Below are 72,089 nucleotides of genomic sequence, written 5' to 3' on the forward strand. Positions count from 1 at the left end.
TGGAGCCAGCAGACCCAATCAAGCCCAGAATTCAGACAGCACAGAGACAGCATGAAATTACTTTTGCCCACCTTATTCTCTGCTGGAGCCTCATGTCAGGCTAAATTCAAAATATAACATGACTTGAATTCGAGTTGTTGGCCAAGCTGATGTTCACTTACGAAATATGTTCTTACTAAGAATATTTCTGTTAAAGCATTAAGACAGCAACAATGTAAATATCTTAACATATGAACTACTTTTTGCCTGTGCTCACCTTACAATTTTATCAGAAAATGTGTGCTAATCTCTAAATAGCTTACTTATAAAACTCTTTTTTTTTAATGAAAATTATCAAACTGCATTTTTTTCATGTAACACATTACAATACGGCAGCTGCTCATTACTTATAAGTCAACTCGGCTGAGCCAAAACTGCACCCTGTTTTAGATTCATGCAGCACGCTGGCAATACGACCACCACAGTTCAACTAGGGGTAGTCAGAGGCAGGTTTTTTTCCAGAGACATACAGAAGCCCATGATGGGGAGAACAGAAGTGTCAATATTCTCTGCTTTCTGTAAAACTGTGGAAAAAGACACACATGGCTAACATCCCTCCATCTTCACGGACACTTGCTTCCTTTTGGTAGGAAGTAATGACCGTGGAATTGCTCTCTTTTGGTGTGCTATCTATAAATTGAGGGCTGGAGGTTTAGCCCTAAGGATAGTGTGTTTTCTAAGTCCTATAAAGGATTTCAGTGAGGAAAGGGTACTCAAGTAAAGCTGTGAATCTGCCTGAATCTGTCTGATTAGCCTTGCGACTAATTGAGCATCTCTCACAAAGTGAAGGCAACCGAGGGAAGGCGGCACAAACTAGGCATGCAAATTAAATTGTTACAAAGATACATGTTGAACAACTTTAGATAAAATGAGTCACATTACTATGAAAAATTATAGGCCGTACAATTACACAGACTAAAGATGCTTCTAATTATCCAGTGTTAATTATCTACTTAAAATACTTTGGGGAAGATGAACAAATAAGAGATCTGTTAGGAACTATGTTTCTGCTGTTTATTGTTCAGGAGACAATCGCAGCATGTGAGCTAAATTGTCTGTTTTAAATGAACACTTGGAAAGAAAAACAAAGGGGTTTCGTATCTCGGAGAGAAAGTATCTCAATATAATTGTATTTTAAATGTGCTAGCAAAATCACGTGTAAGAAAAAATTTAATTTGCCTCAAAATGTTTAGGCCAAATTCAGGACTTGGCAACATGTATTACGAATGCTCTTGTGTCACTGTAGATGCAGAGATGCAACTGAGGCAGGTACTTTTCACACTATTTAAAGAAAAAGAAATCCTATGTAGTTATTTTTGCCAGCATTAAATAGCTATGAAATGCCTCTATTCCAGCTCTGAGTGTCCCCTGCACACACTTTGACCCTGCTCTTCACTGTTAACAAATTATAAGACATGGTGCAAGGTAGTAAGTGCTTACATGCAATCACACGTCACTGTAAGGACACTTCCACAGCTATAGACATCAACGTGAATAAACCGTTATATTTATCTTAGAAATAGTTGCAGAACAAACAGAATTGGGATCTAACAAAACTTAGTGAGATGCTAAGGCCTCACACAAACCAGCAAGAGCTGTGCAGCACCAACAGTTTGCACAGGAGCAGGGACTTCTATACCATGGCAGTAGTGTAAGATAGAAAACATAAATGGTCAAAGATGAGACAGATGAAGACATAATTCAGGAAAAAACCCAAGAGTTTGGAGAAAATTATATATATAAAAAGAAGATAGTAGAGTGGAACTTCCATTTCAATTTTAATTACAAAGCTCATCCTGTAAACTCTTAAACTGAGCCGACAAAACCTTCATTTCAGTTAGGACCCCAGGTTATCATACTGCATGCACAATGGCAAAAGGACAGTGATCTAAACAGACCGAATTACAGACTTTTCCTGTTCTTAGGCTACATGGAATCAAACTTCAAACAATTTAGCCTCTGGTAACCTTGACCTGGAAAACAACTGCTGTTTTGGTCTGTTAACAATCTTTAATGAGTATATTGCTCTTGCAAGAGATTCTGGGTGGTCACTTGGTTTCAGGGGTATTAGCCTGCCACAGTAACATCTAGGTAAGACTCTCAGCTTTCACTGACAACTGAGAGGACTAAAATGGAAACATAAATTGACTGTCTGGGTTTCCCTGATGTCTGGGGATCATGCCATTAACAACTAAAAACCACACAGCAATGAAAATTTGCACATTGTCATAACTCATGGAAGAGAAAGCCCAGGGGAAAAAAAACCTACCTGTTGGAATAAAGATATGCATGTTTAATTCTCTTTCAACTAACTATGTCTTCCTCTTGGTTCTCCTCTCAGATATTAAGGGTCTGAGCCTATATACACCAACTCAGGGGGAAATCTTCCAGCTATGTTAAGTTTAAGCGTGCTCCTGAAAAATCTAAAAATAAAACCAGCTGTGATGGGTTTAAGAGTTAATTTCTGTCAGCTATATATTTTTTCTATAGTTACTTGAAAAATAAAAATAATCAACGCTGGTCCCATTTGATTATTGTCCTAAAATCTGCCTCATCCTTAAACAAAACCAAACCAAACAACAAATCACACAGCTTTTGCAAGTCCTTGCAAGCTTACTGACTTCAGTAACATTTTTGTCTGAGTGAAGCTGCAGGGCTGACAGAATTCAATAGCACAAAGTCATTCCTGGAACTATACCAGCTCCCTCTACGTACACCTTGGCAGAAACATCTTCTGGCTGAAAGACTGCAATGAGATAGGAAATAGAAGCGGTAAAAATCAACCCCAACCTCCCCTATGCTGATGGGTCCCAGAAGATTTATGGCGTTGCTAAGAAAGGCGCAGGGCCAGGAGTCCTGCAAACCCTCCACTCTGGGGATACTAGTGGAGTTTTGGCTACGCTTTGAAGCTGGCTGCCTTCCCATGCAAACGATGCATAAGGATTAGCTTCTGTGCCAAAGTAAGTGCAAATAATTTTGCCTTGACTTGAATGTTAACAAGTAGCAGACCCTCTGTAAGTCAGGTTTGAAAGGTAATTTTTAAAAGCTGATATTTCTTTAAAGTTCACTGTACTTTCTAATTACTGTAAAACTGAATGGCTTTCACTTGAAACCAGACACAATATAGCCTGATAACTTCAGGTGACAGTTTTGGAGTGAGGTCACCAATTCCAAGGATGAGTAACGTCATTCCAGCTATTACGTTGCTGAAGGTACATCTTCAAAGGCATATGTAGACTCTGAAACAAAATGTTTTCTTGGGGACAAGGTACACAAAAATCTAACTTTCCATATTTGCAGACCATTTAAAGCACAGTCTTCAACAGTAGTACCATCAGACATGCTCTAATGTGAAAAATGTAACCCATATCAAGAACGTGCTTTTGTGTTTTATTGCAATAAAGGACCGCGTGGCTCCCTTGTGGCAACATAAATTCAAAATACACAGCCATCTGTGTTTGGAAATGAGTAGCTACCTCCCTTTACATATAACTGAAAGTGTGTGTGAAGAAAACAATTCTAGGGAGAGGTTGAAAAATAAGATTCTTTATAGCAACACTATTATTAATGACAAGTAAAATATTACCCTAATTTGTTTACTGCTTCACCTAGTTCCCTGGTATTAATTCTCCAAAATATGGAGTATTGACTTTCTATTCTCCATTAATTTCAATGTAATAATGAGCATTTCTATTCTTTTTAACTTGCATTCACTTTGTTTACTATTGTGTTGGCACAGACTTTGACACAAAGGAAAATACATTGCTTGGAAAGGACATTCCATTTCTCCATTGGAAAGCTGCACGTCAGATTAAAGGGTTATTTAAAAGGTATTAGTTCCCTAAGTTATGTCTCTCTGATCCTCAGCATTCATATTTTTTTTTTTTTTTTTTTTCCTTCCCCCCTGTGAACTTTGCTTAGCCTTTCAAACTACCGGCCTGAAGGAAACCACTCACCCTAATCTTGCCTGGTGATACAACTCAAGAGAATCACTATAATTCTCTTTCCTTTCTTTTGCTTGCTCTTATTCCTGCAGTACCTGACAGAAGGTTAATCAGAACTTGTTTCCATGCTCTGCTAACCTGTGTAGAGAAAAATACACAAAGCTGGATTGTGACAGCTTTGAATAGTACAGAAGAAATGTATCTTAGCTATACATTTTAAATAGTTGCCCAATTCTATAAAATTTAAGTTTTTCCATACAAAACCAGCAGCAATAAGTTCTTCCTTGTCTTCAGAGAACCTACTTTTTGATAAGGAGAAAAATGCTGGACTAGGTTTGAGGAGTGTTTACTTTTAAAGGTGTTGAATCCTTATTATGAGTGTCTCAGTGAAAAGACTTTTCCATAGACCATTTAGAATTTCCTAAAAATGGCCTCATTCAACATTCATCTAATTCCACCTGGTGACAGCAGTGTTTGTTTCCAGTTTTCATATGCTTTATATTAGGTCCTGTAACTACCCTTTCCCAAACAACCAGTGGTCTATGGATCAAACCAGAACCATAGATACTTGACGTTGTGTGGCTTGATTCAATAATTGCTTTGAAGTTATTACCAAGGAATATGTAGCAGCTAGCAAAAGGACCTCAGCAGAGAGACAGATTCAAGGAGAAGTGAAAATGCTTTTTTTTTTTTTTTTGCATCAGCTCTCTTCACATTTCACTTCAGTTGGGGTAAACCACATTGGAATTGCTGGAAGCACCTGCTACTATTGACCACAGCATCAGGTAGAAGAAAGGGCCAATACTTTTCAGCTAGCTGGAGATGAACCTGCACCAACACAGGTTAGGGGTTGACCTGCTGGAAAGTAGCTCTGTGGAGAAGGACCTGGGAGTCCTGGTGGACAAGAAGTTACCCACGAGCCAGCAATGTGCCCTTGTGCCAAGAAGGCCAATGGTACCCTGGGGTGCATTAAGAAGAATGTGGCCAGCGGGTCGAGAGAGGTTATCCTCCCCCTCTACTCTGCCCCAGTGAGGCCACATCTGGAGTGCTGTGTCCAGTTCTGGGCTCCCCAGGTCAAGACAAACAGGGAACTACTGGAGAGAGTCCAGCGGAGGGCTGCGAAGATGATGAGGGGACTGGAGCATCTCTCGTATGAGGAGAGGCTGAGAGAGCTGGGGCTGTTTAGCCTGGAGAAGAGAAGGCTGAGAGGGGATCTTATCAACGCTTATAAATATCTACAGGGTGGGTGTCAATAGGATGGGGCCAGACTCTTTTCAGTGGTGCTCAGCAACAGGCCAAGGGGCAACGGGCACAAACTGGAACACAGCAAGTTCCATCTGAATATGAGGAAAAATGTCTTGACTTTGAGGGTGACCGAGCACTGGAACAGGCTGCCCAGAGAGGTTGTGGAGTCTCCTTCTCTGGAGATGCTCAAAACCCACCTGGATGCGATCCTGTGCAACCTGCTCTGGGTGATCCTGCTTTAGCGGGGAGGTTGGACTAGATGATCTCCAGAGATGATCTTCCAATCCCTACCATTCTGTGATTCTGTGAAAGAAGCTTGGAAACTAATGCAACTCAGCAAGCAAGTTTACTAAGTCCAACACCATGGATGACCTGGTATGACTTTGACGAATAGAAGCTATGTGTTCCCAGCTCTACCTGAGACACATTTGTAAGTGACTCTGCAAAAGCTTGCTGTTGCATACAATAGTCCATAGTGCCAAGGCTGCAGAAGGACACGGTATTACAAGCACAGAGATCCACAATGCAGAAGGATGCACAGTCCTTGAGAGCCACCAACACTGTCTCATGCTGTGCTCTGGCCTTAGATTATCATCAGACTTTTACAATATTCACAAGTGTCATAGACTGTCAGGAGTTTAGTACTTTAGTGATTATTGTCCTGAGGTGGGAGATTGGAACAGGGAATGCAGCCAGAGATGTCTTCAGAGTTAAATGTTAGCTTCTCAAGCACTGAGGGAAATATTTCAATGAAGTGTTGCAGCACGAGCTGGGATTTAAAAAAATGTTTTAGCCTCAACTCTCCCTGAACTACCAGGGAACCCCACCTTTCCTCTACAAGTGGTGCTGCTGACTTACAGGCCTACTCTGGCTGTAAGGTGTTATGCAGTACAAGCAAGATAATCATAAACTGGAACTCAATGATCAAGGCCTCTTTAACTAATTATGGGAGTCTACCTTAAAGCTTCCTTTTGAAGGTCCAAGAAGTTATATGCTCTGTCCAGGGACTTGAGACAACATGCTGTTATTACCTAGCTACTCATGCAGGTCATAAATTCTGCTAATCTCTGGCTACTAACCCAGTCTATGCACTATGACACCACTGCAGCCCCTGTGCAGATGTCTCCACAACAGTTAGTTGCAGTGTGGTTGGGCATGCTCACATTAACTTTTATCTAGCTAGAAACAGCAAGAGAAGTTCATCACTGACTGTACATGGCAGGGATACCCTCTGCTAGACCAGGTTGCCCAAAGCCCCATCCAACCTGGCCTTGAACACTTCCAGGGATGGGGCATCCACAGCCTCTCTGGGCAATCTGTTCACCACCCTCACAGTAAAGAATTTCTTCCTAATATTTTATCTTACGTTGGGGGCCCAATTATGTTTTTTGACCCAATCATTCTGACTGCTCTTATTAGCAACCATATCTGATGTGATGTGGTTATCTGCTATCTGCCCATATTCCTGTAGACAGGATAAGCTGGCACTGGGCAATGATTGGGCCACTGACAGGATGTGATAATGAGTTTAGACAAGCAGTCAGTATAATTCAAAACTACTCTCTCCCTTTCAAATGTCACACCTCAGTGAAAAATCTGGGAACTGGAAATACCACCCTGATACTACTAGATCCAATTATAGGAATCGTGGCAAAAACGTTACTCACATCTTGAATGGACTGCAAACCACCAAATCATCCTAAATTAAGAAAAGCACATATGATCTTCTACCATGATAATTTACAAATGTGTCTCTTTTATCCCTAAGAATTTCAAAATCCTTTACCAGCAGTTTTACAAATCACATACGCACCAATCTAGGTATATCTATAAAACACACGTAGGTTGTAAATGCTAAAATGGACTTACACCACACTCATTGTGTCCAGTGAGGAAGTACAGCCACACCTAAGATAAAAAAGGACAGCTAATTTTATAGAATACAGTAGTCCCACACAATAGCACTGGCACAGGAGTAAATGACATCATTCATTTAAATTCCTGCTACCACAGGGGAACTCTAGGTAGTTAGAACTGGGAATTGACCAGAGCACCAAAGTTAATTGTAATGAAAAATACCCCCAAAGGAATCAATTCTATATATCATCCAAAAGATAAATACAGTCTTCATGTTGCTTTAAAAAAAATAAAAATCACAAATCCTCTTTGAATTGTCTTATTAAAGCCTTTGAACTCCAACAACAGAAATGCATGCTCATAAAGGCATACCTGCGAGCATGTCTTTTCACTTCCCTCACGCTACACGTCCCATTCAAACATTCAGAAGACACTCATGCCACGACACTTACTTTGTATGTTATTACTGATTTGATTCATCAGCCTTTCCACACCAAGTAGCTCTAGTGACAATGACTATGCCAGGAATGCAGCAGTTAAGAAGACTCTGCAAAGGAACACTTGAAACTTTTCCTAAGTTTTTAAGTGTGCTTACGTCGAATCTAGTTCTTTCAAGTCACAGGCTAGAAATTTGTAAAGCAGCAAACTTACTTATGGAAATTGCAAAGAGAAAAACAAGGACTGCTCTATAGCTTTTCTTCAAGGAAAGTGAAAGCCAACTAAAAGGTGATCACTGGTGCTAGCACTACTGTTCTTCCTAGTATCTGCATTGTACTCTGTATCAAAACACCATTCCCTAAACAGCAGCAGAGCTCTGTCCCTGCTCGCTACGCTCACTCACAGAACTTGAGAATACAATGGCACGAAGGGTGATGCATAGGTCCAAAAAGTTTTGACTAAATTTGGAGTCGAGTAGCTGAATTGTGCTCTACAAATTGTTTTTAGAGCATAGAATTCAGCTTAAGATGAGGAAAGACCAAGGATACATTCCTTTAAAAAGTAATGAAAGACAGAGAAGTGTGGTGGTCTTATATACCAATGACACAGGGTTTACGAAAGAACAGCTAGACAGTTTGAGAAGTTTAAACTGACATATCAGGACTAAAATTTTCTATTTAATTCTGTAGGTAGAATTAAAATTGTTATAGAAAGGATATCCTTCACTGTGAACTCTGGTGCTACATAGGTTTTCACCTAAATAACTCTGCTTAGACCCTTAAGTCCGCAATTTCTTGTACACAAGTAAACTATCACTGGAGTCAGCAGGATCTGACACTAACACAAGGTATTACCACAGGCCTATAGATTACTCTGCTTAGACTTCATCCCAGGATAACTTCCTTCCATATGGAAAATAATATGAAAAAATGGTACCTCCTTACTCTAGACACACATTCTTGGCATTTTTATAATGGTGTTAATTGCTTGAAGTACACAAAGACCAAAAATGTTACTTCTTTTTGTCACTAAAACTATGACAAATGGATTCATACTGTATTCTACTTTATGCATCATCAAATAAAACCATTGGGCATATTTCAGTGACAAACTACACATTACTGACCACAGTGTAACAGGGAAAAAGAACTGTTTGACTTTTTAGATTCAAGACTCAGTTTACAGTTGAAAAATTACTCTTTTGATTTGTAAATGGAACTAACTCAACATAGGAACTATTCAGACAGAAAACATATGGAATAGTGGAGGGCCATTTTATCAAGATACTTTTCTGGCTGCAATTCTTAGGCACAAACATGCAGAAAATTGCTTTCTTCCAACATAGGAAAATAGGTCCCTTAGATTGCTATTCATAAAGAGAAAAGAGGAGCAGAAATAACTGCATTTTTGCTCTGCTTAAAAATGAACGTAGCATGGAATTTAAATCCCAACCTGAGGCTTTTAAAAGATGGGTAGTAATAACTGCCATAAGCATTAAATTTTCAAAAAATCACACAAAACCCAGGGGCATTTTCATCTAAAAGTTATTACAGAACTGGATTTAACAATGATTTCCATTCTACTTTGAGTTAACTGTCTTAGCTCCAAGTATTGAGGTTTAGTTTTCAAATTTTTCATTGCATATATTACATTTTTTAAAATACAGAAAAAAATGATGTATTTCAGAACCCTGTCTGATACACTGGTTCTCACACAGCTGTCTAAGAACTGCCCTGATTATTCAGTGCCAGCTCTCCTTGTTTCCAGCTGCTAAATCCCATTAGAAACAGCTAAAAATACATTAAATACTCTCCTAATATTACTTTCCCATATAATCAATTGTTGTAGTTGTCACATGGATAAAAGGAGACAGAACTGGATCAGCAATAAAATGAACTCCTTTCAGAGATGTGTTCAGCAAAGTTAAAACATATACAATCTTTAATCAGGCACCTAATACCCATAAGGATTTTCTTCCTAAATTTTTGAGCAGAGTACTGGCTCTGCTATGATTAATTGTGAAGTTTCAGGACCGATTAATTTGGCAGTAGTACAATCATGATCTCAAATCTACGACTAGCTAAGGGCAGATGAAAAACATGAAGTCTCTGCAATTTCTGTGGGAACACTCCTGCTTTGAAAGTGGGACGGGTGCAGATAAATCAAGCAATTGCTAGATGATAGTTTCCCATTACAGTCCACTGCAGAGGAAAAGCATCATTTCCAAACAAAAATAAAGGATTGGTTGCTGGTGAACTAAAATGGAGCCATGGAGCTTACTTATACGATACTACACTGGCTAGCCAAGACACTCTGGAGCTGTAGTACAGGGAGTTTACAGACAGAGGGAAACAGTAGAGGAGAGGTTTGACTCGGACGTTGATTTGAAAGATCTGGAAGCAACAAATGACAGGATGAATTAAGACAGTAGCTGGACAACACAAAAAATGCTGAACAAGCCAGGGCCAGTACGTGTAATCCAGGGCACGGAGACTCTCATGTGCGTAAGGATCAACAGCTATACAAAGCGCTGTTTCTTACATTTTAAGAGAGGCTAGATAAAGCTGCTGAACTATTCATTGGGTCCAAAAGCATGCATTTATATTGGGAAATCATGCATTTTTGCTGAGAATGTGTACTTCAGCATCTTGATATTAATTCCAATCATAGGATAAGAATCGGCCTCTTAGATAAAAGTATTGTTGCACCGAGATCCTGTTTACTTCTGGTTTTGCATCTTGCCTCTCCAGAAATGCTAGTCGGGCTTGACTTGTTTCCAGTGTAGGGATTAGAATACAGGAATTCCTTAATTAACTTTACACAATCTCTGACACAGGAGCCAAGGCCTCTGTATACGGAAGATGACGTGGAGAGTCAGTAATGGCAATACAAGATACATGCCTCCTCCTTTCACCCCACACTTCCCAGATCTCTACCAGAGAGAGACAGAAGGTGGTTACAGGAATTCTGCATCTGCTCTGATTAATTTATTTCCAATGGTGTTTCTGTGGCTCTGATGAACAGCACTAAGAAGGAGGAGAAAAAGATCCACGTAAGACAGATGCTAGATGAACAAAGAAAAAATATTTGAACGCAAAAATGAGAAACACAAATCATGGCCTTTGTCATTTTGGAGGAGACACTTTAGACCAGCTCACATGGGCACACAAGCAGAAGAACATCACCTCAAACCAAGGCCCAGCCTGTGGCTGAAAAAACCAACGTACACCCCCTAAAACATCTGGAAGGCTCTGCCTCGACAGGAAGATTTCAGCCTTCATTGACGTTAACAAAGAGTCCACACAAGATCAGTCTGTCTCATCACAACTGCCTGAAGTCTGTCCTGCAAGCAGAGGGACACAAAAACATTACCCAGGACGGCAGAGGGTGATGAGAGCTTAGGGCAGGGGCACAGCACACTGGCATTTTTATAGCCACCTCCTGTTACATCAGCAAGAACTGTGCTATAAACCTTGTGCCCACACAAAGGCCGTCAGCACCGCGGGCTGGCCTGCCGGGCTGCGCAACATCACGCCGGCCCAGACGCGGTCACTACTCGCGTGGGCGCTGCCACGCACACCTCTCCTGTGCTGTGCCGTGCCGTTCGGGCCCGGCCGGGCGACCTCCGGCGAGTCGACACCGGCTCTGGGAAACCTTTATGTCAATGAGCTGAGGAAAAACGCGGGTACCCGCGTTTTTCCTCAGCTCATTGACATAAAGGTTTCCCACGGTATGAACGCGGGGGGAAGAAATACGCGGAGACCCCCACAGCCAAACCGTCGCCTCCGCCCCCCCCCCCCAGCTGTTACCGCGCGCGTTCAAACACCCAGCCCCCCCCGCCCTTCCCCGCCACGCCAAGTCTCGCGAGGGCAGGGGCAGCCGGCGCGCGGGCCGCGCCATGTCGGAGCCTGGTCGGCGCAGGCCGGGCCCCTCCCCCCGCCGCGCGCCCGACGGCCTCAGCGCCCCGCACTGAGCGTGCGGCGCAGCCCGCCTATCCCGGAAGCGCTTCCCGGCCGCGCGCCGCGCTCCGGACCCCCCTCCCCCTCTCCCTCCCCCCCCCCCGCGGAGACCCGGTGCCGCCCGGAGAACGCCCCCCTCCCCCGCTCCGCGCGCCCTCACCGGGGGGGCACGCGCCTCTCCCTTCCCCCCCCGCCCCCCCCGCGCCGGCTCGCGCCTAGGAGGAGCGGGGGGGCCCGCGCGGGGCGCCTCGCGTGCCGCCCCCCCTCCAACGGTCGCCGTCCCGGAGGCCCGGGGCAAAACCGAGGGGCCGGGCGGGCGGGCGGGCATGCAGCCGCCGCCGGAGCCGAGCCCCCAGCGCAGCACGGTGAGGGGGGGAGAGGCCCCGGGCCCGTGGGGGGGGGGGGCGGGGGGGCGAGAGGAGGGTGCGTGGGGACTGAATTTGGGGGCGGGCAGGGCTGCTCGCTGCCGAAGGTGCCTCATCGGGAGGGACGCTCAGGACAGAGTAGGGGGTGATACCTTCTTGCTACCCCCTGCTCTGCCGGGCCGTGGGGTGACTCCTGTTCCCCCACCCCCGTAGCCCAGGCCAAGGGAGAGGCTGGGTGGGAGCGGGCTGGAACTGGCCGTTCCCGGTCGGTGTTCCGCGGGGGGAAACAGACTGCCCCGGGGGATAACACCTCAGCGCGGGGGGGGATCCGCTGGGGCGCGGGGTGTGCGGGGGCAGGGGTGCGGTGATGGGAGGGTACTCGTGTTGATCCTGGCTCTTGTTTTGCTGCCGCACTCCCACGCACCGAGCAGAGAAAACTTTGGTCTTTGTTTTTGGAGCCCTTTGGAGAGGGTGGCTGGTTGACTGCCCGGGGATCCTATGCGGGTGTCCACTTAGCAGGGGCTGTGCTGTCTGCTGGCCACAGATCCGGCTCTTGCTGTTAAAAAAAAAAAAACAAAAAAACCAAAAAAAACCCCCCCATGAATTCACAGGTGAAAGAGCTGCCACTGCCTCGTCGACATGTTGACTGCAGTATGATGCTGCTACTGTTGTGGTTTGGCTCTGGAGGTAGAAGGCCCCCAAAGGTAGCGAGGCCTTAGTTATGCTTTGTCCAGAGTCTTGTCTTCAGGTCAGATGTGAGATCTTACCGGGTGTTTATGTTGGCTGTTGGGATTTTCTTTTGGTTTGTTTTTTAATATAGGTGGATATGGTGGAAGGATGCTGCTCTTATTTATGGCTTGATGCTGTTCCAGTGTTAGCATTTGACTATGCAGTTGGTGTGTTTTCCCCGTGTTCAAACATGACTTGTAATGTAATATTGGCTGTTCTTTCCCTTGCTTTAGCAAGGAGAAAATAAGGAGAGGAAAGGCAGTTGCTTAGATGGCTTGAGAGTAACTATACTTTGGAGCTCAGTGGAGAATCCCTGTCACCAAGAAAATGGAGTGGCCCAGGTATGCCACACTGGGAGGTAGTAAAAAACTTAAAGCAAGACACTATGTTCAGGTAAATATGCATAAAACTGTCTCTGAAGGTTTGGTGGGAACTAATTTGAAGATCCTATTAGTAGTTTATTAATATCTCTGTAGCTAATGAATGCAGAAAATATTGTCTAAATAAAGAAATTAGCTGAAAAGCTATTTGTAATGCTTTGATAATAACTACATTTCAAGATTTTTCAGCTTGATGTTGTACAGTAGTTTTCCTTTCCCCCTCTTTTTCTATTATAAATAAATATTGAGAGTGGATAGGCCAACCCATCCTGTTGATGTATTGATAGGTGTCTGTTATTTTTAGTGCTGGTGTTTGCTGTTACAAAATTGAGTAGTAAATGTTTGTTTATATACAGACTTATGTTCTGAAACAGGTCCACTTGACCAGTTCTGTTTTCATAGGGCTTAGTATAAAAGAACTCTTAAAACTTACAGGTAAAGCCTGCATAGTCAAAGGGCAATGTCTGTTCTGAGAGACTGAATTTGGTTTTCCTGATCTGTGAGAAGAACAGCACTACTGCCCCTTGTTAAGTATATTTTCAGTAAACATATTTCATCTAAAAAGAAGAAATGTTAAATTCATTTCCTCTCAGTACTGAGAGAGGAACAGGATTCTTAAAAATAAAGTATTTCACAACATTTGTTAAAGCTTACCCTTTGTCCTGTCTTGAGAATGCAGCTATCAACTGACACTAATCCGAAGAATGCTGTAACAGCCTGTATTAATGTATATATAGACTGTATCAGTTCATCCATAAAATTACTAACGTATCAAATTTTATACACATTAGTAAAGGATAATAAAATCAGCATTTAAGTCTGCTTTTAATCTCAAATTTTTTGGTTTAGGTACAGTGAGTTGGAAAAGTGCGATGGATGCATGTTATGAAACTATACTTTTGTATGTATTTTTATCTGGCTTGGGTCATAACCCTTCCTATAAGTGATTGGAGATAAATGTAAAGAGGGTATTGTGAGATCTATGTCCATTCTTTCTTGTTGTTTCCTGATCTCATCTAGGCTCCTTTTTCCTTCAATTAGTCCTCATCTTGAGGAAGAGAAGGTAAGTTGAAACGGTGTTGTAAAATGTGTCGTCTTTTCCACGCAACTTTGGTGATATGTCTGTGCTGATATCTGTCCATTGAGTTGCAGAGGAGTAATGGTAAATGGTAATCCTAATGGTAAAGGATTCCATTGAAGTAGTCCAGGAGGATACGTTAATATAATTCTTAAGGTTATCTGGTAATAACTTGTCTCTTTCTGTCCCCTCTCAGAAATTATGTAGTGCTTAAATGAAGTTAAGTTTTTGGTTGCACTGATCTGTAGATGCTTTCTCCTGACTTTAATCCTGTGATGTTTCATTTTGTATGTATTTTTAAATAGCGTAAGTAGCCTCAAAGAATGACCTGAAACGTATTCTTGGATAGGGTCAGGGTTATGTGTTTCTTTATGTACTGCAGTACATAATAAATATTAAGAAGATGTTTTATTGAGTTATTTTTCAAAGAACTGTATCTTGAAGTGGGATGATATAAAAATAAAGATTTGAACTAACTGCAGTGTTTTAGCAAAAGCACTAACAATACAAGCCTTTGATTTACTGTTTTGATACCAAAGGTATGTTAGTGATGATCCAAACATTGAGTAAATGATCAAATCTAGTAAATTTTGGATGATGTGAAGTCTATTGTGTATGCTAAGTCATCCAGCTCAACTATGGTATGACACATTTTGCTCTAGGAGTGTCTTTATGATGCTCTTTTTTCCACTGCTGTGAGCTGAACTAGGTATGGTGCCTGGTATGTATATACCTATGTGCGCACATATAAATGTAAGTAAAGGTATTTGCAGTGAAAGAGTTATTTTTGTTACACAGTACATTTAAAAGGCAGGGGACAAATGGAGAGTGAAACTGAGAGTTTACACAAAGCCTCACGCTTTTTCATAAGCACCTTTTGGACTGCTTTTGAATGCAAGTGTTTTAAGTAACAAAGTAGAAATATCTGTGACTTGTGGTTTTGCAATATTTTTTCCTGTCCCTGTTACTGTCTTTAGTTAAACAGAAAATAAAGCTAAACTGGAAATTTGTGGTGCTGCCTAGTGCAGTAAACTGATACTAGGGTATTAGTTTCAAATCCCTGCCAAACTTTTCTGGTATTATTAGTATTTTTTTTTTTTTTTAAATGGGAGCTATTCTTCAGTTGTCTATATAATGCAAACTTTCTGCAGACTGTTATTTGTGTGTAGGCATAATAGACTAAAATATTGTCCGAAGGGCTATATTAGCTCTCTTGGTCTTGTGAAATCATTTTGTTGAGATTTAATGTGTGGTGATGTCATGGTGCCAATTCACATGTGTGAAACGTGCTTTCTAAATGGAAAGATGAGAGTTTTGAAATACTTGTTTAGACTCATGTATGCAAATGTTGAAGGTGTTGATTGAAAACATTGACAGAGTAGGTTCTTGGACTCTGCCAAACCTTAAAGTATCAAAGTTACCCTTTGAAAGGTTTTCAGTTGTGAATAACGCTAGTAATACTATGCAAATTTGTCTCTCCAGCTTCAGACAAACGATGCAAGTCTGACCTAATAGTGTAGATGGATCTGTGGTAGTGAGTACTCATTCTGAGTATCTCTTACTCTGTACGAGGTGCATAGTTGGTCAGCGACTGCTGTGCTCTGTCAGTCAGTGCTTAAAAGATGGCACTGTGGTATTAGTATCTGGGAGACTCGTGTGCACAGCTACCAGAAAAAAACATCACTGAAGCCTTTTTATTGACACAAGAAGCTGAAATACATCTGGCAAAATTCAGTATCTGGTAAGAAGGTGAGACAAAGTTACAATGTTACTAATAAACCATACTGATCAAGATGGGGTTTTTCTTGTTCTTTTTCTCTTTTTGAAGATTAATTATACTAGATAGATCACACTGTGTGTGTGTGTGTCAGTTTAATGTCAGAGTGGAACTAACATTTCAATATTCATACACCCCATTGATTACTATGTTGAATGTTTCTCCCTCCTATAGTACTGTTTCATAATAGCCAGCATAGCACTATAGTATAAAAGTGAAAAATGTCATCTCTGTTGGAGTTAGGTACCAGCTTTATGTTCTTAAGAAGCGTTCATTCTTGAATTCCAGAACCCAAGTGGGCTTTATTTTATCCAGGCCTGAATGTAAAGTAGTGGTATTTTAAAAGTATCTTCAATGTATTACCAGGTTTTGACCTAACCTAGCTCTACTGTAAGGAAAATTACTTCTCCTTTTGCTCTTTTCAGAGGGTTGTAGAAAGCAGAAAGGCTTTGTAAGCAAGCAGTAAAGCTACAGGATAGAGGTAAAGGTGATTCTGTTATAGTAGTGTTCAGTAACCTGACTGTCACAGCTTAAGTATAGATGTTTTCCTATCTGCATGGAGGCTTGCTGGTGGATAATTAAGAATGCTTTCTTAAAAACACCTTTCAGCAGATTATGTTCAATCAATCATGTTTCACACTCAGTATGCTTTTAATGAAATACTTTCTTTCAAATGAACTTGTATATCTGCTAAAGTGTATATTAATTTGAAAAGTAGATTAATTTCTGTGAAATCATGGTTGATTTGGGGATACTTTTAGAAAAAAGTTCTAATACTATCAGTATTTGTCTTGGATGTTGTGGCAGAAAAAAAATCAGATACTTTTCTAAAATGTATTCAGTGTTGACTGTTTCTTGTTACCAGATTTGGTAACAAGATCCACAGTAGTGCTAGTATTTTAATCTCATTGCAACTCAAGTTTTCATTTTTCCTTTCCTTGGTTATGTTCTAAGGTAATTTGTCCTGAAGTCTCATCTGTTTGAACAATTCGTACTGGTTTACAATGCCACAACTTACTGAAAATAGCTGGCAAAAGGCTTGTTTTGTTCTGTGTATGTCATAGCATTTGTCACGTTGGTATAAATCTTTTTGTTCTGTGGGGAGTTTGTATACTTTGGTTTAACTCAAGCTGTGGACATTTATTCCTAGCACTTGAAAGAGTTATGGATTTGTTTTCTTCTTTGTTTTTTTGGCATTGAGCATGGGATCAATAACAGTTCAGAGCAAGTAGAAGGGGTGGATTTTTGTTGGTTGGTTTGTTTTTTGTGGGTGGGGTTTTTGTTTGTTTTGTGGGTTTTTTTTTTTACCTGGATGTTGTGCAAATTATGAAAGGAATGTAAAATTTGGCTTTCATGTTGATGTTCCTGAAGATTAGCTTGCAGAAGTAGTAAGCCAGGAACTAGGTCCTTTGTGGAGCATTGCTGTTGAAATGTATCTGCCTTTCTTTCCTGAAATTCTTAAGATCATCTTGATGGAATAGTAGTTCACACTGTAATCCTGCTAATGTCAGATCAGAAATGATGTGTCCAGATAAGGCAAAGTGTTAAGTTGGTACAATTTCACTCTGCTTCATGCTTTCTTAAAAAATGTTAATAGGATAAACTTCTACTAGCAAGCATTCTATATCAACTATCATCTTTCTTCCCACTGCTGACTTGAAGGTGGTAAAAACTTTTTATTATTTTCTGGATAATTCTACTGAAATGCCACTATATGTCCTTTCCTGGTACAAATCAAATTTTAGCCGCTAGGTGATCTGGTAGTGTATAGATGTGACTTTAGTCATCTTGGAATTGCCAAGTAAGTGTTGTAACTGACCTCAGAACACTTATATGAAATTATATTTAAAAATAAACATTTTTGTCAGTGCTTTTGTAGATTAGCATTGGTTTTGCAACTCATTAGTAAGTTTCAAATGGACAGCATGGGGTAACAGTTATTTTAGTCTGTGTCTCTGCTTCGTTTCCTGCTGTTAGGACAGCATTGTGAAAATGTGGTTATAAAAGTTTGCTTGCTGTTCCTTCTTCATGAGTATCAGTGTTTTATACAGGTATTTCAAAACTGATCTCACTGTTGGTCTGAAAATGCTTTATGTGTTGTGAGCTTATGAGCCTTTTGAGTGATTGTTCAGGATGATGTATGCAGTTTTGTAATTTTACTCCTATACTAAAGACGTTAGCCTTCGACGTGTCCTGGTTTCAGTAGCAGGTAGGGACAGTGAGATAATACCCTGTTCATATCCAGCTTCTTTCTGTGTTGATTTGAGCTCATTAGCACTTTCTGTAACAAACATGTTCTTTTACTATTGTTTTCTTGGAATATCCATTTTAAAGGAAGAGGGGACAGAATGGGAAAGCAGTTTCTACCATATCTGTTGCAGGACAATTAAATTTATAAGTGGCAGAATGTAAACCCTTTTAAATGAAATCTGCTTCTTTGCTTTAGAAGCCCTTTCTCTAGATACAGTAAATGGAACTTTCTTTAAAGCAAAAGAAACAAGTCAAGTAAATGTTCTACCTGCCAATCCTTTTCTAGATTTGGGAGTTGAGGTAAATGAGGCTGAAGGTAGCCTTAGGCCTAAGAGAGACCTAAGTAAGATGAGCTTTTTTGATCTGTCTTTAGAAATGATCTTTTCCTGTATTAAAAAAAGAAAAAAAAAAAGAAAGAGTCAGAAAGTCACCAAAGAGTTGAAATAGAGTTCCTTCATCTAGGAGGAAGGGGTCTGTGAGAGGGAGATGAATTAGTGGCTTCTGTAGAGGACAACTTTAGTTTTTGAAAGACAAGAAGACAAGAAAGGAATTTGCTCTCAGCAACTCTGCACAGCAAGTCTTGATGTTTTTAGTACCATTAACTGGATGACATCTTCCTATGGTAATGTGAACATTGAGGGATCTTCACTGGTCTTTCCTGTTGTTACTCATTGAGGCACTAGTACCAACGCCACAGATGTTGTTGGTATTGTGACAAACAGTACTTCTATTTCTAGAGGAACACCCAGTCACTTGAAAGCTGCTTTTCCCTAACTGAGACCACTTTCTGTAAAAGTTGTAACAAAAATGCACGACACGTTTCCTAAGACCATATGTTACCCAAGATGTGATCAGGGCAGGGAGGCAGCAGCTTGTGTTGTTTGGTTCTTATCTGTAAAGTTCAGTTCTGGGCTTTTCATTTCAGAAGTTCTGATGTAGTTTGTTCTCATGTAGATTATTAGTGAGAGGTCAAAACTCAGCATTAGTGTACAGGTGTCTTCAGTCTGATGGAGGATTCCCTTCCTAGAAACAACAGAAAAGATGAGGGAAGAGGCCCTACTTCTCTCCCCTTTTAAGGAATCCATATCTTCTCATAGAGAAAATTCTGCGTACTCTTCTGGTGGTTGGGGGAGGTGGAGAAAACTTTTTATTGCCAGTCTTGAATTGAGTGAAGCAGTCCCTGTGGGGATTGCTGTTCATGGACTTGATATGTCTAACAACTGGATGAAGGGGAAGTGATGTTAGGGAACTGGCAGGAAAGGATCAAAAGAAGTTTGACTGTTCTTCTGTGAGTTCAATTTTAAAAAAACCCTCAAAACCAAACAACAAACCAGTCCTTTTCTGTTTTGTTTTGGTTTTTGGGTTTTTTTTTTCCCATTGATTGCTGTTAAAATATATATCATAGGTCATTGTTTAGTCCTTCTTTCTGTAAAGAAGTCTAAAGAATTCTTTTAACCCCTCTTGGTTTTGAAAGGTCCAAAATGTAAGGGTTTCGTAAGTGCTTGGAGTGCTAGAAGAGGAGGGGGAAAAAAAAAAGAAAAAGAAAAATGTTTAAGTATTTTTCTTTGATTTATAGAGTTTAATTCAGGAGGGAGAAAAGTAGTTATGACATTAACATTTTAGTATCTCTCGTTCTTATGTTTTTATTATGTGATAGAACACAGATTCCAGAAAGTACAGATGTGTCTTGCGGTAAAAGTTGGGCTCTCATGGCAGTGGCAAATTTCTGCTTTGAGGCTACTCTGAATAAATTTGCTTGATTGTAATCATTGGTCTACTGTATACACCTGTCCATTCATGCAATATTTGAGATTAAACTTTGTCAGTAGTAGTTTATAATAAAGGCTACTGATATTTTGAATTAATTCCTAAATGCTGCTTTCTGAACTGAGCGTGTTTATATACTTTTTTTGCCACTGTTGGTCATATTGCCATCAGTAAAAATGGTTGTGATGACTGCCACATGCTTACATAAGCTGCGCTAATTTTTAAATGAAACTAATTATGGTACAGGCTATTTAGTCTGTTCAGAAAATAAAAACTCTACATGCTTAGGGGGAATTAATTTATAAATGCTTAGACCTTTCTTTTGTCTGCTTTCCCAGAGTTATTTTGTTTGTTTGGTTGTTTTTTTGTTGTTTTGGGTTTGTTGGGTTTTTTTGCTGCAGTTGTGTTTTTTGGAGGGGGGGTGGTTTGTTTGTTTTGTTTTCCTGGTAAGTGTATGATATACTTAAACTTGTAGGGCAAGTTATTTCTGTGTATAGTAAAATTTGTGAATTATGCAAATATTTTACATAATTGTAAATAATCTGAATTTTTATTAAATGATAAGAAATGTCAATTAGCTAGGGTTCCTATCATAGTTAATTACCTTGATAGCTGTGAAAAAAAGAATGCTTAAACATTAAATGAGTTTACTAAGGTGTAAATCTCAAGACTGAATTATAATAAGTTACTTTTATGCATATATTTGGGTACATATAATTTGTATTCTTTATGAAATAAGTTACAGACAAAGATAAGTAATGTCTGAATATATTAATTTAATTGTAAATCTTTGTTGAATAACTTTTCAGGAGGGATCTGTGAGCTTGCACACTTCTTAGGTGTTTGGTTTAATTCTTTCATGACACTAGATTAAACTCATCACTTCTATTTATCTCATATCAAAATACTAATGTTTTTCAAGCACGTTATATGTATTTTGTAGTTTGCCCTGCTGTTTGGGTTATTTTCTCTGTTCTGTGATTCTTGTTTGCTAATCCCTGAAATTCATTCACAACTAATCTGGACTGATAGCTTTGTTTTTTCTGTGCTCAAGGCTAAGAACTCTTCCTGATTCTTCCAAATAAAAAAGAAAATGAAGACTCAGGCAGGTTTTCAGGGAAGTTAGGAACAATCAACCCCTCTCCAAGGTTTAGGTTCCTGGTTTGCCTGAATGTAGATCATGTGGATTTCACAGGGATACTGATTGTTCTATCATTTAACCTTGAAAATAAGACTTCTAGAAATGTTACCTATTTTCTTCAGCGTCTAAACCCTTAAGTATGAGTATCCAGATATATTGGTCGCAACCAGAACGATTGGTTGCATAGTTGGTGGCAACTATGAGGTGTCTGTGTGTCCCAGAAGGAAATCTGCTAAATGGAATCAAAGATTTATGACTTGGACTGCATTCATAATGAGATAGTCTAATTTGTGATAGTCTCTCTGTCTTACCTAAAGGGAGAATCTACTTCTGAGATCTTCCTGGTGAGATCTCATCATGACCGTTTTGATCTAACACTTCTCTCTCTCACCCCTGGCTGCCTGCTTCTGTCCCAGTGTTTTGTACCTGATTGTGGTACAAGTTTTCATGGGGTTTTGAGGTGAATCAGGGAGCTGATCCAGATGGAGGTAGTACTTAGGGTTTGTAAATCAAACTTCAACTTTAGTAATGTTCAGTTCACCATTTGGACCCTAAACATTTGTGCTAGTGCATTGGAAGGAGCAGGCATTCAAAGGAAAGGAGAAGCAAATTCTTTTTTCAGAATTACTGTATTTTTGCTGGTTTAAAGTGATTATGAAACAGATGAGACTTCCCATGTGATAGTTTTCTCTTGTGGAAACACCCAGATTTTGTGCTATAGCTAAGCATTTTATGCCAATAAATACTTCTCTGGACAAAGAGATTTTTTCCTCCAAAACTTATTTCCTGAAGTTAAAGGGAGTTTGTGCCTAATGCTCACTTGTTTAAATTCTTAATGTTTCTCAGAGTTCAACAACAATAGCAAAACCTCCTCTTTTTCTCTGGGATTGCTGCTGTTTGTTTGATGTTCTCAGTTGTGACACTGTATGCTGGAGGAAAAAATTGATGGATTTGGATGTTCAGTATTTCTTTTCCCTTATAAATGCCTATTTCTGTGTCTCTGCATAGAAGGGAAGTAGACTGCAGCCGTATGCTCCCTGTTAAAAACAGTTTGTAAGAAGCTTGATATTTGGGTGCAATTATGTTTGTAATTTTTTTTTTGGGGGGGGTGTTCACTTCTGTTAATTATTTTGGACTTCTGATGTTTAAGAATTTATTTTTGTTTTCCTTTTTTTTGGAAATAGCATTCAATAGCACCTTAATCAGAAGTTCTAATATTACAGAATTTACTAGTAATTTAAGTCTTTCTACTGACTCCCCAGGCTACCTAGGTTATGTCTATTCTATTATATACTTTTCTCTAGAGAGACATATTTGTTAACACTAGTAACTTAAAAACTGACTTAAAATGTAAAATACATTTGAAAGTTCAATTTTATTTTGATAAAAGCAGTTGTATGAACAATTCTGTAAATTGGGAAAATGTAATTTTGAATTCTAGTAATGAGATTTCCTTTAATTCTTTGGCTCTTATTTGAAAGTAATAATTTGAATTTTAAAAATTGCTTTTTGTAATAAATTATTAAAAATTCACACCATGGATACAATTTAAGCATGCTTGTTATGATTCTTTCATGGTGGTGTTCAATTATTGACAAGTTTGGTGTACAGAGTGAACACTTTGACGTCAATAAGTAGATAGTCAATACTACAGTGTTTGAACTTGTAGCTTAAATGTATGCCTGTTTTTCTTTATGTGCAGTTTCTGTTTATTCTGGAATCAGTTCAGTTGATTTGAGCATTTATAACTACATAAAGAATGTCTTTACTCTTACGCATACTTGGAAATTTTTTTATTACAAAGGCAGTGTCTCACTAGAACACTATTTTGTCTGTGTCCAGTTAATTTACTTTTCAAATATGTAGAAAGTTGTTCTTCTGATCAAAGTGAATGGTTGGGTGTGGAAACCTGACGATCAAAGTAATAGGGATCCTGTATTTGAGCATGTACGTACAGAGAGTTGAATATACATTTTGTTTTACAAGTGTTCAAATTTGTGCAAAATTTATTTTTAATTAACTTGAAGATTAGACCAAATATGTAATAAGATAGTTGAATTAAGAGTAACTCCATAGGTTGAACAGTTCACACAATAATAGACAATTAGTGGGCCTCAAGTATGCAGGGTCTTGTGTATACCCTGAGTGGAGCCTAGTAATCCTTGGCAGAAAAGTTTGCTAAAACACTATACTATTATGTAAATCTAGTAACTGGGGATTCTTTTGATTGTGGTTCTCAGGTAAATATTGTTTTGAAAAAGATTCCACACTTTTTTTTTTTTTTTAGCCAAGAAAACCCCCAAACTTTAAACAGTACTGAATTTGGCTTATAATGGAAAACTGATGATGTGAAATAGTTGTTAAGGTAAGAATCAGTGACTTGAGTATTATAAGGGTTTTTAAAAAGATAAATTATCTTTGTTTTTGAAATCTTATGCTGAATCAAAGGAAGAGGTATCCTACAGAGGTGTCTAAATACTTAATATGCATATTTCTTTAGCAGTGGGAAGGAACAAGATAATCTGCATATGAACTATAGTCTAACTTAACAGGTCTGTTACAGTATTGCTCATCTTATCTGGCCATTCAAGTATTGAAAACCAAGTTTTACATGCACAGACCTATTGTGCAGAATTATTCTTAAAACGTGCTTATTAGTAGCATTTTAGAAGTACATTTATATCTAATTTTCAGATAGATTTGAATTCTGCTTCAAAATAAAGTAATAGTGGTTTATTGTCCAGAAGCGTAGCATTCTTTCCCTGTATGACGGAAAGCAATGACACGGAGAACAAAATAGATACCCTTCTGAATAAGGCTTATGCTTAAGCAGCACAATAAATGTCAAGGATTTTCAGCTCCTTCCCACTGCTCCCTCTCTTCTAAAAGCAGAGAAAACTCAAAGCATACACTTGAGTCCAGGTCATGCAGATGCTTAGAGCTGTGATTCGTTTGTGTTTAATGCTTGTGAGAATTCTGAAGAAGTCACTGGGCTGTTTGGTTAAGCAGAGGGTGTGACTACTCACGCTATGACTTCAGAATCAAGGCATCAGATTACAATATTATTTTAACATTTTTGCTTTCAACTGCTTTTTTGGTTCCGAAATGTACAAATCTGTCATTTTGTGCTGCCTGTGTCTAGGGCAGGCACTATCTGTTAGTTATTGGCTTCAGGGGAATACTCTGGTGGCAGTGTGTTTGGCTGGCTGGGACAATGACTGCCTATTATTTTAAACTTAAGATTTTTCTGCTGTCTAACCTCCTGTTGTATGCAAGACTGCATTTGATTTATGGGGAGATAACCTTGATTTTTTTTCCTCTATGTTCTCACCGAATGCTGCTCTTCTAAGACTCTAGGAGTTAGACCAAAAGACCTGTGTTTCACATTGAAGTTCTTAGTGTTTAAGTGAAGAGCTGGGCATGCTCCATATTGTTACTCTCTACAAAACATATGGACACTGCCACTCCTTAACAGTAAAGAAATTGGGAGATTGGTTAAAGAACTAATTTAATACCACATCTGCTTTGCTGCAGCATCTAAGCAAAGAAACCACTGTACCATATCAGGTGAAAGAAAGACACTTAGGTTTTTGTAGCTTGCATCTGCAACCACTCAAACTATTGGATGGATATCTGTTGCACTGTTCTGTTTTTGTGAAGGTGAATGTAGCACCGAGCACAGCACAAATACTAGGGCACTTTATAAAGAATGTTTCAAGCAGTTCTTTTGTTACTGCTTTACCAAGTTATTGGCAAGACCCTATATATCCCATAAGAATGGAGAGGTCTGTTAAAACAAAAAAGGACAACACTTTTGGAGGATGCACCTACCTTGAGCTGCTGGACAACAACATCTTGTTTTAGAGAAGTGAAATAATCCAAACCTCTTTGAGTAGAATGAGTTAGTAACTATTTTAAGTTGAAGCTGTCTTTGAGCCCCCCTTTTTTTTTTCTTCTTCTAAAGCAGGATTATGAGGATAGCTTCCTAAAAGGGAAATGAAATCAGAGCAGTTTATCCTGCCAGCCTTAATGGAGTACAGTAAGGCAGATCAGTGTGGAAATGATCTGGCTTTAGATGCTGATTGCTTTCAGTGTTTAACAGGAGGGTTGGAACTAGATGATCTTTAAGGTCCCTTCCAACCCAAACAATTCTATGATTCTATACACGTTTAACTTACATTTGGAAGAGTATTTGTCATGTAGAATAAAAATAAGGTATTTTAAAAACTGAGATTGTGAATACAGACTTTTGGGTGAAATGTTTTGAAAAGCCAAATACTACTTATCTGAAAGTTTCAGAAAGTGTCCTTCATTCATTTTGTCTCATATTCACATAGATACCTATTTTTTTCTGTAGCTGTACCTGATGAAAGTGAAATTTGCTCATTACTTCACCATCAGACAGCCATGCAGTGTAAACTGTGGAAAGACTGGCTAGTAGTAAAAGATCTCTTTTCATTTAATTTTTATACTGTAAGCTTGATTTTATAAAGCCACGGAGTTGTTTAACATGTTCGTGCTATAGCTTGTGATCGCAGGCTCTGTGAGAAAGGGCTCTAGCTCCATCATCACAAAATTGATCTTTTTATACTCAGCTGCGTGTAAAAAGTCATGCATGCTCCCGCCAGGAATTGCGTTAATCTCATCACTTGGATCTGAAATTTTCTGACCTGGTACCAGACCAACAAAAATAAATGTTATGACTGGTGACCTGAATACTGACAACCTGCCTTTGCAGACAACGTCACTGAGTAACCAGTGTGTCAGAACTGCAAACATAGTTTTCCTAAACCTGCCAAAGTCATGAGTGAAAGCCTCTGAGAGAGAAGTAAAGCATGGTCTTTACAATCAGTTTCTGCTGTTATATATCTATGAGTGACCTATGAGTGACTGTAATTCATAAAGCTTCTAATTTAATTTTAAATTGTTAGAAAAATCAGTTTCAAATTCTGTCCTCTGCCCATTGCACACAGAAGAGCATGGAAGTTATTTGGCAATGTGAAGCGGAAATTAATGTAATTTGTGGAGAAGTTCAGTGTTGGTGGCTGCTCTTTTACTGCTGCTATCTGTAGTTTCTCAGCCTGCCCTCTCTGGTGTTAAAACACCTGATTTGGTGCCAGGCTCTCTGTAAGGAAGAGGACATTCTAATGCTTTTATCAAGTAAAGCTGTTGGATACTGTTCAAGTCCTTTGAAGCTGTACAAGAATTTTGGCAGGAATGCATCAGTGCATTTTAGGATGAACAATTGTATTCATATTCTGGTCTTTCCATTATCTGTTTTGGCTTGTCCTATTTCTGGCCTAAGATTATGGAACAAATGGGTCTGAAATATCTGGACTTCCTCATGAGATCTGCCATTGAAGCAGTTCCACAGACAGGGCAGCTACAGCTTTATCTGAGTGTCAGTTGTTTAAACAGTACCTTGTACTATCAAGGTTTCTTTCTGCAGCAATTATAATATAGACCTTGCTTATAGAAAGCTTTCCTTCTACCAGAGATTTTTTGTATTCTTTATAGAGAAGGCTGAAGCCAGTGCAGAATGAAAACATTTTAAAATGTCTGCATTTGTATGGTATCCAAGGCACAAGTCAGTCTGGGGCTAAGCTGATCTTAAAACAATGTTAGGAGAAGATGAATATGACCTTAAATGAAAACAAATTATGTTGCAGAAACAAAAATTTAGTTTTAAGGCGCTCTTCCCTCTTTGCCCCCAAAAGCAAAAGAAAAGAAAAGAAAAAAGGGAGAAAAAGCTCAATCTAGGGTTTATGACATCTCTATATATACACATATATATACATGCACATATGTGTGTGTGTATATATGTTGTTGGCACATGATGTTTTTATTTTAAGGTATCTTTTCTGTTTTGCTAGGAAATCGGGTACAGCAGCTCCTCAACTATGGCACACACTCAAGCATCTACAGATGTACACATATGAGTATAGATAACCTTGATGTTTTTATGTATTATAACTATATTGCAATAAACATATGTAGATAAATACAATATTATATGTAACCTCTTAATATGTTATATGTAACCTCTTTTGTGACACCCTTCTGGGTGGGTATTCATGCAAAGACTCGTGAGAAGATATCACTTAATAGACAAGGTTCCTGTTACGGTTCCTTATCTTAAGAAATTCTCCTGGAATGGTAGAAAAGACAGGCATGCTGCATAACTTGTCCAGCATATTTTATAGTAGTTGGTCATGTCAAATTTATGAAGTCAGGCCACCAAAGCTTAATTCAAGACTTCAAAAGTGGAAGTTGATATTTTCTAGTGTGTAGGGAGTATGTGGTTTGTATTTCTCTGTACTGTTGATGATCTTTTCTATTTCTCTGTATTGACTCCTGTCTGTTCCTTGTTTCTCTGTCTACTCTCTCCTTATTTCTGTCTTTTTGTTCCCGTTTATATGCGCCTGTTCACTTCCCTCCTCTGTTTCCTCTGTGTAGAGTCATATCCTCCATTAGTATCTGTTTGCTGGGGATCCTGAAATGAGGTTTTCTCATCCCCTCACTCAGCTCTATTTCTTCCTAATCTAGGGTTTTTCTTCTAGTTTAATGTGGCCAAAGTGAGGAGAGGCTAGTAGTAGTCAGGCCAGAAACAGTGTTGCATGGGTGTTCCTGCTTCCCAGTACCATTTTCTTGTCTTTCACAACTGGTCATCTTGGATGTAAGAGTTGTAGTGAATATAGTATGCAGGCAGTCTTTGCAATAGGTGTTGCTTTTAGCACTGCTGTCAGTTATATGGGCTGCTAATAAACTTACACAGGTCATTTAAGTTGAAACTAACTTAGTTTATTAGTTTCTAACTTAGTTTACTAGCTAGTTAGAATCATAGAATGATTTCCTTTTATCTTTGCAGGAAAATGAATACTTCTTTACAGGTATAAATATGCTTTGCAATAATTTTCTTATTGATGCAAAAAAATGTGAAAGTTTAAGACAAGATATGTTACAGAAATTGTCTGCGTCCTATCCTGTAGTGCTCTTCCATATATGCAGTTATCAACAAAGCAGAAATCTTTAATTCAATCAGTGTATTCAATACAGTATTTTCAAGGTTTGTCATATAAAAACTCATCAAGAGACTTGACAGAGAAATCATTATTTTTAACTGTTGTTTACGACACGATTACTACTAGCCATCACAAAAGTCTGTCAGGGATATTTCAGAAGCAGGAAACCTGATGTTTAAACAGTTGATTTAGAACTCTTTTTCTCTTTCTACCTTAAGAATGGCTTAATTCAAATAGTTTGAATTTTCTTTGGTAGCATAAACAATTAAATTTTATTTTTTAAAGTTTCTGTTGTCATAAATCACTCATCCTGTGGCTAGTTCATAGCATGGATGACTAAAAGGAGTGAATTTAAATTTTGTAGTTCTTGCACAGTTTCACTTGGCTCTGAGAGGGTGGCCAAGCTTTTACTTCACTGTGAAATTGTTTGCTGAGCCGCCCAAGTAAATCAATTATCTGGTTAAAAATTCAACCAGTATAGCCCTGAATGCATGAAGAGTGCCTTTTATGGAGATATCAACAGGCTCAGATGACTAATGTGATTATGTTGCTTTTAGTCTGCAAGTGGACAGTAGTTTCTCTGAGATTTATTGATAACAATTCGGGTTTTTTAGACCGAATATTTTTAATAGGGAGAAGCCCAAATCAGAGTGGGAGGGTGAAGAAAAGTGAGGGACACATACAGGCTAATTATGTGAATAGCCATTTGAATGTGTAACAGTTGATTTATGAGTGTAGTTAACACTGAAATTTCACAAGTTCTATGTGGTAAACCAAATGACAATTTGGTTCATATTTTTTTAAATCATGACTGTTGTCTTCAGTCTTTTTGAAACTTCTGGCTTTAGTGAATACTTACTGCTCTGAACTCTTGCAAAAGTAAGTACAGTGTTTCATTTTGTGGAAGGACTCATATTTTGATAGTGTGTAAATAAATATATCTTAAAAACAAAGCCTGTTCTGAATGTCTTGCAAGTGAATTCAAAGCGTAGCAATGCATTTGTGATGTAGGAGCAGGAGCTAATGCTTAGAATCGCTTACCTTGTGTAGCAGCTATCAAACATCTCAGGCTGGAACAGCGTTAAATTCCTGTTGAACTGGTTGAGATTCAAACTGGTGGTGACCTGCAGATAACTCTCCCTCCATAGCAATACTAGGAGACATTTCTTCTTCAAGAAATGTTCATCTCGCATCTCTTGAGAAGGAAGCTCACTTTCTGGAACAATTTATGTATTAAACAATAGTCCAGTATTTTTGCAGTTTGTTAGCTAAGTTTCTCTCCAGTATAAACCTCAACTTCTAGTGATTGTTTAACCTGGTAATGTGAACAGCAGACTATACTTAAAAAGCTGAAGTTTATGATCCATGGATTTGCAGTAGACCTTTTCCCATGCTTTATAGTATATACTCAGTTTCATATTTTCTTGTATCCTTTCTGGGTCATTTTGATTCCCAAAATAGGATATAACAGCCAAAAAAACCCTATGAACAGCTATGAAAAAAACCTTTGTATCACTATAGAAGTGCTTTTAGCAGGGCCAATGCTTAGAGTTTATGAATTAGGAAATCTGACAGTGTGCTTGTTCACTGCAGGTTTTTTTCCAGCCACAGCCTATGTTTCACAAATGTTCAGTCAATAATTGTAGATAATAGTCCTGGTGAGAAAGGCAGTTCATTGTCCTCATAGCTTTTGGTACTAACGTGATGCTTGTCGTAATCTCAGGATTATCTGTGAGGCATACAAACTCACTTGTGTTCACATCTTTTAGCTTCACTTAGTATTCTGCAGAACTCTTCTGTAAATTAGTACTTGTTGCATGGTAGCATCATTCCTGAACTATCTCACTGCCTTCAAAACTTCTCTTGTAGCTTTCTTATGTAGCAAGAGCTGCTTCTAGTTGTGCCATAGAGTGAGAGAACGATAAATTCCTAATGAAGCATTTACTAGTATCTGATGCAACCTTTCAATATACAAGAGAGGCTTATAAGAAAGATGGAGGGAGAGCTTTTACCAAGGCCTGTAGCAACAGGACAAGGGGCAATGGTTTTAAACTGAAAGGTGGTAGGTTTATATTGGACATAAGGAAGAAATTTCTCTGGTGAAGGTGGTGAGACACTGGAACAGGCCGCTCAGAGAAGCGAATGCCCTGTTGTTAGAAGTGTTCAAGGCCAGGTTGGATGGGGCTTTGAGCAACCTGATGTAGTAGAAGATGTCCCTGCCCTCGGCAGGGAGGTTGGACTAGATGATCTTTCAAGGTCCCTTCCAACCCAAACCGTTCTATGATTTTATGAGTAGGAAAGACATGTACAACAGAATTTAAAGACGTTTGGTCAGTTCATACAGACATACTAAATTCAACATGGAAAAAGAAAAGCAGTATTTAAAGTTGAGCTCAGCATGCTGCTGTTACTGTTCTGAATGATTGACTATGCCTTGTATGTTTCCAGGGATGAGGCATCCACAACTTCTCTGGGAAACGTGTTCCAGTGTCTCACCACCCTCACAGTAAAGAATTTCTTCCTTATATATAATCTAAATCTACCCTTCTTCAGCTTAAAGCCATTACCCCTTGTCCTATCACTCCATGTCCTTGTGAACAGTCCCTCTCCAGCCTTCCTGTAGTCCCCCTTAGATACTGGAAGGCTGCTATAAGGTCTCCCTGGAGCCTTCTCTTCTCCAGGCTGAACAATGCCAACTCTCTCAGCCTGTCCTCATAGGAGAGGTGCTCCAGCCCTCTGATCATCTTTGTGGCCCTCCTCTAACAGGTCGCTGTCTCTCCTGTACTGGGGACCCCAGAGCTGGACGCTATACCCCAGGTGGGGCCTCACCAGAGTGGAGTAGAGGGGTAGAATCACCTCCCTTGACCTGCTGGTCACATTTCTTTTGATGCAGCCCAGGACATGGTTGGCTTTCTGGGCTGCAGGTGTACATTGGTGGCTCATGTGGAGCTCAGTCCTACTGTCCGTGTGGCCAACAAAGATGTTAAACAGCGCTGGTCCCAATACCAACCTCTGAGGAATGCCACTTGTCACTGGTCTCAACTTGGACATCAAGCTGTTGACCGCAACTCTTTGAGCGTGACCATCCAGCCAATTCCTCACCCACTGAGTGGTCCATCCATCAAATCCATGTCTCTCCAATTTAGAGACAAGGATGTCTTGCAGGACAGTGTCAAATGCTTTGCACATTTGACACGTTTCACTCTGTGAAGCAATACAGTCCCAAAGTTGTGGGATGTATCACCCTGTAAATAAAAAAGCTTCTGTAACAAGTAGTCATTGTGATTGGTGAGGTGGGAGAGTTGTTCTTAGCTATATGTAATCCTAAAAATTATTTTAGCTGGACTGTTGCAGGGAAAAGTAATCCTTGTTTGTTGTCATACATCATATTTAAACAGAGTGAGTGTGTGACTGAAGATGGTTGTGAGGAAAAATTGCTCTCTTGGCACTGTTACAACAATCTAGTTTCTCATATTTCTGAGATTTTAAGATCTTCCAGTTAGCAAATCTTTAAAAGGTGTCACACTGCCATAAAAGTATTTTCCTGCCTTTGCTGCAAGAGCAATCCAAAGTCCCACCTGGATTGATGTGAGTGTTCTGACATATTTGTGGCATGAATTGGTCAATTGTTTTTGTTTATTTAAGTGGCTAAATAAATGGAAACTTAGTGTACAAAATTGTTCTCTTTATTATTCCCATTATCAGTATAGTATGCTCGCTTTAAACCACGTACAGTCAGTTTAATATTCTACTGCAGGCACCTTTGAATTTAAGCCAACCATGGTTCCAGAGGCTGCTCAAGGATTAGAGGTGAGATTACATGGTTGTAGCTGCAGCCAGGTCACATGCCAGGCACGTTTATAAGGCTATAATTGGGTGCAGATGCCTATTAAATAGTCGGTATGTGTGGGATGGGATGTTAAAAACCATGGTTTTGTTTAGTTAATCCTTTGTGTGAAGCAACTCAGTTTGAATCATCATCTTCAAATTTCATGGTTTTATACAAGTTTATTTTCAAAAATGTTGCTGTTTAACAGATTTTCTGTTGTATGTTTGCAGTCATTGCAGGAAGCACCACGGTAATTACACATCTTAACATCTGCTTGAATATTGAAATACAGAAGTTGAATTGGGATGTGTTCATGTTAGTAATGTAGACTTTGGCTGAAATGATATTTATTTGTGAAAACCACAGTGCTAGGTAAAACCCAAAAGATATTAATACCTTGTCTAATAATGTGCTTTCTAAATCTGTCAGCTGAGCTAATTCCCTTCTTGTCTTCTCATGTTTTACTATTGGCGTGCAGCATATGGAGGGTATTCTAACCTTTGGAAGCACGTAACCAATGCGTCAACAGAGATGTAGAAAGTATAATCATATCAGTGATAAAGAGCTGGCTGCCTATAATCAGTTGGCCCGTCATAGTTTTCAGAAATAATTTTTGTAGAGAACAGTATTACGTGGACTCTGGGGAAGTGACGTGGAGTTTGAAGTACAGTTTCAGTTCTGGCCTCTTGCTGTACCTTCCGAGCTCAGCTGACAGTCAGCTTTCTTGCAGTGCCACAACCATTTTCTCTAACTCCAGTATTGACAGCACTTGGCAAAACCACCATCCTGATTTAGTGATGTTCATGCAAGAACAGCTTTGGTTCTTTTGTTCTAAGTCTGCTTCAGGTGAAGGTGCATTTTTTTTATGGCTTTAACTGATCAGTTAGCTTACCTGTGCTGAAAAGAGGGAGGTGGTGTTCCTGGTCCTGTATCTCTCCCTTTCCCCTCTTTACCCTTTTTTCTTCCTTTCCATAGTGTTGTGATATTCAGTAGGCCGTGCATTGTGCAGGGTAAGCTTGTTAAACTAGGAAAAAGTAGGTGGTTGGTTTTTTGGTGGTTTGTTGTGGGTTTTTTGGAGCAAGGGTGGCATGAGTTTGGGGGTTTTTTTTGTTTCGTTTTTTGTTTAGCAGCTTGAGTTAGTTCAGCTGAGTTGACTGGAGTGGGAAAGAAAGGTGAAGTTGTTCAGTTTTGTATAGTTGTAACTCACTACAGCTGATCTCACTGCTTTTTCATGCTGCCTCAGTACGTCTTGGCATATTTGGAAGAGCATAGCCAAATCTCTAGAACACTCTGTAGGCGGTGGAAGTTTGTCCACATCTCTTCTAGAAGCTAAATTGACACATGGCCCCTAAGCAGTCCTTGCTTATAAGGTTGCTTCATTCAAGAAACTGTAACAAATGTGTAATACCCTGAATATTCTTTGTTTCTAGGGACTTGGCTTGCCCAAGTTTTGGGTCTTTTTTTTTTCTTTTTTTTTCTTTTTTTTTTCCTTTTAATTTCCAAATAATAATTAATGCATTGGAAAAGTTGCTGAATTTGAGTGCTGAAGCTGGAAAAGGTGATATTTTACTTTTGTGAAAAGTGGAATGTTTTCACCATTTTTCTTGGGCCATAGGGTTTAATAAAGATACTTCTATTAAGTTGGCTAATCTTTTAAATTCAGCTTAAATCTTTATTTGCTATAGTAGAACAATAAAATACTTTTCACAGCTGGGAAAATAACGGATTCTCCAAATAATCTATTATACACTGTGCCTGGTAAAGGAGAACACTGTAGTTCAGTACCTGGATGATTTTTTGGTAGGATTATTTCCATACTATAAGACATCTTAAATATAGGAATCTAGAAGTAAGTAGTCATGAAACATGAATGTCCTAATATATGTTATTAATAAGCAACTAATTTTTTCAATCGTATATATATAAAAAAATTGTGATCTATATAAAACTTTTTTTTTACTTCCTAAGCACTCTGTGTACTCAAGGTTTGCTGTATACTTTAGTAATATTACTTTCTAGAGCAAGTCTAGTAATGCTAGGGTGTTTTTGTGCTTCAAGCATGAATGGTCTGTGTTCTTCCAAAAGGCATTTCAGACTAGAGCAGATTTTATTTTATTTTTTTTTTTAAAAAAGGTGGAATGGCTTACTCTTGAGACCAACTTCAGCAAAATAAGTAGGAAAAATGCAATGACAAAACTGAAAAGGTAATTTCAGGAACTGTAGCTAACGTAACCAAACTGAGAGAAATGTCTCGTGGATTAAAATTACCTCAAGAAGGAATATGATTCATAAGATGCACTCACAACTTCTTTCCACTTAATAAATAAATTTAAAACAAAAGATTTAAAATGTCACTCAGATTTAGAACTCATGCTGTGCATCCAGTTAGTCTAGCATGACTTTGAAAACAAAATGGTATTTTCTAATAAGGCGATTACAAATCAGTGTTAAGCTTTTATTAGTGTTCTTCCATTTAAGGAACATCATATTTTTCTTTTGGACATGTTCTAATTTTTATTTACGCTGACATTCTTGGCAAAAGTAAAATTCTGTACTGATCTAGATCAATGAAACTGAATTTTAGAAGTTTGTATCTTTTTGTGCTTCCTCTGTTCCCGTCCTCACTCTTCACAGTTCTCTGTCTATTCACTACCAGAGAAATAAGGAAAATTCCTGTTCAGGGAGGGTATTCAGACTGTTAGTGCTCTTCTGTTTGACTCCGAACTGGGACAAAGTTCTGAGTAGCACTGATATCAGTGTTACTCAGAAGTTTTATGCCTAAATGCCAGTAGCAAATATAAACAGGAAGGAGTTGTTGGTATTGGCCAATATATTAACAGATAACAATTAGGAATTACTGTGATGAGTTTGGATTGTGTAACTCTACATTGGATTTGCTACTTCATATTTACTGCAAATGCGTTTAAATGTCTCTAAAGTCAAAGTCACTTTTGCTTGATGGAGATGTTATATATGTTCATTTTTCTTTCAGCTTACTGGTTTGTGTTAATTTTGGTTTTTGTGTTCTGAAGATTCCATAACTAAGAAGTTGATATTGTTTTACTGTTTTGTCCACCTAAATTTCATTGTATCTTCGTACTCCAGTTCCTGCAATGTTTAGACAAAATAGAGCATCTAGCTTTGCTGGCTTCCCTTCAGTCCTTTTCTACCTTTTGGCTAAAAGCCTGTCAGTCCAGTGCAAGGGTTTTGAAGGAATTGCCCTATGAGTGTTTAAATAACAAATTCTACTGCATTTATGAATCTGAAGGCCAAAATTTATCTTCAGCACTTTGATCACAGCTGAACAAGGCAGAAAAAAACAGATTACTTTTAAAATACTGCATTGAGTTCATGTGAATGCCATTCAATAAATCCACATTTTATCTGTAGGTGTCAGCACGCATTTGATTAGAAGTCAGGACAATGACATTTAAGAATTACATTTGTGTGGTATTCAGAGGAAGAAACGAGGTTCTTCACCCAACTCAAATCCATCTGTGTTTTCTCATCCTTTAAAGATTTAAATAATCTTTTAAGATGAAAGAATTTACGTAAAACATATAGAAGCAGGATGCCTTTGAGGTGTTGCTTTTATAAATTTATTTGTTTATTATTGTGTTTTGTCTTGGTTTTTCCCTCTTATTCTTCAAGGCCCAACTGTTACTACAAAACTCTTAACAATTGACTTTAAATTGATGAGGCCTGAGCAACTGTCTTGCAGGTAACCTGTTTTATGGAAATTCACTCAGGAATTATTTTAGTTGCTGCGTACATTGTAATTGCATAAGTGTACACCAGTACATAATTTATAAACTTCCAGATAGTATTATGTATTGACTTTATTTTTCACTTGGATCTCATTACTAATGATTCATGTATCTTCATTTTAGGTGATTTAGTGCTTTAGAAATAACAGTAGTGAAATGGAGTTCCTTCTGTATATATTTGAACACATCTGTGGGGAATATCAAGACTATAGTAATTTTATTTTTTTTTTCTTTCTTTCAGAAAAGGGGCATCAGTTGATTGATGCAATTGTTGACTTTTTTTCTTAACTTGCCAGGTACACAAATGGCTTAAGTAAAGAAGATTGAATTTAAGATACTGTTTTCCTGTACATATAATTTGGGCATGTAAAAGGTGTGAGAAACTGATTAGTGTAGTTGTTTAGGACTTGAGTCACGCTTTGCATAATCCCCAAATTCAGTAGCGGCTCCCAAGGTCATCTCTGTGTGTTAACACAGCGGGACCAAGTCTGCAACAATGTCCTGTGTTTTTGCCATTAGAACTACTGCATATGTAGCGATGTTAATTTATTCCATCCTCCTGAAATACTTTACAACTGGAGTTTCAGTATCCTCAACTCATTTTTGAAAGTTACAGACAAAGTGGCTTGCTTTTGTTCTGACTTTGAGTTGTTGTTTTGGTGTGTTCTGCTCTGTGAACTTTCAGTAATTATAAGGCTGGTAGTGTAGCGCACTTTGGGATGTCCCTTAGCCTGTGCACGCTGTGAGAGAAAGAAGCCTTGAAGGATTGCTTTCCTAGTCTTTCGTGGCTCAGTAGGAGCTCTTGTCTAAGCGTCTTAGCTGTCTAGTCTGTGCTGTAAACTCTTGGCTCTCTGAACAACTTGCTTCTCCACCTGCCTGGTGTTGTGGAGCAACATGGGAAGCAGGTATGGTATTCCAGCCAGTTCGTGCCTGCTTAGAACAGAAAATGTGCCGTCGGTTGTAGGCAGGTCAAACAGAATAGGCAGGACAAAATGCTGGGCTCTTAGATACGGTAGTAGTGAATTTTGTGGTATGGGCTGAAAAATAACAAATTTCCACAGTAGAGTTCTGAATTATTGTGTGTTCATGCTTCTCAGGGCAATTATTTTGGGTTTCTTACAGACTTTTCAAGGCTATATGTGTAACTAAAGGCTAGAAGCTTCAACTCTTGAAAATGAGAATGGAAATTTGTTATCCATTATTTGTGTTTAGAAGAGAACTCTGGTAAAATTCATAGTTGTCCAGTAACTGTCAATTACTTTGGGTGTTACACCTCTACTCACCACACATATTCAGGAACTGCTAGAAAAACATCAAAGAAATTGTTAAGTTAGATTATTATAAAAGTGGTGTAGAAAAACATTGTCTGTATTGATGATGCGACATGGCTGAACAGACTGGAGATCCATTTGAATTTGCCTTTGAATTGAGAAGTGATGCAAAGGCTTTTGCTCATGCAAATGAAATTCTTAAAATTATTATCTTCTATTTCAGATTTTCAGAGACTGTCATTGTTATTCCACAGGGATTTTGACAGCAATTTATTCTGGTAGGGTATTCCTCCATTACTGCACTTCATCCCTTGCCTCCTGGGAAAAGGAGAGTTGTCTAGAAACACATACAGCTTGATTGCCGTCAGGTTTTCTTTGAGAATTCTTGTGGTGGTCTGCCTTTCAGAGTATGATACTTTTTATTTATGAAAAAAAAGTTTTATGAAAGATCTCCTACTGTGAGTGCAGATAGGAAGTTTCAGCTGACTCTTGTAGTCAGTGGAAACACATTTCCTTTTAAAAGAAAAGGGATCTGCAGCATTACTGCAGTGGACAGAACTGCATTGTGACTATACAGTGTAAATTTATGGTAGCATTTCTTAAATCACAGCAGGATAATTCATGTATCTTACTGTTTGTTAAACTTGTCTCATTTATCTTGGAAAAAGAGTGTGATGTGACAGATACTGGATACTAGAATATATCAGATATGACAGAGAGCAAGCCTTCCTGTAAGCATATGCGTTATTTAATGAATGCTAATGTCAGTTAAGAGCTGTCCACATACGAACTAGCCAGATAGTGGACATGACTTCTGTTTTTGTTGTGGTGGTGGTTGTTGTCGTTATGCCCCTTTTCAGAGAAAGGAAATAATATTTAGAAAGAGATGAAAAAAAGAAAGACATGGTTATTAAATAGGCAAAATAATTCAAAGCAAAATAAAACCACAAACAAACCACCAAAGCTGCTTTTTTACCCTAAAGCTGACATTTTATATTTCTTTGAAGATAAATGTTCTATTTTCTTGCCTATGAAAACTAAGAGACTTTCTTAGGAAAGATTCAGGAAGCTGTTGGAATTTATTAGTGCATAAAGGTACGTGTATGTTTGTGCTGATCTGTTGTGCTGCTCTAGACTGCTATTAGAAGTTGAGCTAACAAGTGAAAGCTGACTGCAATAAATACGTATACTAGGTACCACCCACAAGTGCACTGAGGTTGAGATAAGCATGATGTAAACTTGGGGCTTTGAGTAACTAATATATTACTTGAATACCAACTCTGCTGGTATCTGACTTTCATTTCCGTTTTTGAACACGACACTACATTCTCTGCAGTTAAGTGTTCAACTGAGTAGTAATGTTGGAAAGGTTTTTGAAGCTTAGCAATGACAGATGTATTACAGGGGCTGTGTCATGCACCACCTTCACGCAAAGTCTTTGTGAATCTTCACGTAGACTTCAGCTACCTTTTGATTACTGCTGTGATCATAAGCCGCAAGTGAGAAAAGCATGTGTTGACTCAGACTGTATTTGCCTTCTAGTAGTCCTTGGGTATTGAAGTTCAGATAGAATCTCTTTGCTGCTGAATACGAGAATCCTGAAATGGGTAGAAGTTTTTTTTTGTCACTAATCATGTTAGTATGAATATAATAGGTGCTTTACAAAAATCTTAAATAGATGCTCATCATTATCCTAAAAAGGACTCTCTAAATTCTGTTTAACTCTTGTTGTGTGTCACAAAAATTGCTTCCAACTTCTTGGATTTGTAGTGATGTAAAGAGGAAAGAGTTTAAGCCCTATTACTAGAGGAGTATTTTTGGATAATTGTGCTACTTAGTTTTCCAGCCCATTATTTCTACCATGTTGTAAATAACAAAGACATGCATGCTTTGTGATAACTTCAGACTTTTCTACAAACTGTTCAGAAACTCACTGGGAGTAAATATGTAACAATTTGATTTTATGCAGGTCAGATGGTTATGCCTACATGGTACTGCAATAGGACTGTGTAAAGACCTGAACTAGCACATGCCAGTGAAATGTCATGTAGACATACCTGTGATACATTAAGTGTTTTAATATTAGAATTTGAGACGTAATGATTCCCACTCTTGTGTTTAACCTATTGTCTCTCTTCATATTTAAAAATGTAGTACTGTAATTCTTTTACACATGCAGCTGGGGAAGGAGGAGGAGTTGTTGTGATGACTTAAAAGGTAATTGATTGTGTTTTCTTACAGAAAATGCCAGAAGCCTCAGAAGACCATAATCATTGGAAGGCCTGTTGACTTCCACTTCTGGGTAATCTGAAACATCATCAATCTGGCATGGCACAGGGCAGTCAACAACTCGACGCGCAGGTACTCCATGATCTCCGACAACGTTTCCCTGAGATACCTGAAGGGGTGGTATCTCAGTGCATGCTTCAGGTATGGTGAAGAATTTTAATTTAAGAGTCTGTGTGTTTTATTTTTGTAGTATGAAAATTCTTTTTAGTACTATACATAAGGCATAGATTTTCATTCTTCTGTTTTGTTTCGAAAGGGTCTAAGACTCCACTGCTTTCATTTTTGTCCTATCTTTTATGTACAAAGATTTTTATCATTCTTCACTTAGATTTGTGGAGGTTTTTGCACTGACTATTCTTCCTTGTCTGTGCGACCTGTGACTGTACGCATACAGGGAATAAGGAAAGTGGCTAATGAGGTGATTATTAATGATGGCTACATAAATAGCATACATATACTGGAGAAGATTTTAGCAAACAATGGCTCGTTCTTCCAAGATAAGGTACTGGCTTTAGCTAAGAATCTAAAGATTTTCTGTCTTCATAACATCTTTTTGCCACAGCTGTCCGAAGGTTTGTTTTTACTTTTTCCAAGTAGGGGTGTTTGTTTTGGTTTTTTTTTTCCTCCATTACTTCCTTCCACCTTCATCTAAAATTACAAATTGAAAGTGATAATAAGGGACCACACACAATCATTTTTCAAAGTTGTGGTCATCTGGGAATACATTCTGTTAATGGGAAGATTCAGGAGTGGAATAGAAACATGTAAGATCTGGTTTGGCCTTGTGTGACTGTGGCTAAAGTGGAACCTAATCCATAAACTGCTGCATATGAAAGTAGCAAAGCTGTATTCGCATCCTACCTGCCCCTGGCAGAAGAGTAGGTTTACTTATAACTGTGGCTGTAATTTTTGCATTGTGTGTCTTCTAAACCATCTAAATACAAATGAATTGCTTTAAGGTAAGTGTAAAGCCCTGCAGTATAAAGCTTTACTTATTCTGATAGTCATCTCTTCTGTACTGTTAAGTACATGATCCTTTTGATGAACTATGTTTAAGTCATAGACATCTGTAAACTGATAAAATGAAAGAACCCCTAATACTGCAGAAGCATATGGTGTTCTATATCTATAATACGGTGTTCTGTATAGCTAGTTAACACTACATTGCAAATATCTGTCATTTTTTTAAGTGTAGCATTTGTTTCCAAACCCACTTTATATATGTTTTGAGATATATGAGCTGGTTTCCATTAACCTATTGCAATACATGCTCTAGGTTTAAACGCGTGTGAGTTTTGGACCTATTAAAAATTGAGAGTCCTTTGGAATGATAAATACATTCCATACCCTGAGAAATCAGATTAGGGCTTGTACTATCAATGTTCTCTTTACCTCCACCCTGATGAAGTGACCTAAGGAAGCTGAGGACTCTCTTTATGAAGTCCTGTAGATGGCAAAGTGGCTGATGGTAGCAGTTAACTTTTTTGAGACTGCTGTCTTGGCACTGTGGTGCTGGTTATTATTACAAGGTCTGGTTTCCACATGTTCTGGTTTTAAATTTTTCTGTGATATGTCTGGATATTCCCGTTGACCATTGGGGTGTAGAAGGGGAGCTTGGCATGAAGGGGAGGTAGTCAGGGAGAAGTATCTATAGTGTGAGAGCCATACATAATAAGTGCTGGACTCTCTTGTCTTCTGTCATGTTCAGTAGTAAGTCTTCATCTGAAAAGATGCTGAATGTGTGTGTTTGAAATCGTGTGAAACTTTGGGAAAGTCATCTTCACTTTAGTATTAAGACTGACTAGGTATCAGTCCTTTAGAAAAGAAATGTAACTGTGACTTTTCAACCAACTGGATAGGCTGTTGAAAATTGTATTGCAAAGCCACATGAGTATTAATATGTATACAAACTTTATATAGTGATAGTGTTTTAAATAGAAGTGAAATCATTATTAATGCGTATTCCTTAGAATGGTAATCTTAGCACACTAAGGCAGGCAGGGATGTATGCGTGTATGTATGAATATATACACACTTCTGGTAGGAGGTGCTGTATGTCACGAAAGGTACTCGTCTTGGATCACATGTAACAAAGGATGCTGAGGGCCAGATGTAGTTGAACTTGACTCAAAGTGAATTTTTTTTCTTTAACTCCTGTTTAATTTAAACATTGAACCACAGCTGATAGAGGCTGTTGTATGAGAAACTGAGGAGAAAAAAAGACTAAAACCACAATCTGGAATGCTTTCTAACGATTTTGCTCTTTTGGAAAAGCTGTCTTTCGTGTTCTTTAAACAAGAGTAGATTAAGCTAAAATGAGTAGAGAGAGGAATGAAGAAAGGGAATTCCCCATTATACTTTTGATTTGATTCATAATTTATTGTCTGTATAGTTTCAGCTGCTGGCACCACAGAACAAATCAAACAATTACAGGGGTTATTTGGTTTCCTCACTGATGTATGTATGAATAAACCTTTTTTTTAGCCTTGAGCCTGAAATTCTTAAAGGCAGTTGAAATTATGTCAGAATTGTAAGGTGCTTTATGGAATTGCCAGTACTTTTTCAAGCAATACTTATTCTGACTTCATTTGTAAGGCATTAAATTCTGTTTTACCAGAGAAGCTGGTTTAAAATGTTGGGCTTTTAAACTGTCAGGTAAAGAGAAATATTTGGGTAAACAGTAAAAAAAAAAAAAAAGGTGAAAACAGTAAACACATATGTAAACATTAAAAAGTCATCTGCATTTTTGTTTCGACTTTCCATAGTTAGCAATTTTGATCTAGTTTGATTTGATTTGTGTTAGTAGTAGTAGTAAATTGTACATACCTGTTCCTTTTAGAAGATGCCAAGAGTTCTAACCATTACTTTCCCCAAAACTGAACTTGATTGTTTTAATATGTCATACTGTAGCTAGTGTTACCATAGTATTTTGCTAGATGCAATGTGAGCTATGTGCTACTTGCATACTATGACCTAGTAGGTATTACCTTTATTTCAAAATTTGTGTCTGTGAAATGTTATCCTTAGTTGTGTTCAAGCTAGGCTTGATTGCAAGCTTCAGTTGAATGCTTATTGAATGCTGAGCAGTGGCTTTTTCTTTTGCTGTTTGACAATAGTAGCTGTCCATTCTTACTCCTAGAACAACAACAACCTAGATGCCTGTTGTCGAGTCCTTGCACAGGAGAGCAACAAATACTTGTATATGGAGTACCATAGCCCTGATGACACCAGAATGAATAGAAATAGCCTTTTGCACATTAATCTGGGTATTCATCCTCATACCAGCTATCATGCAGGGGATGGAGCTCAACTTAATGGTGGTCGTACACTGGTACACAGTTCAAGCGATGGACATATTGATCCACAACGCACAGCAGGTAAACAGCTGATATGCTTAGTTCAAGAACCACATTCTGCTCCCGCTGTTGTGGCAGCTTCTCCTAGTTACAATCCGTTTTTCATGAATGACCAGAATAGAAATGCAGCTACTCCTCCTCCACAGCCACCTCCACAGCCATCTTCCGTACAACCAGGAATGAACACGTCTGCTATGCAAGGCCCTCCTCCCACGTATATGCACATACCTCGGTACAGTACAAATCCCATTACTGTTACAGTATCACAAAACCTCCCCTCTGGACAGAGTGTACCCAGAGCTCTACAAATTCTTCCACAGATTCCAAGCAATCTTTATGGGACTCCTGGCTCTATTTATATAAGACAAACATCTCAAAGTTCTTCAGGACGACAGACTCCTCAGAATACACAGTGGCATTCATCGCCACAGGGCCCAGTTCCACATTACACTCCCCGTCCTCTACCTGTGTATCCTCATCAACAGAACTACCAACCTTCTCAGTATTCTCCTAAACAACCCCAGATCCCTCAGTCAGCTTTTCGATCACCACCGGCATCCCAGTGTCCCTCTCCCTTTGGCTCTCCTCAACACCAAGTTCAGCCTCCTCAGCTGGGTCATCAGAGTTCACATGTTTTCATGCCTCCTAGTCCTTCAACTGTCCCACCCCATCCATATCAGCAAGCATCCCAGACTTTCCAAAAACAAGGCGGTCACTCTGTATCGTATCTTCCTTCTTTTGCTGGACCTGGTTTATCCAAAGGTTCCATGAATAAAATAGAAATTACAGTTGAGCCACCACAAAGACCTGGGACTGCAATGAACAGAAGTCCTTCACCAATAAGTAATCAACCATCTCAGCGAAACCAGCACCAGCTGTATGCAGCCACTACTCCTCCTTCGAGCTCTCCATCAAGAGGTATGTCGGGTCAACCCAAACCTCCATTTAGTGTTAATCCAGTATATATTACCTACACTCAACCAACTGGACCTACAGGTGCACCAACACAGTCTCCTCGGGTAATGGTATCTCAGCCAAACCCAACCATTTTTAAAATCACAGTAGGTCGAGCACCGACTGAGAATCTTTTAAATTTAGTGGACCAAGAAGAGCGTTCTGCAGCACCGGAACCTATTCAGCCTATTTCTGTAATCCCAGGATCTGGAGGAGAAAAAGGAAGCCATAAGTATCAGAGAAGTTCTAGTTCTGGATCAGACGACTATGCTTACACTCAAGGTAAATGTCTCACCCTACAAACTCTTATTATTGTAAAATGCGTTTTCAGCTTGATTTTGCTTCTTACTAAGTGAGAATTTTTGAACCTGTACAGAGAACAATAGAAATTGGGCTAAAAATCATCTAATGAGAGAAGTCTGTTCTCATTTTTTAAAAAAATTGCCAAATTCCAGTCTAATAGATAAAGAATTTCTGAGGTTTTTAAAGTTGCTATCTTTTAATATTAGGGGAATTTATTAAAAGAAAATACTGCAGCTAACAAGAGTAAGTGGTTTGTTCATATACTCTATGTCCAGTTTGTAAATTCTGTGTTGAAGAACTATCATAAATTTACACGTGGATTTTATTATTTTTCGTATTTGTTCTGTACTCGGGTGCTTTATAAAACCTGAAGCACTAACTTCTGCAGGGAATTTGAATCCAATTTATTTGGTTTAGATTGAAGAGTATTAAATGAAAGAGGAGAGGGAGGTAGGATTGCAGCTAAAAGTACCTCAGGTGTCAATACAAGTCATGGTTTTTTTTAAAAGGTATTAAAATAACTATTTTGGAGAACTTCATAAAAAGTTCACTTCTTCCACTTAGAGTTTTCAAAGAGGAGTAAGAGATTGGCAGACAAATTTTAGGATATGTGTTCTGTTGCATAGGGATAGAACATAGTCGTACACGTATGAATGAAGAATTAAGTAATTTAGCAAAAAATAAATAAATGTTGAAATCTAACCTTTAGCTGAAAACTGCTTTTCTCAGAGTAATCTGCTTTGTAGATTTGAAACATTTAAAATTGAGCAAATGAATCGGTCTGCAAGCATTCAAACCAATCATTTGGGATAATGACAGAATGATAATCAGCAGCAATTATTTAAAGAATGTACTTTGTTTCTAGATTTGTGTTTGGAAAAGAGTTTGCTCTTCCATTGCTTCTTCTAGTCTTCCTTTCACTTCAGAGAGCTGAAATAATGGTTATAATGCTGTGCTGTAGTTCTTGATTTCTTATTCACTTTACATCTCTTGAGCTATTCTAACTCATCAACAAAGAGCTGTTCTGTACCTGGTAGACCCAATTAGAAATGTTATTTACGGAGAATAAGCATTAGTAGGTCTGAAACTCCTATGCCATATACTTTGGTAGTGTTCCTATTACAGCTTCATTAAAGATTGTCAGTTACATGAGAAAACTGTATGTAGCTTCATGTAACTGAGAAAAGTATCTTCTGAAACGTAGAAATCTGGTTTTGCCTTTGTATCTTTGACTAGATTTGTGTATTTGGAAAACAAAACCAATAAAACTAGTTAGTATATGCTTTTGTGGGAGCTACCGCAGCTGGGACTCGTTATAGCCTTTGGTATTGCTGCACTCTGAACTCTTGATAGAAATAAATTACAGAAAAATAAACATTATATTCTTTAATACAGCAAAGGAGTCCTACAGAAGAGTATATTTAACAGCTTAATATAGGGAACAAGTTTGTTTAATTTTCTTTTGAATACAAACCATTGTGAAAAGTTACGAAAAATTCATTCTGGTCATTCTACTTCCACTGTTGTCTTTGTAGAGTCATGTTTGATGAGTTGTGCTAGAGTATAATGCGAAGCTCTGTAATGTAGTCAGATGTTAAATTGCAGGAGTCACACAAAGACAAGGTTTGATAGTAATAGTGGAAAATCACACAACCTGGTATCTGTACTTTTTTTAAAAAATTGTGTGATCTCTTAAACTCTACTTGGATGACTTACGCTACTTCAAAATGTAGAGAACAGTTTTGTTCAGTAATACTGGTGCCTGTATTATAAAAACATCTGATGTTATTCTTGGATAGGATTTTCAGTGTTTATTCTTTGGCTGTGAATTGGTGGATCCATACAAAATCCAAAATATAGTGCTACTTTTTTGGACAGAAAACTTACATCTGATAAAAAAACCACCGTTGTTTTTATGTTCCTGACTGTTGAGGTTTTTATCTTCCCCCAGTAAGCTGTGTCATATTGTTGCTTATTTTTCTAACTTTAGCTAATATGCAAATGTTCTTGAGATATTATGTGTTTTCTCTTTGCTGGTGTTGGATAGGGGTGAAGAAAAGGGCAGGTGCCGGCTGGTGCTTTGTATGACGTAGCATTTTGCAGGTTCTACATCATCTTCATGCATTTCAGCAGTTTGCTGGAACATTGTTGTATGAGCAGCATGCTTGTCTGAATAACCACAGCAAATTTCTTTTATTTTTCTCTGTCCTAGTAGATTTTAATCAGGTAAAACCTGCCAGATCAGAAAGGGCTAAGCATCACGCTAATTAATTTGGCCAGTTTTACATCATGATGAAATACTGAGAAACAGGCTTCCTGCAGAAACTGAATATTGTTTTCCAGCTAGTCAAAATTCTTTCTTTGGCTGCTCTGGGAACCCAACGCCAGCTTGTGAGTGAGAGTTATAAATTTCAGTACCATGACAAAAATATGAGAGGATGATTAACAGCAGAGAGAGATTAGAGGACAGTAAATCAGCTCTATTGTAGAATTAAAGACTCTGAAGCACCTGAGCTTCCCCCACTTTTTATTTTCTGGATCCTCTAGTCTGTTTTATTGAAGTTCTGTAGTTTTGCCTTTGAGCACTGGGGAACTTACAGTATTGAGAATTACAATACTCTTTGAAAAGCTAAGACTACTTGAAGTTTATTATAGCTTAATCTGTAATAGCAGTGAAAAAACCCCACAATTCAGGACTGACATTTGGCTAATGTCTTAAGGCTAGTGTGTCAGCTGCTATTGAGCAGCAGATATGAAGTGTGTGTTACCTTCTGATCTTACCTCTGGTATTTTTTTTTTTGTCAGTACAGTATTAATATAATTAGGTTGCTGTTTCATCCTGAGAAGCTGTCTCCTTGTACAGGTGCCTTTGTATTTTTGAGACGAGAAAGACCAAATGCAAAAAAAGAAGCTTTGACCAAAATGGTAATATCAACTTCAAGTTACTGTCTAAAATGTGTTTTTATTCTGGAAGAACTTTGTTCTAAATTGTAGTTCATTTGGCATGAAAGCATCTTCACACTGATATTTGGCTGCATGTTTATGATCACTTTTTTTTTTCCAGAAAGGTCACTCATGAATCTTACGCATAAGTTAAGAATTCAGTTTTCCAGGTGTTTGTGTGTTAGTAACTATTTCTTCCATGTAAAACATTAGCCTTGCTGTTACATCAACGAGCAAGGATGGAGAGATTAGCAAAGGAACTGAAGCTTGAGAAAGAAGAGCTTGAACGCCTGAAAGCCGAAGTCAATGGTATGGAGCATGACCTAATGCAGAGGCGGGTTCGAAGAGACACCTGTACAACTGCGATTCCAACAGTAAGCAATTTGTTAGTATTCTAATTCAAGATTCAAATCTATTTTTTATGTTTTCATGAACTAAAGTGTTATATAAAAAATATTTTGGGATATAAAATCCTTAGTCTTTGGAGATGACTTTTTATAAGTTCTTGGCTTGTTGTAAGCCAGTTCTTATAATTTAAGAAGCAGATATGTGTCCAGCTTACTTAGTGTTCACAACAGAATTTCTGAAACTTGTATACATGTGCTTTTCTGGACCATGGAACTGAATAGATAGTTACTTTGCAAACAACCTATAAAAGTGTGTGTCCGAGTCTGTTTAAAGATCATGAGCCATAAACAGCTTGGTGTTCATGCAGCAAGGTTTCACATTTTTTAAAAAAGCTATTTTGTTAGACTGAGGTATTTCGTTGATTCAGTAGTTGCATCTCCTAGATAATCTATTTCCCATTTGGTGTGTGCAGGATGTGCCAAATAACTTTTCAGTGGTGGTGTTGGTTCAAATAGTTGGCACCTCTCTCTCCTCTTTTCGTTGTTGATTCTTCCTATCTGTGTGACTTCCACCTGCAAGCGACTCCAGCCCAAACATCTGTATGGCTCTGATAAGAGAATTCATCTGGCTGAAAAATAATTTCCACTTTGTGCAGTTGTTAGCCAAATCAGTTCAGACTGACTGACTTACTGTGGTAACATAAACAAATCACAAAGATGTGGGCTGGAAGGCATAGTAGGGGCTGTTAGCTGCTTAACTAGTATGGCTGCTGTATGTCTCACCTGTCTCAGGGCAGCATTTGGCAGATATGTTCCTGGGAGGAATACAGAGGCACTGTCTGAGTGTGCAAGGATGAGGTTAGGAAAGCCAAAGCCCAACTGGAATTGAATCTGGCACGGGAGGTCAAAGACAAAAAGAAGGGCTTCTATTAGTACATAGGTGACAAAAGGAAGGCTAGTGAAAATGTGGACCCATTGCTCAATGAGACTTGGTTACGTAGGACATGGAAGAGGCTGAGATACTGAACGCCTTCTTTGCCTCAGTCTTTACAGGCCTTCAGGAATCTCGAGTCCCAGAGACCCAGGGAAAAGTCTGGAGCAAGGAAGGTGTACCGTTGGTGGAAGAGGATCAGGTCAGGGAATACTTAAGCAAAGCGGACATACATGAGCTCATGGTCCTGGATGGGATGCACCCACGTGCTGAGGGAGCTGGCAGATGTCATTGCAAAGCCGCTCCACATAATCTTTGATTGATTATAGTGTTTGGGAGAAGTACCCCGAGACTAGAGGAGAGCAAATGTCACTTCTTTCTTCAAGAAGGAGGACCCAGGGAACTACAAGCTGGTCAGCCTCACCTTGATCCTAGGAAAGTGGTGGAGCAACTAATCCAGAAGACCATTTCCACGCATATGAAGGACAAAAAAAATGATCAGCAGTAGTCAGCATGGATTCACAAATGGGAAGTCAGGTTCAACCAGTTTGATAAACTTCTGGGATGAAAAGATTGGCCTGGTAGATGAGGAGACAGCAGTGGTTATTATCTTTCTAGACTTCAGTACAGCTTTGAACATTGTCTCCTGTAAGATCTTCGTAGAGAAGCTGATGAAATATGGGCTGGATGAGCATACAATGAGGTGGATTGAGAACTGACTGAATAGGCAGGCCAAGAGTATGGCAATCAGTGGCAAAAAGTCTGTTTGAAGGCCAGTAACTAGTGGTGTACCACAGGGGTGAGTACTGGTGGATCTGACACCATTTAACATCTTCCTTAATGATCTGGATGATGGGGCAGAGCGTACCCTCAGCAAGTTTGCTGATGACACAAAACTGGGAGAGTTGTGCTGCCATTCAGAGGGACTTCAACAAGCTATAAAAATGAACAGGCAGGAACCTCATGCCATTCAGCAAGGGGAAGTACTAAGTCCTCCACTTGGGGAGGAACAACCCCATGCACCAGTATAAGCTGGGAGCCGACCAACTGGAAAGCAATTTTGCAGAAAAGGCCTTGTGGTCCTGGTGGAGACCAAACTGAATATGAGCCAGTAATGTGGCATAGAAGGCTAATGATATCCTGGGCTGCATTTGGAGTGTTGCCAGCAAGGAGAGAGCGAGGTTACCCTTCCCCTTTATTCAGCACTGGTGAGGCCACACTTGGAGTATGGTGTCCAAGAGTGGGCTCCCCACTACAAGAGAGAGATATGGTCATACTGGAGAGTCCACTGAAGGGCCACAAAGGTGATTAAGGGACTGGAGAATATCTCCTATGAGGACAGGCTGAGAGAGGTAGGACTGTTCAACGTGGAGAAGAGAATGCTTGGGGGGATCTTATCAATGTATGTAAGTACCTGAAGGGAGGGCGCAAAGAGATGGAATAAGGCTCTTTCCACTGGTGCCCAGTGACATGACCAGAAACACAGGAGGGTCCCTCTGCACATCAGGAACCACTTTTTTACTGTGTGGTTGACTGAGCACTGGTGCAGGTTGCCCAGAGTGGTTGTAGAGTGTTCTTCCCTGGAGATAATCAAAAGCCATCTGGATAGAGGGGTTGGACCAGGTGACCTCCAGAGGTCCCTTCCAACCTCAAACATTCTGTGATTTTGTGACTCTGTGATGCTGGAATGCATCCTAGGATAAGATAGTTATTCATACATGTTAATAACCACTGCTGCTAGCATTGAAAACACTTTGTTTTCCAGTAACCCAGGGTTTCTTAATGATATCCAAATATATAGACTTAAATAACTGATTATTCTGTTAAGAATAATTACTGTGTTGCAGCATTGAACGATTTAAATATACAGGGCTAGAAGGTTTGGCATGTTGGAGCTCCTTGAGGTGATACTAATAAACAAACTCCTGACCTTATTCAGTTATAATCAAGCAATAATTAATGTGAACTGCAGTTCGTATTCTGTTTCCTGATCATCTTGATGTAAACTCATGTAGCAAGGCATCAATTTATACAGAATTTTATAAGGTGTATAGTTTTATAAATTTGATCTCAGCTATGTCTTCTTACTAATGAATTTTAATATTGACTTGTTCGTTTTTGTTGGTGTGGTTTGTTTTCCTCCTCAAATGCCAATACAAGAATCTTTTTTGAGGGAGTGAATTGGGTAGAGGGGACAGGATAGACAGTGGAACCTTGACTATTTTTTTCCGTGCCTTATCTATACTCGATTTTTAATAAAGTTGTTAATGAAGATACAGCAATGTTATTTCTATGTCAGATGAGATACTGACTTTCCCACAATTACTATTTTGGGCTATTTCTTTCTAGTCTGAGGAAATGACCAGATTGAGAAGCCACAACAGACAGCTCCAGATAAATGTTGACTGTACACTGAAAGAAGTTGATCTCCTTCAATCTAGAGGTAAAGAATTGATATTTTTAAAAAAAAAAAAAAAATTTAAACATGGGCAGGCATGTTGCAGATGACACCAGTTTGGGCAGGAGTTGGCCACACTTTGAGTACTGTCTTCAGTGTTGGGCCCCTCACTACAAGAAGGACATTGAGGTGCTGGAGCGTGTCCAAAGAAGGGCAATGAAGCTGGTGAAGGGTCTAGAGCAGAAGTCTTATGAGGAGCGGCTGAGGGCACTGGGGGTGTTTTGCCTGGAGAACAGGAGGCTGAGGGGAGACCTTATCGCTCTCTACAACTACCTGAAAGGAGGCTGTAGCCAGGTGGATGCTGGTCTCTTCTCCCAAGTAACAAGTGATAGGACAAGAGGAAATGGCCTCAAGTTGTGCCAGGGGAGTTTAGATTGGATATTAGGAAAAATTTCTTCACTGCAAGGGCTGTCAGGCATTAGAACAGGCTGCCCAGGGAGGTGGTTGAGTCACCATCCCTGGAGGTATTTAAAAGATGTGTAGATGTGGTGCTTAGGGATGTGGTTTAGTGGTTGGACACTGAGCTGAAGTTGATTCTTCAACGTGAGATTAGCCTGCTAAAAATTACTAGAATCAACACAAAACTGAAAATATGTGACAAAAGGCTACTCAGGAGAAAGCTAATTTATAATGTCATAATAAAAAGATGTATAAAATCTGAAGCCTCTAGATGTTCGTATCACTGGCGTAGGCATGTAAATAACCTTGGAGTTACACTTTATTACTTTTCTTTTCTGACAGGGAACTTTGATCCGAAAGCCACGTGTAACTTCTATGATAACATAGAGCCTGGTCCTGTTGTGCCACCAAAGCCATATAAAAAGGGTAGGTCGACAAACAAGCATCAAGTTAGCTAATCTGCATTGAAAGAGCTTGTGTTTTTTTTCCTTTTAAAAAAAAAAAAAAAACCTGTGATGACAGGAAGCGATTCTAATTATAACTTTTCATGGTATGTGAACCAAACCAGAACATGTTTATGTAAGTGCAGTAATCCTGGCTACAACTTGTTTTCCTCAAGCAGGTTGTTGCAAATGAATGTTCTGTTAATACATTGTTTGTAAATACTGTTATTCACTGGTAGAAAAAGAGTTGAAAGTATACAGACTTTTACATGTTAACTGGACCTTCCTAATTGTGGGTTTTTTTAAAAAAAATACTTCTATGTTAAAAGCTCTGTGTCAGGTTTGTTTAGCTGTCTTCTAATATGTATTGTTAGCATTTTATAGTTTAGTTGGAATCTTTTATGCAAGTTTAATTGGTCACAGCAGCTTTTTAAAATTTGCATTTCTATTTTAAAATATAATTAAACTTGAATGGTCACACTTTACCTATTTTTTGTGTAGAGCATGAATTTCACAGTAGCCCCAAAGTTTTAGCACAGCAAGAGCTTCAGACTTTTTAAGGACCGAGGCAGAACACATTTCCTCACGTCGGTCTAAAGAGATAAGTGTCTCACTTGTGCAAGTTCATTACTGGTTTCTAAAATTTTCTGTGCTAATTATATAGTATCTAGGATTCATATCCAGCTGAGGACACTGAAGTTTGACATCAGCACAGGCACTATGTGTTTAGTCTCACTTTTTGCTCAGTGGTGATTCAGTCAGTATGTGACTCAACTCACCGTTAGTAGACACCCAGTGGCCGTGTAGCTCAGTTACTCTCTAAACACCACTACATGTAGTGGTGATTTTGGAGCAGAATCCTACCTTTTGTCTCAGGTATTTCTGGACCTTTTTTTTTTTTCTCTTACTTCCTGAAATCTGTTAAAAGAATGATTTCAAATGTTACTGGAAGTGTTTAAACACTTTGTATCTTTCTGCTGAAATAGCCAGTCTAGGATCCTGTGCTCTAAACAGTGGTCTCTTTGAAAATGTTGTATGATAAGATTTATAATATTGTTAGTGGAAAAGAAGTCGCTCTTCTGAATCAGTAATCATATAGTCTGCTTGAAAATCCAAATTTTGTAAATAAGTTCTAATTGCTGATAAACACTTCACAAAGCTTTTTGCAGCTGAATTTTGAATTCATACAAGGAATTTTTTCCCCCTCTTTTGAAGCAAGTATTTTACCCTTCGATATAATAAAATACTTAGTATGTGGAAATTTTAAAGGAAGAGAAGTCCCATAACTACTGCTCGTGGTTCAAAAAAAATCCCAATACTGGGATGTGTTCCCTGCATTAGGTGATAGTGTCTAGGAAAGACAGTAGCAGCAGGTGAGCAGTGGTATGAAGGCAGCTGCCTGGATTCATGTTAAATTGCAGTGGTCTTGTGGTTGATTTAAGGCACTGGTGCTTTGTGATGCTTGAAGAGATTATCTTAATTACACTAGCCTATTGGATTTATTATTTCAAAGCAAAATAACATGCAAAACTTGCATGAAATAAGTTATTTTATTTGGCAATTGGAAAGATAGTGTTTTGTAAGGATTTGTGCGACTTTATGACTAACTTCACGGTTTTGTCTGTCAACTTACTAGAGATCAGTTTTAGGGCTGGTGTGCTGTATTCTGAGCTTGGCTTTTAACATGGAATTGTAAAAATATTTTTTCTTCTTAAAAAGTTCCATTTCCTTAATATTCAGCTGTTGAATATTCAGGCATCAGCAGACAGACAGGTATGGTCTGCTCTGTGCTGCCGTCTGGCTGGTCAACATGAATGCAGTCAAGTGCCCACACTACTTGCTTGCTTAGAAGGAATTTGTTGAGGCCAAGCACTGTTGATGTGACTACACAACTTCTGGACTGGAAAAGGTTTACATCTAAAGGAGGAGGTTACTATATTTTCTTTCAGTATGTCTCTGAAGACAAACCTAAGTACTATTTGCACTAACTTTGTCATCAGCCATCTGCTACATTTCTTAGCAGATGACAGCAATGTGTGCACTTTGACAGACATATTTTACAACCTAAGTTCTCTTTTAATTAAACTGTTCTACAGATGTTTCTTTAGCAGATGGGTATCTTAACCTCACCTTCTAGGTATGTGTGCTGATGTTTTTTCAAATATTAACATTTTGTAAAATGTTGCGTTTCCACATCCTAGAAGCATTTGTCACTTTTAGTAGATAACCTGAGGTCTTGAAGTAGTGGTAGGAGACATCAGAAAACTGAGTCTCTCTGTGGGTTAATATCTAATGTATGATTTGCATACATACTGATTTTATGAATGAAAACAGACCTAAGTGCTGCTTCACTGACGCACATCCCTGCTGCAAAGCCATAAGAATAACCATCATCTTGTTTTGAAACAGGCCTACCATTTTATTTTTATATTGTATTTTCTTCAGCCTGGATAAATGCTAGAAAAAGATGCAGAAAATATATCATCTGTCAGACTGTTTGAAGGAACTAAGTTAGAAGTAGTCTTTCACTTCAGGTAAAGTAGGGTTATTGGAATTTAGAGTTTGGTAAGACTGCTGTACGTAAACCCCTGAAGTCATTCCTTAACAGGATGGTGTTGCAGTGCCAGTAACAAACTTTTCAGTACATTTTAAACTATTTAACCTTTAGCAGTATCGGTGACCTAACAGTGGTGACTGCTTTTTTGTTTTTTGTGTAGTGTGGTTAAGTGACCCTTTACAGAAGTGAAATGCTTTAAATATTCACAAACTGAATTAGAAATGCTTTAGCAAAAGACCTTTAATGTTACCGAAGTGGAAAGGTTTCCATGTTTGATTTAGGCTAGAGTGTTTAATGAAGTGACAAACCAGTAGTATGATCTTGCCTATCATCCTTGTCTTCTGAAATAAGAAAAAATGTTTTTCTTTGGCATTTTTTTTAGAGCATCAAACCAGCTCCAAACAGACTCCACGGACTCAGCCAAGAGATGAAGACTTTGAAGGGGCTCCATGGAATTGTGATAGCTGCACCTTTCTAAATCATCCAGCGCTAAATCGCTGTGAGCAGTGTGAAATGCCACGATACACCTGAAAATCAGGAAGGGGCTGCGTTGGGTTGAAAACAGGCTCTTAAGCTGACAGATGTAGGAGAAGGAAACATGGGGAACCTTTCAGTCCATCTGCCCGGCCTTTGCCAGTCAACAATCTTCATATTGCAAGGGGTGGCAGTAATGTGTTAAGATGTTTCTGCTTGTGCTACACTAAAAATAAATAAATAAAGGGTGAAATTCTTTCTTATCCCATTGCAGTGAGCAAAGCAGAAAATGAAACCTGAAAATGTAAAAGGATTAATTTTCGGAAGAATGTATACAGGAAAGCAAATAACTACTGGTGTTTAGTCCTGTGGTTATAGATACTGCTTAGTGGCTCTAAAAAAACCAAACTTTTTTAAAAAAAAATTATAGGACTCTTAGTAATGGTGTGAAATGTTACACTTAACCACAAAATCTGAAGAGCCAGAGCTGACTTAACCTGGCCACAGCTAGCTGGAAAACAAAGGCTCCCTGTGCTTCTAGATTGTAAGCTACTGAAAAAGAAGACAGGTAAATGCAATGATAAATTTTGCAATGTATAAAAAAACAAGGAGAAGGGTATTTGTTATTGCTGCTTTTTTTCAGGGTAACTTATGTCTACAGAAAAATTGCTGTTTGAAATAGTAACCTAAGGTGACTAAATGAGATACCGTATGAGTGTTACAGAGAGTTTAATCAGAGGTAATTTTTTACGATCCCTTTTGCTTGTACAGTGCTCACCTGGCTGTGTCAACACTGGTAATAAACTAAGAATGAATTCTACCGTATTACAGATGAAAATACTGCTGCATGCTTTCATTAGGCCTTTGTGTTTCAAAGCTAAAAGTATGCTTTCATATACAACAATCTTCTAAGCCTGTGCTCTGTAGCAGCACAGTGACATACGCCAAACACAGACTACTGCAAATTTGGTTTGGAAGACTTGAGCTCAGCCATGGTTGTGTATGAGAAGAGTTTGTACCCAGTTCCTTAGGCCTTTTCAGCTTCCAATTTGTGAAGAATTCATGATGTTTACAGCACAGAAGGTACTTTGTGCCCCAGTTCAAAGTTAGCTGAAAAATAATTCATCAGTTAGCTCTTCAGTAAAGGTTTATTTGCACATTGTTAATAAACCAGCCTGCATAAAAGAGCAGATGCCAGATCCTGAAAAATTACACACTGCATTCTTTTTATTTTGGTCATGAAATATTTGCTGTAGATTGAAGAACACAAGACTTGCAACTGAAAATCATACTGGTACTTTTATGCATATGATATACTGTATTATAAAGGTGATGTTCAATTTGTTTGAATGCTTCAGGTTGCTGTAATAAAGCACTCAATACTTGCGAAATCGATCTTGGGTTTGGGCAGCTGAATGATTATGTTACACAACTGCGCGACTGAGCAGGATGTTCTTGTGTACTGGTCAGAAGCTGGTACAGTGCATTTGAGTTCTTACAGTATAACTTTGTCAAGATTTGGAGACACAACCAAGCACGTCAGCTAAGTTATAGTAATTGACTTTGCAACTGTGAGGCAAAATGTGCTAGCTAAACCTTATCAGAAGAGATTTAAGCTACTTCATTTTAAATTGTTATTAGCTCATGGCAGCCACATCCATATGGTCAATTATCACAATTCACTTGATGTGTGATAACATGTTAAGCAGTGGTAGAACAATCATGTCTGAATCCTTATGTAAAATCAAGCAGCCTTGGTAAGGGTTGGGTAGTGGAAAACTCATCTTGACTGCATTGCTCAATCTGGTGTCTTCTCTCTCTGCAGTTTATAAAGACAACAGTAAAAACCGAACTGTGATCTTAGATGAGGAACCAATATTTTATCTGGCGTTTTTCAATATGTTCTTGCACTAATTGAATCTTCAGCATAATTTTAAATAAGCTAAGAGATCTCCAGCGATCAGTGTGCACCACTGATGAGCAAAACAAAGTCAAAGGCATCAGAACTAGTCCCTTCCTATGTGGAAAGGGGTAAAAAAAATTAGTGTCACATGAAGTTAGAAGGCAAATATTGATTTTACTCATGTAAGTGGACAGTCTGACAAAACTGAGGTAACTAGAAAGCAGATGAGCAGAAGCGTTATACCTAGGATAAGCAGTACCATTGCTGTTATCAGCTGTATAATGAATTACTCAATACCAGTAACTTCGTGACTTTTCTATCGTGATGCCTTTGCCTTTGCATTATTTAAATTTTCTGTTCATTTGTATTTCTGCGGAAGTTCTAGAAGCATTTGTTTTTGCTGGAATTACTAAATGATAGCAAATGAAATGACAGCAAATGAGAGTAGTTGTGTCACGCATCAATACAGCTGTGCCATTTTCAGACAGAATATATGCTACTTTTGAAGGAGGGAGGAGATGCATGCAGTCCAGTAATTCCCTGAACTGTAATAACCATAAATGGAGACTCGCTAATCTTAGTCGTAGCTTCACCAGAGGAAGAGAAGGAAGGCTGCCGTGTGACAGTAAGATGCATTCTGGAAAACTGAATGAGTGCCATTAAATTGCAAATGGATTCCTTCGTACCAATAATTTTACTCCAGTTTCTCAATTGCTCTCATTTTTTGCTTGTATAAAAAAAAAACCCCACAAAAAAAACCCCAAAACCACCACCACCCTTATGTTGTATTCTTTTACTTGTAAATGCCCATACTCAGACATTAATAGGAAAGACTTTACATGGTGCTTGAATATTTTTAGTTTGTTAGAATGTAAATCGTATTTTGAATATTGGAAGATCCATTTTCCTTCTGAAAGCAGGTGACGCTGTTCACACCCCAACTGAATTGTAGATTATGCCAAAAAGATTGGTTTATGTAATATTTATTGAATGCACATAAAACCCTAATGTCAGCTGGCATACAAAATGCACTGTATTGTATAAAACTTTTGTGTCTGTGTGAGTGGTGGGATGCTGATGCCGTTGTGTTGAGTTAATGCACTACGTGTGTTTTCTTTTTTTCCTTAATGACTGAGCTTTCCCTCAGCTATGCTACTAGAGTGGTAGAGTGTGACTTGGACATTCAGATGTTCAAAATTATTTCACTGTTCATTGAAATTTTATAAAGCTTATTTTATATTTACTGTGCTATTAAGATGAATCCCCTTTAATTATAGAATACTACTGTAGTTCTTTAAAAATTTATTTAGAGTGGGGCTTGTGGAAAATGATTCAGAACATAGTAAACCAAAAGAAATCCTGAACTTTGGATCTGCTTTTAATTTGATGTAATTATTAGTCTTGTTTGGGTGAAGAGGAAAGGGGTGGGAAGTCAAGCAAAAGGAAGTACTTTGTAAAATCTAGTCTTAGATCGAATTGTGTATCTGTGTGTCTGTGGTGTGTGTGTGTGTGTGTGTTTCCCTTGAAAAATGGGAGGTGTGGTGAAAAGGTGTAATAATTCTTAAAAGAGCTGGTCTCAGTACTTTCTGATTATGATATGCTACTAAATCACATTTAAAAAAAAAAAAACCACAACTTTTCTTTCAGTTACTTTATCTGTCCCAGTTATACATCTCTCATTTCAATTTCTAAATACTTTTACATTTAATATTGATTGTAAAAAAAAAAAAAAAAAAAACCCTTGAAACTGAAATAAAAATACTTGAGTTGAAATGGGGACAAAAGAAAATAAAAACAATAAAGAATGTTTTTGAAAAAGAATGTTGAGAACATTAAATATGTTAAAAACAAGCTTGTCATCAGGTTGATAGTTTTTTGTTTTAAAAATCAGTGGTATACCCTAGAATGTGAAAATGACTATCCTAAGAAGTGGACAGTTGGACATAAACAATTCATCAGCTTGTTTGGCACCACAGAATTTATGTGCTCTGTACTACAGTGACTCTAAATCCCGTAAAGAAAGATGACATGCACAGATATCACATCTCATAGTCAGTACTGTCTCTATGTGCTGCTGCACTTGTTTCGTTTCAGAATGTCAATATTATATGAAGCTAGCCATGACTGAATTTTGCCAGATTTCTTCAGTTTTGGGCTTTCATTGCTGTTTATGTCCATAAATATTAATGCGAATATTTTTCTTGGTTTTGAATAATCAAAAATCAATGGAGTTAATGCAATATTATAATCCTGGGTTTTCAGTACCTTTGAAACCGATTTTAAAAAACTGTGTTCTTGAAACTTATTTATTTATGGTGGCACCAGTGTATCTAATCCATATTTCCTGCTGTGTGAAACCCTGTTAAATTTTTTCATTAAAAGAAGACACGATCTTGTTTAATCCTGTATATATGATGTCTACATTCTAGATTTGTGTATGCTGTGAATGAACTTACTACTAAGAGATGAAATTGTATAAAAGCATTCAGAGGCTATGCATGCATGGTACCTCCAGAAAGTGCATACTCCGAGTTGCAGATTCCTGCAGAAATAAATTAATAAAACTAAGCAAACATCACATCCTGCATTTGTTCTTGTATGTAGTAGGAAACATTTATAAAATACAGCCTTTTTGCTTTCATAGTCCCATTGCTTCTGGTCTTCCACTTGAACCCGTAGCTATAGCAAATATGTTTCAGGGCTGTCGGGGTTTTCTTTTTGGTGATCAATACGATTCTCATTAGGCAATTGTGAATATTGAACTGGGCTCCAAATCCTGTTCCTGTAAAGGTGGGCAGTTTGTGTAAGCAGGAATCCCACTGAGGTGATGGATGCTCTGCACAGCTTCTGGTGTGGAAACAGGGCGTTGGATGTTCGGAACATGAAGTTGAGCTCATCGCTTTTACCTTTGAATGGAAAGCTGTTACTAACGGAGTAGCTTTACCTACCGTAGCAGATGATTACCTGTTGTTTGTAGGCTCCATTGCAGGCATTCCTGCTACAACCTCTTGCAGAGAGGCACCCCTCTGGGAGAGGGGGGAGAATGTGAAATGCACAGACCAGTGTGCAGGCAATTTCCGTCTATTAGTACTTCTCAGTTATCTCGATCCTATCAGCTCACCGTAATCTAAAACTTGAAAGCACTGTATCTGTGCTACAGCTGTGTTTTGTTCGCATGCAGTTTCAGTCATTAAACACATTCTGGCCTAACAAACCTACTGCAACTTTGAGTTTGGGCTTTTGTCAACAAATGTGTAAGAATTTTGTTTTGTGTTCTGTTTGCTAAACTGAATTTATAAGGATTTCAGGATAGGTTTGTATTTTAGTCAAGCATTTCATTCCTTCACTTCAGAAGTCATTGCAATTGAATTTAAAAAAAAAAGTTTCGAAGCTTTAAAAAAAAAAAAAAGTTTAAAATGTTAAGGTACCTGTAAAATACGTTATGCTAATGCAGAACACACAAAGTCAAAAGACAGTAGATCTAACAACTGACAGCGGCCACTATTTTGTTGTTGTTTTCCTGAAGTGATGAGGAGGATCTGCCTGAACTAATTGCGTAAAACGGGTTGATTTATTCGTAAGAGTTGCTTGCTTTTGACGGTACTGCATCGTGTCTCAAACCTCTGGTGCTTAGAAAGATGATTTGTCTTGTGGTCTGGTAAGTATTCCAGGAGTTAAGTGCTGCGGCTTCTAACAAGTCAAGATGATCCGTAGTGCTGGGTAAGTACTGAATATTCTTCAAGTGCACCCTCGGCCATGTTACAAGTACGCTTTTTGGAAGGAGATAACTTAGGTAAGCTCAAATCGTTACACGTTAACTGGGTTGCCTGACGTTTTGTGGAAACCCTGTGAGGTTGTTAGAGAAGGGGCTGTGTCGTTAGATAGAGGGTCTGTGACTGTGACGTGTTCTAGTTTGAGAGTAAAAACCAGGCCAGACCTGTAAAAAGCCTCTCGCAGGAGTGACGCTTTGTTTTACAAAATATTTTCTCTCTCTAGAAAACAGTAATGTTTTGATTAAAGATAAAAAAAATACATTCATAAAAAACCCACTCTGCAGATAACTTCTTTCCATTAGGCAAGACTTAAAACCTTGCACGTATCTGTGGATTTGACAAGTTCCATTTTGAAGATTTTGACAAACTAATTGTCCCTTATTCCCAAATCATAGTGATGTTAAAGTTAACAAAGGCTCTCTTGCTCAGTTTGCTTAAAAGGAGTAAATACAGTTCTGTTGCTGCTTTCAAGACAAAACCAAAAAGCCTCTGAATTGAAGTCCTACAGCACAGGTTCTACTTGATTTGTAAGTAAGCTTCATTTTTTTTGGAAGTGTTTCAGGAAAAAAGTTCAGGCATGTGGGAGTGATTTTTATTTTTTTTTCTTTTTAGGAAAAATACAGAGTATTTCAGGAAGCATTTTGCTAGATGAGGGAGGTTATTTTAGGTTTGAAGGTGATGGGCTGATCCCGGACCGGTACAGCTTATATGTCGTGTAACGATTGGTACCAAATCCTGGCGCCCCTTATGAAGACGGGGAGCAGTAGCAGCCTGCCTCAAACCGCTGGCAGCCGCCTGCTCGGCTGACGCAGGGCACGTGGCCTCTTTTGGAAGCACGTCACGGCCGTCGGTTACGGCCCTGCGTCATGTATTGGGGAGAGCGGCTGGTGCGTGTCAGCGAAGCGCCGTGGGTTGCTGCAAGTTGGTTGTCGTCCCGCCGTGTGACGGGAGGAGCCAGGGAGAGCTGGCCACCCGGCGTGCCTTGCGGTAACGCTCGCCTGGCAGGGCCTGCCTTCGGTTTAGTCACCTGATGGGTAGGTGTTACCACGGCAGGAAAGGTCGTTGGCTTTTGGGAAAAGAAGAATAAAAAAAAACCCAGCCAGGACCAAACGCTGCCCACGCTTGCAGAAGAGGTGATTTGGGAGCTGCCTGCGAGTCGGGCTTCTCTGCCCTAAATCAAAGGCGTAAGTCACGGCTCGATGAATACTCATCACAAGTTCTTCAGGGCTCTGCTGGTTTCTCCTCTAGTGTCCTGAACCAGCCTTGCAAATCCCTGGCTTTGGGGATTACATTTCACCTGAAATTTTTTTCTCTGATTTTCAGCCTATTAATTCTAACGACTTGGCAAAGCTGAAGTTGCTTTTGGCGATGTAAATGGGTCTCTTTGCAGAGTACCCTGTGCTCTGGAGAGTGCCTGCTGTGACTTTGCCTGGGGTCCAGACCGCGTGTAGGACACCCGTGACCCATCCTGCAAGGAGGAGGAGAATAATAGCCAAATACACTTTCCAGACAGATGCACGGGTTTAGCCTAAGCAGGGTCTGAGAAAACTTTGTAGAGAATGACTTAGCTTTATGATGATTTATGAATCCTTTCCCCTAATTAAATTTCTGTGTATGCTTTGCTTTCTTCTTGGTGAACAGCTGTGGTGGTGAAAAGCCTCAGTCATCTTTCATCACCGCAGATACTGAAGCCTAATGGATTGCCTTGTTGCTGTTCCAGGTAACTGGTTTTAACTTTTTTTTTTCCCCTCACATTTGTCTCAAACAATTGTCCATAAGCCAAACAAATGTTCTTTTCTCTTTTTTCACTGATATTGGTATATGACCATGAATTTGTCACTGATCATTATCTTTTCAAACTCTGAAAATTCCAAAGCTACAGTGAGTAGGTAACGAGCAGTGTGTACATTCACACTCTTCTTCATGACGCTGATGCCTCAGGTCAGTGTTATACCACACAGAAAGAACTAGAGAAATACCTTACAAAATCTGTAAAGCAAATCTTAAAAAATACGTGTAATTTTGAAGCTTACTTTAGGCTTTACTATTACTTTTTAATGAAACTGTTTGAGAAAAGGGCTGGCTGACTTGATCCTGTAGCCCTTTTAAGAAACTCAAGCCAACGCTACTAGTAAGAATTGTTATCTGTGGTAAAACAGCAACTGCCAGACAAAATTCACATACCTTGTTTTGTACAACTGAAGTGAAATATTTCAAAACGCTTATTTTTAAAATATGTACGCTGACCTTACCACACGATTGAATAAAAAGCTAAGTGATTTGCATGGAGACCATTCTCATCTAGTAGTCCATGTATTACAGTATTAAAACAGAGAACCATCGATCAGATTTTTCAAGGGAGTGATAACAAGATGCTTTTTATTTTCAACTGCAGCAATATTAAACTTACCAAACATGATACCATGTACCCTTTAAATGTTCTATCTTGTTTTGTGGGTTGATTGCCTTCCAGTTCTAGTCCAAGATGAAATGTATCCTGCTTTGGCCAAGGAGGTTCCCCAAGTATTTGATGGTTTCTTAAACGAGGTTATCTGATGGATAGAAAAATATTTCCAAATTATTAACTTTCGGTTCTGTAACAGTTCTTGGTGCAAGTGTTTGGTTCATTTTTCACTCTTAGAAGTGAAAAACTCCACATAGATTAACTGTGAACTTTTAAAGACAACTCTGTGAGTGTGGAACAGCTGTGCGCATGCAGGATCTGTCAGGAAAAATAATCTTCATTATTGAATAGTTATTCTGAGATGTTATTCCATCTGGAATAGCGACTGGTGCAAGTTGTATACCAGTGCAAAAGCTGCTGTTCATGTACAACTTTGCATGATTCCCCCCGCTCTGAGTTTAATCTTTTAGAAAAGCAGAAAATGGGTCAACTGTATCAATGTGCTTTTTTGACTGGCTCTGTCCTAGGTTGCTAGTTAATCCCAAAATTTGGATTTTTCCCCCCGCCTCCACTGGGGCTGAGGTGCAAAGCCCTACCACTTGTGATTCTTTACAGTGTCTATTTTTTCTAACAAATCCTTAGTAGGAATTCCATTTTTGTGAGAGGCTGACTATTTCGGATCCCAGCTATGTGTTTTCGGTATGTAGAACTGAGAAGCAATAGCCATTTTCCCTTCCCCTTGTCTTCCTGATCCGCCTGGATCCATGGCAGCGCTGAGCCTCCCTGCAGTCACCCGGGTCACTCATGTTGGAGCCCTGCCTGGTCTTCAAATACGCTCTCCCTCACTAGGAACCAAATGGAATTGGCTTACCGTAATCTCGTGGCGCCCGCGCTACCGGGGTTATGGGAAATCAGATTATTAGGATCCAAGCAATACACCCTCAGTCCTTGTAGGTCAGGGTGGGTGGGTACCCTACCTCGGGCAAGGAGGCTGAGGAGTCTTTGGAGGAAAATGCAAGCGTATGCAACTGCTCTGGTGTGCCAGGTGCCAGCAGCTGGGGAGGGCGAGGGGCTGGGACAGCCCCTGGAGAGACCCCGTGTCTGAGCCCAGGTGCTGGGGATCCATGTTGGACACGTGCGTATCCCCACTGCAGACCTCCATCCCGATCCACTGGAGAGGTGTTTGTGTTCGTGTGAACGCTGAGTGTGTCTGTCTGTGTGGATCTGCGTGCCCAGCCATATGTATCCGTACTTGTGTATTGCACCCGCGTGTGTACGCATGCCTATGGGTTCAGCCCTGCTGCTGGTCTGACCTGGGGGCACGGAGCAGCTGCAGCCTGGTCTCCATCAGGCTGCAGGATTTGGCAGCTCTGCACCGCTGGCAGTACGTAGCCGTAGAAATGCACTTCGGGAGGTGCAGTCGTTCGGGAGAACGTAGCACATAAACATAAGAAAGAGACATAATCCTACCAACGACAACAGAGTAATAGCAGCATGTTATGCTAAATACGGCTAAGCTATTTAAGTGTATTCTGGTTGTGACGCGAATAATCTATCCACCAAGGAGGGAAATACAGATGTTTTCATGAGCTGTAAAAATTACCAAGTGTGTGAAATTCCCACATGGTGATGCCTCGCTTTAAAAACGAAAGCAAGTTTATTACAGCAATAAAGGCAGAGTGTGTAAATGTTTCCCAGTGGTTTTCAAAGCTGTTCCTTACCACTTTGCTTTTCACTTTTGCTTTTTTTCCAGGTCACAAATTCTACTGACATCAGATTTGTTCTACAAGAGAAACTGCTCTGAAAAAAATTCTCAGCCCTGACAAATGAGAGACCTGTCCCTTATCCAGAGGAGTAACTTACTGTCTCCCAGAAAAGAATTTTGCCTTGTCTGGGTTTTTCTAACTTCTGCAGACATGCAGATCTTTATCAAGTCATGTCATTCTTCAGTTGCCACATTCTTCCACCTGCCTTTGCCAGTTGCAGGCAGAGGCCTCGCTGGCCCTCCTGCAGGTCGCTGGTCTGATGCTGAAGACCTGCTGTGTGACAGATGCTCGCATGCGTGTAATCTACATGGGTTTATTAAACGTGTCACACCAATTTCTTATGGGGAGAGGCTCCCGCTTTTGCTGTTCCATTAGGATTCAGAAATCCCAGCACCACCTCGGACACCGGTTCCCCTCGTGATCTTGCTCAGCTCCCAGAGCCTCTGCTTCTTTGTCTCCAATTTTGGGGCAACCAATCTGAACTACCCATTCTGAAACCGTACTGACCCGAGTGCAGCGTGTTATCATTAAAGGCATCTGACCATCCGACAGTGCCCGTGTAGTGCCAGGTAGCTGACTCTTGCCTTTTTCTGTCCCTGGCCAGAAGAGAGTATTTTGGAGCTCAGTTCTATGGCTGCACGCGTGGGTCCTGCTGAAGTAAAGATGATCCTTCACGTGCATCTGGTTTAGTAGGCAAGTTTTGGCAGATTTTAGTGACAGCTGAGAAACTACAGTCAGTTGTTATTTTCTTTACTATATTCAGTATTCGGGTGTGAGAAGAGTCAGATGATAGTGAGGAACATCAAGAGCAAAATACGTTGTTTTCTTTGTGTAGTTATTTACATGAAATACTGTATTCAAGACATTGCGATCAACTTTTTATTGGTAGTGGTTATCCTTCAGGGTTAAAACCACGCCTCCCAAAAAGAAGAGAGGGTGGAAATTTGAAATATGAGCTCTTCCTCTCAACCTAGACACTAGAGACATGAGAAATGGTCTGATAGATAGAGAGATGCAATATTGATCAGGCACAACAGGTATACACGACCACAGTTACAAAAAGATTTTCTTACCCGCTTATTTGGAAGGCCTAACCAAGGTTTATCAGTCTGAACCTTGGTCTGGTTTTAGCTTACTAATTTTTTCCAATTATACTCATTTCTTTTCTTCTCGTATTGACAAACTTCAAAACTACTGACCATTATCATGGCTTTCAGTAGTTATACTGAAAAATCTTCGTCTTATGAACTATACAAAAAATCTACCCAAAGCTGGGCTTTTCCCTATCGCCAAGGCAAGTTTTGTGACTTGGGATTGTCTTTTATCGTCACAGTGGCAACAATGCCTTTATTTGCCTTGCTAACTCTTCCCAAAGGCAATGAAAAAGGGTCAGATAAAACATAGATAAGTCGGTCCCTTCGATATTATTTTGCAATAAATTGCAATTATACAGCCTTATTTTCTCTCCCTCTCCCTTTCCCTCTCCCTCTCTTCTTTATTCTTTTTTTTCCTACCTGACTGGGTGCACAGTGTAATTCAGTTCATTAGTTCAGAGGTTATGTTTCTCAGGCATGCACCAACATAAGCTTTCTACCAGGAGGTAACGTGTACTCCGGACATATTCTGGTTTAAAATACTGAAAAAGCAGCAATGAGTGTTCTGAATGAGCTCCAGACTCCACAGGATCTATGTTCACAAACCTATTAGTTCATGTAGAAGGGCGTATTTACAGTTTAAACAAAAGGCGGATGACTAGAACTAGGAAGCCCGTGTTCGGGCAGGTGCTGCGGGATGGCTGCACGGCGTCAGCTCTCACGTGCCTCTGAGGTCACAGCCCCACGACTGAGGGGCAAGGCAGCTAAGGGCAGCACGCACTGCTGCTGAAGAAACAAGAATTGCAGTAGCGTCTTTAACTGCTACTGACGTTTTAGAAATGGTCACCTGAGGGTATCTTCAGGCACAAGAGTCCGTGACCAGGCAGCGATGCGCTGCCTGGGCCAGCGAGGGGCAAGAGACCACGCGGGTTTGTACAGGAAATTTTATCCTCCTCCTCCTCCTCACGGAGGCAGCAATGGGAAGATTCAGAAATGGACGGAAATGGGTAACGTGCAAGCGAAGAACGGAGGGTTAGGTGGTTGGTTTTGGGGTTTTTTTGAGTAAAGCAAACTAGTGACAGTAAAGGTGATGTTTATCTCACCTGAGCTTAGATAGCCACATGGCTGAAGTCTACATCTGAACTACTCACTTCGGGTCTTCTGTTAATACGGAGAGGAGCCAGCACTCTATGTTAGCATCTCTTGTAAAATAAAAAAAGTGACTCTTTCCCTTTGCATGTAGAAAAATAAGCCATCTGCTTTTACCCAGATAAGTCCTACATTAAGACTAAATTACATTCCTGTTGTTTTAGGCTGCTTCTTCAAGGACCATAAATGCCCTAATTTATTGACGTCCACTTGCAGTGACTGCGGGAGTGGAGAAGAGAGTGAGGCGGCAGCAGTGGGGGTGCATGTGTATAATTTCTGGGTGCTGGTTTTGTGTTACCAATATCGTAAGTGCAACTGCTTGCTCATTAAGAACATGATAACAATAAATCATTTTCCCTGTACATATCAGATCAAAGAAATACTGATAGCATAACAGTACCAAACTCCTTTACTTGTAGCTGTCCTCATCTATAAACATTCCTGCTGGGCATAATAATTATTTTGTGTTCAGTTCCGTCATAGGTCTGTTGTGAGGTAGAAAAGTGGTGAAAGTAAGATTAGGAACAACGATATTTTTTGGTCTTTATCTGTTCAAGGGGAGCAAAAAGCAGTCTACAGCCTGGTGGTCTGACTGCCTCTCATTTAAAACAAATGTTGCATAAAGATCTTTTTTTTTTTTTCATTATCTCTTCTGTTTTGCTCCAGACACGTTGTACATTGGAGACACAAAGAAAGCCCCTATCAGACGTGCACCCGGCTTCACCTTCTTTCTGAGCCGCTTGCATTCAGCGGGGAGCTGGTGGCGTGCGTGGGGCTGCTCTGGCTGCGGCGCCCGGCCCCCGGGCAGCGGCACGGCCCCGTCCTCCGGTGACTTGGGCCGGTGGTCAGGGAAATGGAATAAAATAACCAGCCTGATTTCGCTAGAATTTTGTAAAGGCCATGCAGTGCAAACTAATTATTCTACTTAGTAAACTCAGGCTTTGTAAACATTAAAAAAAAAAAATAAAAATTAACCAATATGACAGAGTGTCAGCAGATCACCTGCTGAAACGTCCCAGCCGCGCAGCACGCAGGGGACTGCCACTCAGCAGAATAAACACTCCCTGGGCCATCGCCTCCAAGCAGGAAAAATGCTTTCCAGCCATAAGCATCTCTATGCGTCTTATGGCTAAGACTGGATGTGGGACACAAGCTCAGCTCACAGTGGGAAGAGAGGGGCTGTGCTTTCTTGGTCTAATATATTGTAGTATGTTATCTTTTGTTTGCCACCATTTGAAAAATCACAAATGAAAAGTCTGCAGCAGATTAAGACCCTTCATATGCTGTAGGAAGAAATATAGTTTAGATTAAAGCCCTAAATGTCACACCATCACTGGAAATCCCATTACTTTTTTTCTTTCCTTCTTTTCTGATTCATTGTTTAAAAAAAAAAGGCAAGGTGGCCTGATGTGCTGCACTAATTCTGAACTCTGCAGAAAGGTGCACCAACAGCACTACATCTAAATGACTTAGTTTTACCCACCAGCTTTGATGAGATAAAATGCTGGTAAACCCCCAGATATTCCTTTAAGATGTACCTCTTAGTCATCAGGTTACAGGCAGCAGCCCTTAACGGGACAACCAAGTTGGTTTAGAAATCCTTCTTTTTTTCACTGCTTTTTTTCCTCACTGTTTTTTAAAGTCATCTGAAGATATCTGAATTTATAATATTAATGTAATTCTGCTTAAACCAATGTAGATCCACGTAATGCAAGTAAAACATTTACTGAGAATTACCTAGTACTTATTCCGATGCGTGGCAAATCTTAACATACTTTACAGGAATATTGATGAGAAGTCCAGCATTCAGTGTTCAATGTGCATTCTTGAAACATCTGAATTATAGTGCTTGAAGAGATTACAATGTAGAGTAAAAAGGTATTAGACTGGAACATATATTTTTATTTATTTATAGAAGCCAATTTTATTTTATAGTGACGAATGGAATAAATCAGCTCTAACGCTAGTGCAATTTCTTATTTCCAGCACTAAAACACCTTTGCAATAATGGAAACTCAGTGAAGAGTATTAAAAGAAAAAGTCTCTTTGGTGTTCATGTGCTCAGTTCTCCTTTCAGTAAGAAAAAACTTTTTTTTTTTTTTCTACATCTTCCACAGGTTTCAATGCATCCTTTTCAATCTATGTGTTACTTGTTTTGACAATTCAGACTGTATATGGGGAGAAAGGTACTGTAGATACAAGTCCAGGCAAACCAGAGAGCAAATAGCAAAATTTGGTACCAAAACGTGGAGGTTACTGTATCTAGTAAGCATAATGGCAAGGCATTTAGAACAAAGCTGAATGTCATCAAAGTAAATAGCAAATACCTAGCAGTCCATTTATTTTCCCTTTCTTCCCATCAGAAATAATTACTGTTTAAAGATATCTACCTGAAGACCTATCATCTCTAGGAAAGATCAACAGAACTAATCACATCCTTCAAAACTGATAAAAAATCAAACTGTACAAATTAAATTTTCCCCATTTTGTCTGACAAAGCCAATCACACAAGGTTTAGCAAACAATTCTCTGATGAAAAGAGCAGAAGTAATGTATTTTTTTTCCCCAAAGAGAAAGTATAAAAAAAATCCACAGCAGGTTCTATGTGAAATACAGCAATTAGACACTGGAAGAACATAAAAGATGCTGTGGTTGAGTTTCAGGTTCATTGTAACTCTGTTTTTTTTACCGTGATTTACAGAATTATTAAAGCAGACACTCAGCACAAAGTCCTTTTCATAATTCCCTATCTGCAGGGAAAGTTGAAATCAAATTAATCTATTTTTCCCCAAATAACGCCTCTACACCACATTTCATTTCTATTAACTGAGGCACCAAAACCTGAAATAAAAACAACTGAATAGATTGTAGATACCATGCTATTTTTAATCAGATCACCTTAAAAAGAAGAACCGATAAGGAGTAAACCACTGGTGGCAGGATTAGGGTTTTTTTGTCTAATCTTCACAAGTCCTCAAAGTAGCACGGAGTTAATTTAAGCAATTTAGCCTTCCTCTCTGCCCAGGCTCCAGCCGGAGCCGTTTGCTGGTACCTTATCAGGTGCACCTGAGCACGGCCGGGGGCCCGGCCCGCTGCAGCGCTGTGCGTTCCTCTTAATCTCATTCATGCAGTCAGCATTTCTAGTAAACACAATATGAAATGTCAAGGCTTACATTTAAAATTCCCCAAACCAATTATTTTTATTCCCCCAACGCAAGGATTTGAGCTGTATTGAGGAAAAAGGGTTATCCGGGGCAATTTATCGTGATGTCGGTAGGGTGTTAAAGGAAAAACTGAAAGGAAAGTTGTAAAGCGGAACTAGGTAGAATGATTAATTTGGGGATTGCCTTGTTCTTTATGTCCTACTATATCTTCTTTAATATTTGAAGAATATTGGGGAATATTCTTCCCCAAGAAGCAATAGAAAAGATAAGGGGAAAAAAAGAACATAAAGAAAAAGTACAGTAATGCAGCAGAGAGGGAAATGAAGAACTGGCACTGAAGTGAACATGAGCTATTGAAAGAGAAAAAGGGATAGAGCAATTTTTCTGGAAAAAAAAAAACAGACATGCATTTAAATTTAAAGTGTAATTAAACAGAAGGCTGGCTGGCAATCTAATATAGATATATCAAATAAACATTGCACAATGGTAAAGCGTTTTGGCTTAGCCAAGCCAATGGATGAAATAGAGACAGTACGTCCCAACTCTTACCATCACCAGAAATGAAGATATATCTGAATTGCCAGTACTACTAGGAATAAAGTTGCTACTTAGACTCTTGTCCTTCTAGAAGTTAGCCTAACTTTCTACCACACTTATTTCCTAGCTAAAGGTTTGATATTGTATTATAGTACTACCTGTGTTGTACAGAACTCCTGAATTAATGAGGTTAAGTATTTCCATGACTTGAAGCAATAATGAAACTCAAGTAAATGCATTAAAAAAAAACTATTAAAAAAAAAGAGTAAAAATAATATTTCAAATATATGCACAGTAACTTCACTGCACTTTTAGACACTTTGGTGCCCAGCCAACTAAGCAGCCTCATGGTCCGTCTCTCTCTGCTAACCAGATTGCTCCCCCAGGGGAATGTGGGGCAAGTCCAGGTGCTGACTCAGATCACCTAAAATCCTGACGGCGCTCCCGCGGTGACTTGCTGTGCTGAATACAGACGGGGCTCAGGGCAACGGGGTCAGAGCCGCGGAACTTCAGAGTGCCTAAACTCAGGGCAGGACATGGCTGCGAAAGAAAATGCTTTCCACGCTGTAGCTCGAAGACCTTTCAGCATGTTTTGGTTAGAGAACGTGATACCTGCGTCCGAGAACGTCCTCGTTTGGAGAAGGAAACCAGGGGGATTCGATACCTGGTGCAGAACCATCAGCCTCGCGAGGGTTCACCACACAACTACCGCTAAAACGGGGCTGCGCCCCGTCCTTCCGCTGGCGGCTCCGCGGGGGAAACCGACGACTGAGCGGCCCAAGCCCTGGGAGCGCGCACGCAGACGCAGAGGTTATGAAGTTTTCTCAGGGGAGAGGGATTTTTAACCGCCACGCCGTTATTTGATTGGCATGTTTTCTTTTACAGCATCTCGGGTTAGTCTAGAATTTATTTATATCAGAGTCCAACATGTAAATGCCATGGGCGTAACATAAAATTGCAATAAGGATGGTCGTAAATCAGCTAACGGTGTGATGTTGGTTAATGATTAACTGAAAATCTGTTATATATGGAACTTAATAGATTATTATGTTATATATAGAACTTAATAAATTATTACGTTAGAGTAGGAAAAAACCCCTCTTTATTTTCAAACAGAAAGGACTATGTATGAGCCCTCACAGACAGTAATAGAAACTTTAGGTTTGTTTTCTGGCAGCTGGAACTGTTCTTCCTTGCGTACTACGCAGAACTAATAGTTTTCCAAAAATAAACAGTCGCTGTGACCTTGAGTAACAAATATGTAGCTTTTGAGGGTGGTAAAAGTCCTTAACTTTTCAGGGTTCTTGTACCTAATTCAGTAATGACCTGCTAGTGCATTTCAAAGGATAAATATAACATAAAAATCAATACTGAGTTACAGAAGTTTTTGGTAGCTTTCCCATTATTGATTAAACTATTTTTTTAATTTAAGGCAATGAAACATTTATTACTTTTTCCAACTTTTTTTTTCCCCCCTGAAAAATTCTTGCTCCAGCTTTGCTACCCTGTCCTTACATTTACTGATTTCACTTTGCTTCAGGCCCTCGGTATTTCAAAGTGTCTGTGATGTGAGGCACGCACCAAGGTTTCCTTACTTAAATTTGTTCTATACGTTTTACTAAGTAAGTCTCCTAAAAGGATGATTGTTTACAAGATTACTGTGCTTGATCTGCATATTCGTCATTCTCATTCATCAGGGAACCCAGACCTCCTGCCCCTACTGGGGAGGAGGATTAAGCATGCAAATTGTTCAAAGTTTATTTCTTATTCTGGAAACACACACGCTACTTCTCTCTCCTTGAAGCTGATAACATTAAAATACAGTTAAACACCTTTTTCTGAATGGAGACATTTCTCTGGATCAGAGCTATTTCCTCCAGCACTTTGTCCTGCGTATTATTTTTTTGCACTTGCCTGTCCTGGAAAGACAAAGAATAAATGTACCTTCAGTGGAAACCAAAAATTCTTCCTGTCCTTCAAGTTAGAA

General features: G+C 39.1%; 1 protein-coding gene across 7 annotated transcripts; it reads left to right on the top strand.

Moving 5' to 3' along the window:
- The first annotated feature begins 11,597 nt into the window (after nt 1-11,597).
- Nucleotides 11,598-58,792, top strand: TAB3 (TGF-beta activated kinase 1 (MAP3K7) binding protein 3). Of its 7 annotated transcripts, none has more exons than XM_054809429.1 (8): nt 11,604-11,847; nt 39,100-39,288; nt 42,287-43,421; nt 43,566-43,739; nt 46,917-47,077; nt 50,331-50,424; nt 51,181-51,264; nt 54,221-58,792. In XM_054809429.1, exons 2-8 carry the CDS (start codon nt 39,187-39,189, stop codon nt 54,367-54,369), a joined length of 1,899 nt encoding a protein of 632 aa, XP_054665404.1. In that variant the 5' UTR covers nt 11,604-11,847; nt 39,100-39,186; the 3' UTR covers nt 54,370-58,792. The 7 variants fall into 7 exon arrangements, 6 of the variants coding, with proteins under 6 accessions (XP_054665424.1, XP_054665396.1, XP_054665404.1 ...); XM_054809439.1 differs by having other exon boundaries at nt 43,602-43,739; XM_054809457.1 differs by having other exon boundaries at nt 43,662-43,739.
- Nucleotides 58,793-72,089: the final 13,297 nt, after the last annotated feature.

The sequence above is a fragment of the Grus americana genome, chromosome 1, assembly GCF_028858705.1.
Source record: "Grus americana isolate bGruAme1 chromosome 1, bGruAme1.mat, whole genome shotgun sequence".
Classification (NCBI taxonomy): domain Eukaryota; kingdom Metazoa; phylum Chordata; class Aves; order Gruiformes; family Gruidae; genus Grus; species Grus americana.

Coding starts and splice junctions, on each gene's coding strand:
- TAB3 (XM_054809413.1), top strand. CDS start 39,187: ATGGCACAGGGCAGTCAACAACTCGACGCGCAGGTACTCCATGATCTC. Junction 50,425..51,180: donor TGATCTCCTTCAATCTAGAG/GTAAAGAATTGA, acceptor CTTTTCTGACAG/GGAACTTTGATCCGAAAGCC. Junction 51,265..54,220: donor ACCAAAGCCATATAAAAAGG/GTAGGTCGACAA, acceptor CATTTTTTTTAG/AGCATCAAACCAGCTCCAAA.